Consider the following 72089-nt stretch of genomic DNA (forward strand, 5'->3'; position numbering starts at 1 on the left):
GGATGCCATAAAATGTCTTTGAAAAAAACATGCTTTTTATTCATTTAGGGCACTTACCTCCTGCCAGTAGTTAAATGCAGAGAGTTAAACCAACGTATAAAAAAAGAAAAAGACATACAGAGGAGGAGGGGAGGGATGGGGCCAGGTCTGACATTTGCTGAAAGCTGAGGAAGTGCTGGACTGGCTACTTCCCAGCACTTGTGCAAGGCAGGGGGACGTGAGTCACAGGCACCCATGATGGGGTGCGCGCGACACCGGGAAAGCTGTTAGACCCTGGCTGCTGCTTGTTTTTTTAATAAACATTTGGGCTTCTCAAAGTAGCCCCTGAGGGATGAGGGGGTGAAGGTGCGTGGTGCAGCCCTGGCCCCACCTGAATCACAGGACAGCTCTGGACCACCTTCCTGGGTCCCAATAGTCAAAGCTAAGTCTCACCATTTAAGAGGTGAAAATTTTAAAGCATTTTTTCCTAAACTGTGTCTTATGGAGTAGAAAGCAAAACCCACAGAAAATGTTAAGAAAAGACATAAAACCAGAGAAATCCTATTTTGCGACACGGGCTGCTCTGAGCTTGACCCCAGAACCCTGGCGACGCAAGGGACGCATGCAGAGCTATGACCTGGCTCCTTGGCCCGCATGCATGTGCCAAGGAGGTGGCAGATGTGGGAGTGACTGGGCTGGGCTGGGAGTCAGGGCTGCACTGGGGCTGTGGGAGAAAGAAGAACTGGGGGAGGGGCGGCGGCAGCAGCCCGGGAGCTGGAGAAGACAGACAGTGGCGGAGGCTCCCACCCTCCAGCCCGCTCTACAGGCATCTGCAGTGAGGTCCTGTCTAGCAGTGGCATCCAAGAAGCACATTTTAGCTAGACTTAAAAAAAAAAAAAACACTCAAATTAACTAGATCATGAGAGTTCTTCAAAAGCTTTTATTCTTTTTTTTTGACCAGGACACTGCCTGCTATACACTGCCAAGTAGGCATTCGAAAAAAAAAATTTTTTTTTTTTTAAATAGGCAATTTATAACACTGGGAGGACTTCATTTCAGTGTTTCAGAAAACATGACTATTCCTAGAAAGAGTTTATTCCTCTATGACTCTGGAGAACAGAGGTTTTGTCCTAATTTTTATAAGCCACCTCAGACAGACAGTGGAATAATTTGGATTAACATTTCAGTGTTTGGAAGGGCAGTTAAAAACGCTCAAGAAATCCAAGAGTTGTCCTAATTTCGGGGAAGACCGTGGCTTCTGCCGCCAGGGGCAGCTTCGCAGTACTTGGAGACAGAAAATGTCTCTGTGTCCCTCTTCGACCCGGGACCTGCCCTGCCTGACTCCTAGAGGTCGTCTGGCAGAAGGCAGATAATGGGGAGGGACCGTGAACTCCGACCAGCCCAGGCCTCATGCAGCAGCGTGGCCCGACCAGTCCCAGTGGTTTAGCTACCCAGCATATCACCATGGAAGTGCCTCTGACATCTGTCCCACCAGACTAACAGAGAACCAAAATCAGGCATTCAGGGCTGTCATCAAAGAAGTCACCTCCTTTCTTCCACTTAATTACCCGGGACTCTGTGTGCAGTAGACATGAACAGAGTTTTTACAAATTAAATAACTTTCTTAAAATACAATAAAACATCATTACATATAATTTTCTTTGGAAAGTCTTTCCCATTCTCAAAATTAACTTACAAAATTCTGTGCAAAAACACTGGCTTCAAATAAATAGGGAAAAATACAGTGGGGAGAGCTGAACTTTTTGTATTGTTTTCCTTTTTTAAATTAAAAGTTAAAAAAACCGGATGCACTTCAAAGTACTTGCAGATGCAATGTGTCAGGAAGGCTGTGAAAAAACAGCCCTCCGGGTCAGAGCTGCATCTTCAAGTGAGGTTTTCTGGGTTCAAAATTCACAATGGATGCCTCCGCTGAGATCCCTCACCACGCCCTCTCTGACCAGTTTCAGGAGAAGCCTGGTCTCTGTCGTCACATTGTGCATGGTCTGAAAGTTCATGGCAGCCATGCAGAGATTGTCAAAGTAATGCAAAGGTGTTCTGGGTTGGCTGAGGTCGTAGCCAAAGCCTGCCAAACTGACTTCATCACACAGGTGCGTGGCTAAGACAACGGCAATGACGCCAATCGTGGGGACGTTCTGGAAAGGAGAAAAGACAAAAAGAGTCTTAGCACAAGTCACTGCTTTCCAGATATGCTACATGCTATGCAAAGTAATACAATGTTATACATCACACAGTCTCACACATCACCGAATTCTAAAGGCTGACTTGCCATCCGAGCCAAGAATCTAGACTCTAATTCAGGGTCTGTGATGTGAATTCTTTTAACACACCAGCAAGAGGCACCTGGCAGGTCCTGCTGCACTAAAAGGTGTTACTTTCTAAAACTTCCACCCACTGGTCCTACACAGGGTGACCACGATAGAAAGACTAGCCCGTTTCCTCTCTCACGTGACAAATGTCTACAAGGTCTGCTCTGGGACAAGTGGCCACAGCCCTTCCCGGGACGTGGTTTTGGAGCCCGTCCCGTCCTAACTGGCTCCTGTGCAGACTCTGCTGGAGAAGAGAACGGACTCAGCTCCCGCTGATGAAGACTGTGTTCACCCCTCACCTGCAGCTTAAGAACCCAACTTGCCTTTCTGACAAATACGACCCCCAGGCCATTTTCACATGTCCTGCTGCTCAGCCAGTTTCTGCTCACTCTCTGGGCAAGCACATTTTTAGGCCCACGTTATGGGTTTTCACATTTGTTTTTTTCCAAAATGTACCCTACTGACCCTGGCCTAGAATGCCAAATGTCCAAAATTTTGGATTCTGACTGCACCATCACTCCCTCTTCGCGTCTGACACCTTGCCACCTATAAACCTGGAATCGTGTTCTCTGGACCTCCCTTGCAGTCTTGGGTAAAGGCAGCACACAGGGTGGCAGACAGGAATACAGAACGCCCTCCTGGACACCGCTGCCCATCTACTAGTGGATATTCTTTTGTATCGTCTTTCATGTGCAAATGTACCTCCTTGGTTCATCTTAGCGGAGTCTGTGGCTTTCGCAAACAACCTCCTTTTCTGTAAAATGGAACAACAGTGAACCCTGCAGAGTTCATAGATTAAGGTCGGATTAGGGAACATCCTTGGAGCCTACCATTTGGTAACAACTGCCTCCTGTTCCCCGGTGTGTCGGTGTGGCGTCTCCACCTCTCAAAGCCAACTTCCCTTGTTAAAAAGGATCTCAACAGTCATTTTGCATGTTTGGGAATAGAAACGCCAAGGGAAATTGACCCAAAGGAGGCTGCCTCTGGTTTGGGTTTAGGATTGTAAGGCAGTGTTCTGTCTTCCCTGCCTGCGAGCGGCTCAGCCCCCTGCACCTTAGGAATACCCATCAGTGTTCGTGGAGGAGCGTATGGGGTGATGCATGGAGAGAAACTCAGAAACTACCAGAAACTCCCCAGAGCATGTTATCTCCGGAACACGGGCCCTAAGAGCAGCCCTCATTGTCCAACAGACTTCTCTCTCTGCTGGGAGGGCAGAGGCACGAGGGAGCTTCTGACAGTGCAATTTTAGATCAGAAGCCATCTTTCAAGGTACCGTTTTTATCCAAAAGAAAAATAACATTTTGACAAATGATAAAAATAAGCAAATATTCAATTCAAATGATAAAGTAGAAAGTAAAAGTCTCCTGTAGACTCACTCTTCAGAGAAGCGTATTCTTCACAGTTTGGTGTTTCTTTCTAAGCTTTTTCCTATGCATCTATATATACATTTTCTATTTTTTTAAATAAAAATAGGATTAAATAAATGCTCTGTAACTTGATTTTCTTGCTTAGTATATTATGGAGGGGTTTTCATATGCATTAGTTTTTCCTCACTCTCAACAATCACACAAAATTGCATCGACTCTACCATAACGTTTAAAGAATCCTCTAGTGATGAACGCTTAGGCAGTTTTTAGTCCTCTGCTATTAATGCTATGATGGACATCCTAGAATAGCCTTGCAGATTTTCTCTAATTTCCTTATAAAATGTTTAGAGTCAAATTGCTGGTCAAAGACTACTCATATTTTAAACTGATATATGTATTGCCAAACTAGCCTCTGGAAAAAGTGCCAACTTATAATTCTACCTCCATTCCTGCTAATCAAGGACATTATCAAGCTTTTAAATCTCTGCTGAGAAAACAGGCAAAAAATGTCATTGTGGCTCTAATTTGCTTCTACTTGATTACTGGTGAAGTTGAACATTTTATCATGTATTCCTTGGCTGAATTAATTTCTTTGTGAAACGTCTGTTCATATCCTTTCCCTATTTCTTTACTGGCTCATCTTTTTCTTTTTGATTTAATAAGATCTCTTAATGCTTTGAGAGTATTTACTCTGCCATTTCTATCATAAATTTTCCCCCAGTAACTTTGTTTCTGATACCCTTTACTATTCAGCAATTTCATATTTTATCTAATTAAATCTGTCCACTTTTTAAAGGTTATTTTTTAAATAAAATCGACGCGCAAAGCAACAAATGAGCATTTGAATGTGTTTAAAAACATACTATGGAATCTAATAAAAAAAAAAACAGGGCAGTCTAAAAGATACAGAAATCTAAGCGTATTTATAGTGAAACCTCTGTATAACAGTTTAAGAATCTTGTATAAAAACAGATGATTGAACTTGGTGTACCCCTCCAAAAATAAAAAAAAAATAGAAAAAAAAAGAATCTTGCCAAAGTATGTTGCCTTTTTAAAAAAAAATGTTTTGTGAAAAGTGATGCCAACAGGTGAAAAGTTATAGGGCCACATCCTGGGGGACCCCCTGTGCTCCCGTGGGAGAGCCCAGCTAAAGCTAATCAGAGACCTGACAGTCACTGGTGGGGGTAGGGCTGCTCTCCAATGAGAGGGAAAACGCACCATGGGTCCTGGACACGCTCCTGCAATGGGCAGAAGTAACGAGGTCCTCCTGGGCTCCCCATGGATGGAGAGGGCAGAACCCTGGAGGAAAATGGTGGCCTGCGCAGGGAATAGCTTCCACTATGTGACCCGCTTCACCTGAGCTGGGTATTCAAGCCTGAAGCTGGAGCCAGAGCTGGATTTAGCTCTTATTGATCACAGTGAAGAACTAGGGTTTTGTTTTCAAGGAGACTATTCAGGTATTTGTTTTCCTTAACAACCGCAGAATTCTTCCTTTAAAATTTACACAGTTGTGTTAAAGCATCTTTTTAATTAGAATCTGATTCAAAGGGCAAATAGAAGACCCTGTTCATCTGCCTGTTGGATGAGGCTCCCTGAGTCTACCTCAGTGTTTGCAAATTGCTCCCTGGACCAGCCCCACCTCCTAGCAAGTATCTCAGGACCCCAGGGTGGGTAGCAGCCCCCATATTTCCAGATTCCTTGTTTTCCATTATGTATAAATGTTTTGCTTAAAATTTTATTTAAAAATGACTTCCACTGCTTTTTAAAAAATTTTCTTTAAAGACACAGGTTTAGCTATTCAGATCATGAAGAAACAGGTAATAAAGGCATCTCCGCCAGATAGCAACATAGGCTAACTGCAGGTAAAGAATCTTCTGCAGTGGACAACCTATAGCACAAAGGTTCTCAGAGCAGGCTGCAAAATAAAATCATCCAGGGAACTCTGAAAATCCCAACGTACAGACCACAGCACAGACAGATTAAATCAGAACGTCTGGGGTAGGACCATCAACTGAAAAGCACTGCTCTAGAGGACTGATCATTTACCATCACCTATAAAGTGACGATAAATGTCAATTATCACCTAAGTAGCCTATGGATTCAAAATGTAAGGAACTTTTCTGACCACCCAAGTGCCTTTCAGTGTCCTGCAGCTAATGAATGCAGTCCCGGAGTACGAATACCTTAAATAATATCTCAGTGACCCAAGTGCTAAGGTGCTGACTATACAATGGAGGGAGGAGGGGAGCAATTAAATAGCGTGGAGCCCTGAGGTCAAGATGTAGAGAGGGAAACACACGTGGGACATCTAAGCAAGGACTAGGCTTCATCCCCGGAAGATGCTTCTGGGTATACAGCTGAGCCTAACCGAGAGTTGTACAGATGACTCCTTTCCAACACAGAGAGAAGAACAGTTGAGTTTCAGCAGGGACAAAAATACCTTATCTCGGCCCCAGAACCTTGACTGAGGCTCTGAGTATTGAAGGATGTCAAAGGCAGTCTCTTTGATAATAACTGGATTCAAAATCCTGAAATGTTTTGGCTGTAGTGGGATTTTTTCTGCCACCTGCTTCCAAAAGAAGAGTCGCACCCAAAATGGCTACGGAAAGAAAGCAAGCAGTCATTAGGGGGATTTCATAAAGTCATCTGATCCGTGGAGGGGCGAATGTCTCCCCTGCTAATGAGGCCAGAGCCGTGGGTGTGGCCCCGTGTGGGTTGGTGCGCTGCAACCTGCAGCAAAGCCACAGGTCTATGCGAATCCAGTACCTCCACTCACACAAGCAACTCTAAAGATCTGATTTAGGAAGGTGGCACTGGACAAGGAAAGGAACTGCAGAAGCCGCTCTTACTGGTTTGGGGAAGAAAGTCTTCAGGCAGTGACCTGAGATGGTCAGCCTTTTTAGGATCCAAAGTCACCATGTGGCCCAGGGGACCAAGCAAACAGATGCAATCTGAAGGCGGGACGTGTCCTGGGTGCCCCGTCTGTGCCCAGGCCCTCACCGCGCACCATGCACCCCCTTCTCCACGAATCCACTTCCCAGTCCTGTGATGTCCCTTGGTGACTGCCTGAAAGTCACTTCATACGTGCTTCACCTTTCAACTAGCACAACCACCCAAGAGAAAACCCAGAGGGCCACAGGAACCTGTATGGAATCAAGCTTTGGAGATACACATTCTCCGTCCCGTGAAGCTCCTGTGAAAAGTGTGATACGTCCTATCAATTTTACAGTCAGCTAGTTTGTGCAAGTGCATATAAATACACACACGCTCCTTAACAACTGACCTCTGAACTGTAAGCCAGCATGTGGAGGGGGCTATAAAATAAGGTGATGGGTTACTGGAAAGACAAACAGCAGGGACAGGACCGAGCCAGGGCCATCTCCTCCACGTCTGGCCCTCTGGAACGCTATGAATTTTTGATTCCAGCAAGAACACCACCGATCGAAGCATTTTTGGAGAATGCCTTTGAAAATACTCCTCAGAGAATTATGTATATTCTTCTGAACAGCCTCAATAATGGTTTACATTTAGGCACATAAATCTAATTTCTGAAAACAGCCGGAAGCCATATAAAGTCAAGTCTGGTGAATGAGGTGGGTGGTCAGCCTCAATAATAGCGATCTTGGTCCCAAGCTTGGTATTTCCACTAGGTAATGATCCCAGTTTCCACATGTGGCTCAATCAAGTTCTGAAAGCAATTTCCAGGGGGAATTCTGAGGGGCTTTTACAAAGGGAGTGGTTATTTGAAAGCATGTGTGTTAGTTTAAAAATAAAAACCTGTTAATTCCAATTAGAGACCCCTGCGCTTTTTAACAAAGGCACAACTAATAGCTAATTTCTAGTGCTTACCAGGGTTTCATTTTTGACCATCGCCTGAAGCCAGTTGAAGTCAACACTCTTAAATAAAACAGCAACAAACAAGTCATTGGAATAATATTCGAGGTCAGACAGCGGTGCACCCTCTGGATAAGTCATCCTTATAGTAGTTTTATTTCCAACGTGCTCTGAATATCCTTCAACCGGTGCACTGTTTAACCTATTTAAGTAAAAAGGACAAAGATACACTGACACTAACCACTTTATTACATGCAAAATTCCTGCAGCGTGTTTTCCATGTTTTTTCAGGACTGGGAACGAGGGTGTGGTTGGGGGATAGGGTGCCCCTCCCAGCAGCCCCGATGGCCCTCAGCTCTGCCCTTTCCAGGTGCTTGATCAACGCAACCTTCAGTCTGCAAATGACACCCATATCCAGTCTCTGAACGACAAGCAATTCCATCTAGTCCTGCCACTTTAAGCCAACCCAAACATATTACACCGTGGGTGTTCTCTGGGCACTCGTAATGTTTCCTCGAAAGCTTCCCATTGTGCCTGGATATCAGTGGTTCTTGCCAGAATTTCAAAAAGGTAATCAGAAAAGAAAACTGAGAAGCCGGGGCAAGGCGGACACAAGCCGTAGTTATATGGACAGGGTTGGGCCCGAGGAAGACACCAGACCCAAGTGCAACCTTGGGTCTTAAATTAAAGCAGGAATTTGAGGCACTGAAAACTGTTAGATCAGTGAAGGTCTTGCCAGGGTGGACGATCTAGGGAAAGTGCTAAGAAGTCTTCCAAAAGCAGTACCACTCACCCAGGTACACAGTTTGGAAACCTCAAAAAAGTCTGCTTGGTCCTTTCCCTGTATTATCACACCTGTATAAACCCTTCTTTTCTATTCCACTGCCACTTCCTCTTCTAGATCTCAGACACCCTGGATTATTAAAAGATATTATCAGACATGACCACTAAATGTGCAGCATGATCCTGGACCAGGTATTTTCTTTTTCTTTTCCTTTCTTTTTAAATAATAGACACTACTGGGATAACTGGTGACGTCTGAATAAGGGCTGTAGATAAGGTCTGTATTGCACCAGTGTTAATTTCCTAATTGCAAATATCGTCCCATGGTTCTATAATAGGATGTCCTTGTCCTTAGGAAATGCACACTGAAGTATTTAGGGGTTAAGAAGGAGCTTGAGATTTGCAACTGACTCTCAGAAAAGAATAATAATATATAAAGAGAGAAAATTATAAAGCCAGCGTGATAAAGTGTTATCAACTGGGGAATCTGGGAAAAGGGTGAATGGGAGTTCTTTGTACTACTCTTGTAACTTTTCTGTTAAGTTTAGAATTGCTTGAAACCTAAAAGTTACCCCAGAGGGGAGGGATACATTGGGAGATTAGGATTGACATATACACACTATAGTATATAAAATAGATAACTAATAGGGCCTACTGTAGAGCACAGGGAACTCTACTCAATACTCTGTAATGACTTATATGGGAAAAGAATCTAAAAAAGAGTGGACATATGTATATGCAGAGCTGATTCACTATGCTGTATGGCAGATACTATCACGACACTGTAAATCAACTATATTCCAAAAGAAATTAATCTAAAAAAATAAATAAATAAAAGTTACTCCCCAAAAGTTTTCCAACTGATCCCCATCATAATCAGGGTAAGTCCCCTTCCTGGGTCCCCAGTGCTCCGTGGCCCCCAGTGCCTATGCTCCCCAGTCTGGCCCCACCATCACTGGGCATCGAGCCACCTGCCCAGCCCCCATTTCCCTCCCCTAGGCCTTCCTTCCTCCTGCCAGGTGAGGCTCCTCACCCAGGTCTCCTGCCCACCTCCTTCCTAAAGAGCCAGATCCCACCTTTCTTCAAGGTCAGCTCAAGGCTGCCTTTCTCTTCCACTACATCTCTCCTCTGGACCAGGGTGTGCACCCCGGTCTCTCACCTCTTATCCTCCCGTATCCCAGTCACGCACCATTAGATGCGCACGGGGTCCTGTCTGCCTCCTTCAGTGCTGCCGGTGCACACGTGATCGCTCGGCTGCTCACACAGGGTCCGGGTTGAGGTCCTGGAAGCCTCAAACCCCTGCATTTGGAATGTTAGGGTCTGGCCTGAACCCTGCACCCTACGGTGCCTCCGTGTCCTCATGTCTGACACTGGCTAACTGAGAACATCCAGAGCACGTGACAGGGTCTGGCACACAGGAAGCACCCAGAGACAGGAGGCAGTTACATCTTCCTTCACCCCGACAACCTTCACAGCCCCCGAAGCCCTGACCCCACTCCCACTCCCTCACTTCACATCTTTTGCCTTAAAATTCAGTTCCTACTTGTTGCTTCTATCTTCTGGCCCTTACAAAAGTCTAGTTCTTTCCTACACACATCTTACAGCCCCTGCCCTTTCCTCCTTAGCCCCCACCTTCCTACACATTCTCCAAAAACAGCTGCTAACATGTACCGAGCAGCCACCGCAAGTCTGACACTGCTCCAAGTGCTTTCCACCTCTTAATTCACTTTGTCTTCACAGCAACCCTTTAAGGTCTGTGTCATCACTGCCTCTATTTGCAGATGAGGAAACGGATGCACAGGACAGCAAGGACACTTGCCCGAGATCACGGCTACTGGTGACAAAGGCATTATGTGGACGTATCACCATGTTCAGGCTCAAAATATCAAAAGTATCTCGTCATCCTCCCTTACTACCCAGAGACTTTCCTCAACTACCCCATCTCTGACAGTGGTTTCCCTAACGTCTTAGTCCTCAGACTAGAAATCCTGGTGTCCCCTGACATGATTCTCAAACTATCACAAAATCCTATAACTTAGGGTGACTGCCTACTGCCTGTTACGTGGCATTCAAACGCCTCTGTGTGCTTTCCAGTCCTTGTGTGCTCACCCATCCCAAGCCCTGCGCTTCCCGCCCCACGTCCTCCTCTGGGCCCGCCTAGCACAGCCTTCCTCCTTTGCTGGCGTATCTGAATCCACCCATCCTCCCAACCTCCTCTGAAAAGGTTTTTACCAAAATTCGGGGAAGTCCCGTACAGTGTGGGGCACCCAATCATTTCACGTTTGTGCTTCAGCGTCTCAGTGAGTCCCCTGGAGGCAGGGACACGTAGGGCTGCCTGGGCTCCTCCTCTTCTGGTGCTGCCCTGACCCACAGCAGTGCACTAAAGTCTAGAGGCGAGACGATGGTCTTAAAGCCAACGTACCTTATCACAACATCAAACTGGTTCAGGGCCCGGCCCAGCTCTAGTCCGTGAAGGATTCCGCCGCTTCCAATGACCACACAACGCCTGCAGCTCTTAGCTTTCAAGTGTTCAGGAAAGTCATGCTCGGGCAAGAGTTCCAAGAGGGTCTGGACTTTCCCAGAGAACTTGCGGAAACCGAAAGGAGGGTCGTACTTGTAGTCGGCCTCGCTCCCTGAGGGGGCCTTCGTCACAAAAGGCGGCAGGTCTGAGCTATATCTGTGCCCGAAGAGCTGCACCATCGACCTCTTGGCAAACTGGGGCCGGCATTCCTTCTGCAGGACTTGCTGGGCATATTGCTGGGCTCTCTGGAATGAAGCACACAGACCTGAGTTTCAAAGGCTTGCAGGCATTAGAAACATAGTCTGACAGGTGACACTTTGTCCTGCGATGTCTGATGTGGCTCCTTGTGGATGACTGTCTTGTAGCACAAAACATCTGCTTTTAAGACTTAATTTATGCTAGAAACTTGAGGCGGAAACCTGGCAGAATCACGTGCCGAGGAGATAAACTGAACAAGGATATTATTTCATTGCACAAGTGAAACAGGAAGGACCCCCACCTCCAACCCTCCCAGCCTAACCTGTTCAAATAAATCTGGGGTTAAAAAACATACTTAGAGGTGTTTAGGATTTCATGTTTCATAAACTCCTGACATGGGAATTCCCTGGCGGTCCAGTGGTTAGGACTCTGTGCTTCCAATGCTGAGAGCCTGGGTTCCATCCCTGGTTGGGGAACTAAGATCCCACAAGCCGCATGGTGCAGCCAAAATAATAATAATAATAATAATAATCCTGACATGCTACAACGTGGATGAACCTTGAGGACATTATATTTAGTGAAATAAACCAGTCACAAAAAGACAAACACTGTAGGACTCCATTTATAGAAGGTACCGAACATAGTCAAATTCATAGAAATAGAAAGAATGGCAGTTACCAGGGGCTGGGGGGAGGGGAAATGGGGACCTGCTGTTTATTGGGTAGAGTTTCAGTTTTGCAAGATGAAAATGTTCCAGAAATCCATTTCTCAACAATGCAAATATACTTAAAGGGCCAAACCATACACTTAAAAATAATGACGATGGTAAATTTTATGTATGTGTGTGTGTTTTCAACCATGATTAAAAAAAAAAAGATTTCCAGGGACTTTCCTGGCGGTGCAGTGGTTAAGACTCCGCACTCCCAATGCACGGGGCATGGATTCAATCCCTGGTTGGGAAACTAAGATCCTGCATGCCTTGCAGCACAGCCAAAGGAAAAAAAAAAAAAAAAAAAAAGATTTCCTATTCAGGCCCCTATCTAGCTGGATGAAAAAAAGGCTTCTTTATCAGTTGGGGTAATGAGCTTCCCACAGTCTGGAATGGAAACTAGGTGTAACCTGCAACGATGTCCTGTCAACAAAGAAGTTGCCTTTGTTTTGTATACCATTTTCCCTGCACATTAATGTTTTTCATCAAGAAATGACTGTTGAAGGTCAAGTACACCAGCCCGGCTGAAGGCAGCAAGATGCGGCGAAACGTGGAACAAACGCCCACTTGCCCCACAGTCTGCCTCTCGGCTCAGTCTGGCCAAACGCTGCCTCGGGACTGTCTGACAGGAAGCTCCCCCCATCCCTGTGCTTTCCGTCCTCATCACCACACGTGGCAGTCTTGGCCCTGCCTTACCCCTCCTCCCACCAAGCTGTGTGTGTGCGCGCACGTGCGTGTGTGTTCCTCTATTTGCTGGGGTATTTATTTTTAGGGTTGGATACGTCTTTTGAACGGTATCAGTACTACTATGAGGATTATTACTGTATATAGTTTTAAATGTTTGCCTCAACTATGTTTTTCCTCAAAGCCTTGTCTGATTTTTGTGCAATACAATTTTTGTAGCAATAACAATTATCTTAGTATAGGAGAAGCCACTCCCTCGTCTTTAAATTATAGCTTCAAAGAATTATTAGAACTGGGAAGAGCACACTGTCTACATCTTAAGGATCTGGCCCCGTGTCTGAAGAAGGGAAGTGACAGTCTCTGAGCCTCAGATGATGCTGCAGACACTATGTAAGGTCACTGTCTGAAGTCACCAGCACGACACCTAGCACACCTCGCCAGCCAGTCCTGAGGGTCTTCCCATTGTGGGCTCCAGGGGGCACCCCCAGGAAGAGGGTGGAGCTGGCAGGCTCACCACACCTGACTGCCTCCCAAACTCCCACCACCCCAGCCTCTGCCCACAGAGAGCAGCTGACAAACACCACCACTGAGAACAAGCGTTTGAACTGGCATCTTTGCGAGGAATCGGAGGGAGAGCTAAGCAAGGAACCAGTCGTGACCCAGAGCAGCCCGAGGGGAGGGCTCACCCTGACCAGGCCTCCAGCTCATTGACACGCGGCACCCACAGGCACTCAACGCCCGATCTGGGGGCAGGGCAAGGAGAGGGGCCACACGTACTACACACACTTGTCTCTAGACGCCAGGCCTGAGGGTTATGGACAACACGTCCTAGAGAACAAAAGGTCTGACTCTTCACTATGGAAGGACATCCCAAGCATCTTGTTTTACAAATCTCCTGGGACAGAAACAAACACTGAAAAGTGCCAAGAGACAGAAGCTCAGTGACTGACTCAGGACCAGAAAGAGAGGTTAGGTGATGGAGCCGGAAACGGGAACATGACTCTCCTGGATGCCAAATTTTCTAGTTTCATTTGGAAGGAGTGATGTTTCATTCCATTTCCATTCTGGCAAAGAGTTCCATCTCAGGCTTCAAACTTAATTTTCTAGGTTGTGAGCAGAGCATCTTCCAACGGTACCCATCCTGTCCCTCAGTGGGTGCAATACATCAATCCCAAGTGACAATGTTCTAAACACCACTGGAAATGGCAAAAGCAGCAAGTCCTTTTCTTCTGTTGTTTCCACTTGTTTAAACAGGTAATACGTTCCAGAAATGTCTCCGCCTCCCTGCTTCCTCTTCCAGGCTTCAAAGCTCAGAAGAAAAATGCCCCAGGAGGGGAGCTCGCCTCGTGGAGGTGTGGTCAAGACTGCAAGTATCTCGACCTTTCTCTTCTTCACTGAAAACAGCGCCAAAGCTGGGAGCCAGAGCAGGCTGGCGAGGAAGGACGTGCTGGGGTCCAGATGGGGTGAGGACCACCGGGAAGCAGAGGACTGCTGACTCTCTCAAAGACACAAGGACCCCCTCTTCTTCCAAATCGAGGCATGGACACGAGAGCTTCATTTTCTGAGACTTCCAGACTGAGCGTGCTGGCTGCCCACAATTGAGAATAAACAGACATCAGGCAGTTTCAACTGTCGATCACGTGGCAATTTGCCATGGAAAACCACAATGTGAGAATTCACTGAGGGGTATTAAAAAATGAATCTTCCTCAGTAAAAATCTCCATTTTCACTTCTACCCCATCATTTTTAGGACAATCCTTCTCAGAAATATAGGTAAGTGGCATACTTCCTGGTAAAAGCAATGTTCTCGTTTATGTGTTGATTTAAATCCAGGACAGGGCACAGCATGCGAGCTGAAGGAGAGTTTGGGGTCTGGAGATGACCGGACCTGGGTAGGAGCCCAGCTCAGCCACAGACCGCATGAACTGAGGGTATAGGCTACGTTAGGAAACTTTCATCTCCGTGGTTGTAAACTCTGGCTGAACTCCCCCAAATCTGAATAACCAAGTCACAGAGAGAACAGCCTGGTAAAATCTCAACTGGTCAGGGGTTGCCTGGGGCTGGTAGTTGAGCGTAGGGACTGACCACAGAAGGGGTGAGGGGAAACTAACTTGTGACGAAATGTCCTAAACGGGATGGTGGTGTAACTATAAATGGACTAACACTCCTCCATTGGATGCTGAAAAGGAGTCTTAATGGGATGTATATTTGACCACAATACACTGTTAAGAAGAAAATAATCAGGTGATCTGGGTGGAGACCTGGTTTCAGATCTCTTTATCAGTAGCAAAAACTTGGTTAAGGCAAGAACGGGAGGTCAAGGCTTCAGTTTCCCCACCTCAATGAGACCACTGAAGGATGGTCTGGGGAAAAGCAAGGGCGGCACCCGGGAGAGAAAGGGACTGGTTTGGCGAACGCCTGGACTGGTTTCACTTCGCTCAGGGTTACTCCGCCTACTTTCCCCTACCCCCCGCCCCGGCCTCACCACACAGCCTGCAGGATCCTAGCTCCCTGACCAGGGATCGAACCCACGCCACCCACACTGGGAGCTTGGAGTCTTAACCGCTGGGCCACCAGGGAAGTCCTAATCTGCTTACTTTAGATATGTGACTGTAGGTCTACGGAGTCAGAGCGAAGATGTAAACTTGGCCATGATGAACCACACAGCCCAGAACGCAGTCCCCAGGGTGATGTGTGGTCTTTAGTTCCCAAGAGGAGAGAAGGCCAAGTCCAGATTGGTGCTACCACGCAGCCCGAACCTAAATTGATGTGAATGTGCTCTTGTCTCTCTTCAAACATCTTTTAAGTGCAATTTCACATCTGCACCACGCTCAAACAGTCCAAGCACCCCTGCAGAGTCTTTTTTTTTTTTCACGAATGGTACGTTAAGGGACATCTTGAAATAGAAGAAAACAAAGCCCACATCAAACACGGCCACACTTCTGCTGTATTCATACAGGCAGAATGCAACCAGACATTCGGAGTCCAACAGGGTTGCTGGCCTTGCAAGTTGCTGCATGTCATCAACAAAGCTAACAGGGCCCCACTCTCATGACTTTGAGACCCTCTTCTGCTAATATTCAGCCACAACCTTCCAGATTCGTGCAAACTGCCCTCTTGGTAGGAAGGACCAGTTTCCACCAGAGCCTGGAGACAGGGTTTTCTTTGTAGAGAGCTCATACTGAACACCGTCTCCCAGCCCTTGATGCCAGCTGCCTTCCCGGCTATTTCCTCCATTCTGCTCCATTCTGGGGATTTGAGAGAGGATTTCTTTTCTTGTTTAGTGATGTGTGACCAGTTATCAAATTTAGGAGCTGCTTGGTGTGGCATTCAGAGCCTTTCACACTCTGGATGTGTCTCACACTTTCAGTGTCACATCCTGCTACTCCCCACCCCATATTCTCAGCAGTATCTAACTCTTGCTGTTCCTCTACTTTGCAAAGCCCACTGAGATATGTGCTTTTCACATACACTGTCAGGGCCATTGCAAAAAGTACGGCCATTTGAGTCAACAGTGCTAAAAAACTACATGAAAAAAAAGTCTTAAGTAATAGAATAAAAGACACCCCCATTCCTATTTCTTTCACACACTTACAGGGGACTTTCTAATTGGAAAGTATAATGACCTTTTAGAAGTCTTTCAGAACTGGGCTGACGTGCTGGTCACCGCGCACTGCCCCCTGGATCTCCACTTCCTGCTCCTTCCTCTCCGGGAACCGCTGTGTCATTTGTTCAGGCAGCCGTCACCCCTTCTCCACGCGGGCAGTGGGGCTTGGGAGGCTGACCCTGCCCATCACGTCCTCCCATCCCCCGACAGGGACTAGTCAGGAATCCTTACCGGAGCCAGTTGGGACAGGGCACTAGCACCCAGGAGAGGCTGTTAGTGGTCCAGCAGTGAACTTAGGTTTAAAACTGGCCCCACAGCCTAAAGGAGGAACTCAAATTCCATGGTTTAGGGGGAAAGGGAGGGGAGTGTCTGTTTCCTGGGGGACATGAAGAGCGGAATAGGAGGCACCTGCCCTATTCCTCAAAGGGATACTAAACTTAATGTGCACAACTGAAAGTCCTCAAAGAATTGCCTGTTAAAATTTAACTGTGGATTTTCTGTACAATCTGGAGTTCAAAGATGAGACACGCACTGTGGTTCAAGTAATCTCTCTCCTCCCTCTGGAGTTCAATAAATATAAGTACATATTCATTAATGTAGAGTGTTATCACACAACCCCTGTCTCCCAAGGGCTTGCCCAGAGGACGAGTGGGGAAGACAAAACAGTTAAAATCCCACAGTGGTAGCTGTTAGGGTTAAGGTGTGAGGGGGCTCCTAGGAGACAAGAGAGAAGGATGATTGGAGAAGGATCTTAGGAAAAGCAACCCTTGAGCTGAGATTTGATGTAAAAGATGAATAACAGACAGGCAAAGAAGGGCCTCCAGGCAGAGCAGAAAGAATACAGCAAATACAAACTATTATAGAGAGAATGGATACACAACAAGGTCCTACTGCAGAGCACAGGGAACTATATTCAGTATCCTGGGATAAACCATAGTGGAAAAAATGAAAAAGAATGGAAAAGAATATATATATTATATAATATATAAAACTGTCATGCCATACAGCAGAAGTTAACACATTGTAAATCAGCTCTACTTCAATAAAACAAATTAAAAACAAAACAAAACAAAATGCAGCAAACAGAGAAAAGTCTTCAATAAAGATCCTGGGACAACTAGAAAGCCACAAGCAAAGGAATGAAACTGGCCCCTGACCCCACACCATACATAAAAAGTAACTCAAAAATGGATCAAAGATCTACATTTAAGATCTAAAACTAGAAAACTTTTAGAAGAAAATATTAGGCAATGGTTTCTTAGATATGACATCAAAAGCACAAGGAACAAATTGAAAAGCAGACAAATTGGACTTCATCAAAATTAGAAACTTCTGTGCTAAAAATGATACCATCAAAAAAAGGAAAAAGAACCCACACAGAATGCAAAAAAAAATAGTGGCAGATCTTATATCTGATAAGGAACTGGTATCCAGAATACACAGAGAACACTTACAACTCAATAATAAAAAGACAAGTAACCCAATTAAAAACTGGGCAAAGAATTTGAATAGACATCTCTCCTTAGAAGATCTACAAATGGCCAATGAGTACATGAAAAGATGTTCAACATCATTAGTTATCAGATCAAAACCATAACAAAGAAGAAAGAAGCTCAACCGAGGACCTGCGAGGAGTCTCATGTGCCTGATACGGGCAGGGCTGGGGTGTGGGGGTGATAGAGGGGCGCTGAAGAGATTGGTAGGAATCAAGTCATGAAGAGTGCTACAGGCCAGACTAAAGGGGGTGCCTGGTCTCCTGAAGGCAGAGGAGAGAAATCAAAGAGTTTGAAGCAAGGAAGCAATATGTCAGGTTCAATTTTTGGAAATACTGCTTCCGCCATCACAAGCATGCCTAGATGCAGACAGGAGGGTAAGGAGACACTGAACTGGGGCGATGGTGAGAACAGAACATTTCAAGGGCAACCCTGGATCATTATTCCTTTTTCCGGAATCTCAGAAACTATATAGTTTTATAAACACAGCCCCACTTTAGATGGGACAATGAAATGCTTACACAATATCATAATACCAGATGGAATCTGGTAAGTTTCAGAGGAGCTTCAGAGACCACTGAGGTTCAGTCTGAGCATCACTGAGTGGGGACTAGGAGTGCCACATGCCTGCACTCAGAATAGGAAAAGCCCAGGTTACCAAACCAGCCAACGCTTCCCAGCCAGGTACTGGACGACTGCAGAGAACCAGGAATCCCAGGGCTGAAAGCAATCAGAAGGCCACTGAGCCACCAACTGTCTGATGCCTGAGTTCTACCTACAGGACCCCAAAATAGTTATCCTGGCTTCGCTCGAAGACCTCTGGAAATTCGCCACAAAGGCAGCTCATTTTTTCCATCTTTGGACGTCGTGGACCATCACAGCCTTCTCTTCTCCACTTGGCTGCCACTCTTGATCCCAAGTGCTGCTGGCGAGGACACCCGGACAGGCTGAGCCACCCCCGGGGCCAGGCCTCTGGCTTCTCACTGGCAGCAGCTGCCAGGTGTCCTGCCCTCGTCTTTACCCTACAAATGTTCCCATTCCTTCAAACGTTCCTTGGGGACATGGTCTTGAGTCTCTTCTCTGGCCATTCTCAAAAGTCACTAGGGAGGTCCCTGGCGGTCCAGTGGTTAGGGCCCCGCACTTTCTCTGCCAGGGCCCGGGCTCAATCTCTGGTTGTGGAACTAAGATCCTGCAAACTGTGAAGCATGGCCAAAAAAAGAAAGAAGTCACTAGAATTCCTTAGGGGAACCTTAAAGAGCCATAGTGACAGAGAATTTGTCTGAACATGGCAGGAATGAGCAAACCATCGCTCATCTAGCAACGTAGCTAAAAAAAAAAAACCAAAACAGCTGTAGGCAGTCACAGCACATGTCGGTGCAGATGGCACCGGGCAGGCACGAAAACCGCTAAGCTGATTTCACCCAGGGTGTTACCAAACCACATCTTCTCCATCCATTTCACAAGTACACACAGTGCTAGATTCTTGCATGGAGAGCTCCCATCTCTCCTCAATGAACCCAGACTCGAGAGGAAGGATCTCTGCCCTTGGTCAGATGGTCAGTGGCCTGATGAATACAATGGACAGGACAGAGGGGATGCACAGAGAATGTGGGGAAGTGCAGCAAAGGGACACAGGGACGCGTTCACAGATATCGGTAATCCTGCATCATACTATCAAGTGTCATCATTTCAGGCCTTTTTCCAGGAGACAAAGAACAGAGACAGGATGTCTGAAAACTTTATCCAAGCGAGCTGCGGAGGGCCTTGGCATTAAAAGGGATCTGGGGGTGTCTGCATGGCCATCTGTTCGGGAGGGAAAGCCTGCACGGAGGAGGTGGAACCACATCCTGCTGCACAGAGCAGAGGTGCTCAGGCTGGTGAGATGAACTGCGGGCGGCAAACATCTGAGGACAGAAACAGCAGGAGAGCAAGGCCCCGGAAGCAGCGAGCCAGACCCCTGAGGCACAAGGGTTCTGCAGGCCAAGCCTTGCATTTACTAACCACACGCTTTTCACTTATGTGTTTATACCTGTCTGCACGACAGAACATTGAGGCACTTCAAAGCATATACAGATTAGAAACATGTGAATAAAAACCAGGACTAGAAAAGGCGCTTTGTGCATGTTATCTTACTGGACTTTGGTGACCACCCATCACAGAGATGTTGTTATACCTACACCTCACTGCTGAGAAAACTGGACTCCAAACAATTCAGCCACTTGCTTCAGGTCTCATCGTCACTAAGTGGCATTTAGCTCTGAATCTGGGACGGAAGTGTAAGCTCTCTCCTCTCTGAATCACGCTCCCTGGCAGAGAGCGGGGTCACCAGGAGCCAGGACTCTGAAACCACACTGCTGGGCGCGAGCCCTGGCTCCACCACTTACGCGCTGACGCAGCCTTAGACAGTTACCCATCTTGCTGCTCCTCTCTACCCTCAGCTGTGAAGTGGGGGTCATAACAGTAGCTGTATCCCCAGGACTGTTGTGAGGGTTAAACGAGTTTCTGTTGCTAAAGCATTTTTAGAACAGCTACACAGTATATACTAAACTACACTGACTAAACTGCTAACTAAACTAGGTGTGAACTTGGGCCAGCAGCTTAACCTCCCAGGCATCCTCTGTAAGACGCAGAGAGCCCTGGGATATCTCCCCATCTTGATTACTAAATGAGATGATGTATGTAAAGCACCTGTACGTGTCGGTTATGTTCAACGTGCTGCTTCATTTAAAACCGTCTTGTCTTTTGTCCAGGGCCGACGAGTATCAGATAATTTACAAGTCAAACAGTCAGTGAAATCAGCATTTGATATGTCAATTGATTAAAAAATAAATATGCATTGAAGGAAAAAATCTTGTCATACAATGCAAAATCATTAAAATGAAAAATGAAACACAGAAATGACAAATGATACTAAAAGAGTTTCTTCCAGACCTGCGTTAAGAAAATGTACACTGGCAGCATCATGGTATGTGAACTCCACGACAGGTGCCCTACAGGGTCAGATGGAACTCACCTCACTTCAGGACTTCAGTAAATGAGGGAAGAACAGGGAGGGTTAGCTGGGTGTTTTGAAGTGCTAAGGTTAAGTGCTTCCCCTTCTGTTTATAACTTTCATGAACATTTATTTATAACACTTTAGAGATGATGTTACTATTTAAGTGTAAACTTGGAAATATTCTAATTGAACCCACACTGGTGGGATGTCTAACCTTTATGCGGTCAGGGTCCACATAATGCAGTTTTTTCATGTCACATTCTTCAGTAGTGTAATTTAACTTGAGGATATAAAGGATCCACACTCCAAACACAAGCAATGTACACCTAGAAAAAGAATCAATTAGGTATAATGATGTCATCATGTGATAATCATGAGAGATCATGTGAAATAACTGAAAACCTAACCCAAATCGCGTCTGCCTGCCACGCAGCATAAAAGGACAGTCTTCAAGATGACCTCTTAACTTACGGCAGCATTTCTTATTTTTCTAACAAGATATTGAGTTGGCCAAAAAGTTTGTTATGGAAAATCCCAAAAGAACCTTTTGGTCAACCCAATAATATTAGTCATTTATGACTGTCTTTTGTTATCAGCAAATATAAAAAAAACTCTTTCCTGCCAAGTCAGTAAAATCTGAATCACAATATAGATTACTGGACTTAAAAAAAATTAGGTAATAAACTTTGAGCTACAGAATCTCAGCTTCAGTTTTCTGCCACTTTAAAATAGTCCTTTCAACTCGAGGATGGAAGATGCCTTAGAGGACTGGGATGGGGAGGGTGGGGGGGACTCAAGGGAGGGTGGGGGGGAGTCGAGGGAGGGAGAGAATACGGGGATATGTGTATAAAAACAGATGATTGAACTTGGTGTACCCCCCCCAAAAAATAATAAATAAATAAATAAATAAAATTTAAAAAAAATAGTCCTTCAAATATTGTAAGATTCCACTTATATGAGGTACACAGAGTAGTCAAAATCACAGGGACAGAAAGTAAAATGGCGGTTGCGGGGGCATGAGGAAGGGTGGGCGGGCTTAGTGTTAATGGGTATAAGGGACTAACCTTTTCAAGATGAAGAGTTCTGGAGGTGGATGGTGTGCTAGCTGCACAACAATGTGAATGTACTTAACACCGCTGCACTTGTACACTTAGAAATAACCGGTTAGATGGTAAATTCTATGTTATGTTATTTTACCACAGTAAAAAAAAAATGGGAGAAAATACAGTGAGCTCTTTAAAAAAAAAAGGGAAAACAACATAAACAATCTACTTATTCTTCTTCTAAAGAATTCTACTCAGAAACGAGGTTGACTGAGTTAAGAGAGTACCACCAGTCACCTTTAAGACCACCTATGAAAACTATTCTTCAAGATCTGATATATTCAAACTATTCTACAGTTTAAAACACACACACACACACACACACACACACACACACACACACACACACACACTAGGAGAAAAGAACTGACTGCAGTCCTGGTACTAGAAATCTCATTTTTAATAAGCTCCCCCAAATGATTGTGTCAAAGTAAAGGTTAAAAAAGAAGTTTAAATCAAGGTTAAGAACCAGTACTTTAAATAATTTGTGTTATTGAAAAATCAAAGTTCAGGAGTAAGCTTAAGGTGAAAATAATCTATTTTATAAAGAAAAGGGCAGTTTAAAAAATACAGCATCTAGCATAGTGCATCATACACAATAGATGCTAAATGGTTCTTAGTATCTGAGGATTATGATGCAAGAAAGTATTGCTAGGAAGTGTTTTCAAGACTTCTAGATTCTCTTTTTAATAGACTCCACCATGAAAATCTGGACAAGAACCTTAATTCTTCCCTAGGATCTAATACAACCATGTGTGTAAAACAGTGAAGGTGGGGGGAGGGGAACACACACACACAGTGTTTCTTACATACACAAGACTAGTAATATTGGTCATCTTGAAGTGGAAAGAGGGACTGTGGAGAGCAGGGATGAGAAGGTGGTTTACTGAGTACCTTTACTATCTCTTGAATCTTGTGGATACAGTATTACCTAGTCTTTACTCCAGCCCCCAGAAAAGGTATGCTATTCAGTGCATTAGTAATTCCCTTATTTTGATTATAAAAGAAAAAAGGGGGGGAATTCCCTGGCTATCCAGTGGTTAGGCCTCCGAGCTTTCAACACAGGAAGCGTGGGCTTGATCCCACAAGACACGTGGCATGGCCAAAAAAAAAAAAAAAAAAAAAAAAAAAAAAAGGAAGGAAGAGAAAGTGAAAAGTAGGCCCAGTATCTACAACACTGATTCCGCTGTTGTGTAGTTCCTGGCTGCGAGTCTCACTCACTGTAAGCAGCACGGGGCCGGGTCTATCTCCCACGTGGCCAGCACCCAACACAGGGCCAGACATGTGGGGGCCTCGATAATCACTGGTTGACGACAAAAGGAGATGGAAAACGGCCTGAGTGTTTATTGACATCATCTCCTTTCCCACTCTTCTCCTTTTACACCTCCCAAATTAGTAAAATGAGGTGGGAGGCTAGATTTCAGGGTTGGATTTCTACCTGTAGGCATGAAAAAAAGCGTCATTTACTACCTAGTTTGGCTGGTACCAAGTAAAACTGACAAGTTCTTTCTTTAACAATTCTACCTCGGGAGTTCCCTGGTGGTCTGGTGGTTAAGACTTGGCACTTTCACTGTTGAGGGCCTGGGTTCAATCCCTGGTCAGGAAACTAAGATCCTGCAAGCCACACGGCACGGCCAAAAAAAATATGTAAATAAATAAAAATTAAAAAAAAATTCTATCTGTTATTAGGATGTAAGGGTGACCTGGCTGGAACACCTCTCATCCTTTTTAATGTTCAATATTCAGTGTTATTCAAATGCCTACAGGGGGCTTTAATTAACCATATTTTTAGATTCACTGGAAATAGCCAAGGGGAAAGCCCTCTTCTGCTTGGCAGCGGAGGAAAGGGCTGTGCACTGGAAGCTGCTGACCGTGGCAGCTCCCTGACTGGCCCTGCGCTGTCACCAAGCACAGCTGCATGCAGGCACCCATGGGACCTGTGCTCTGAGCCTTTACTCGGATGTGCCTTTAAATGATCCCCGACCAAGTGTGACCAGGGATAAGAGCCACCTTCAGGGCTCTCACTGAATTTTTCCCCCAGTTCTACCCAGTTGACCCAAATCAGAGGCATCTTACAGCCTGAGGGCTCGTGCTTACTTGAGGATGTCTTTTAACAACAAGCTGGGTCTTCGCATCTTGTTCTGAGCGCGGCTGTACCATTGCAGGGAGGGCCGCGAGCAATCGCTTTTCAGCTTCACACGGTTGTATTCGCTTGGCATTGCTGTGAAGAGAGGAGAGGGCAGGAGGAGGGAAAGAGGCGAGTGAGTTCGGAAGATTATGCTTTTAAAGAGACTTTTTTTTTTTTTTTTGCCGCACCGCGCAACTTGCAGGATCTCAGTTCCTGGACCAGGGATTGAACCTGGGCCCTCGGCAGTGAGAGTGCAGAGTCCTAACCACTGGCCCATCAGGGAAATCCCTAAAGAGCTCTGATGTGGTACAGCTGTACCATGAAATACTACTCAGCCAAAAAAAGGAGTGACTGATTGATACACAGAGCAACTGGATGAATCTCGAGGCAATGACATCGAGCCAATACTAAAAGGTTACGCATTGCAGGATTCCATTTATATAACATTCTTGAAATGACAAAATTACAGAAATGTAAACAGATTAGTAGTCAGGGGTTAGGGAGGGAGTGATGGGGGTGGCTGTGGAAGGGCAACATTATGGTGATGGAAATATTCAGCATCTTGACAGTACCTGTCAATATTCCAGCTGCGATAGTCTACTATGGTTTTCGAAGATGCCACCATTGAGGGGAAAGTGAGTAATCTGTGTTATTTCTTACAATTGCATGTGACTCTACAACTATTCCAAAATTAAAAGTCTAATTTTTTTTGAGTCTTTAACTTTTAGAGATACTTACAGAACTATTTACAGATGAAACAGGAGAAATGAAATCTGCTTCAAAAAAACACCAGGAGGGGGACAAGTATGTGTGGGAATAGCAGAGACAAGACGAGCTTTAAACTGCTGTCGAATCTGGGCAATGGGTACATGGGGCTCATTACACAATTCTCAATACTATTTAAAATTTTCTAAAATAAAAGTTTAAAAGAGAGTGGTATATTAAACAGAGGAAGAGGATTACACTAAGAAAAAAACAAAAAGAAAACATGGCAATTTTAAAAAGTTTTTCTTTAAAAAATATATATGGGGACTTCCTTGGTGGTGCAGTGGTTAAGAATCCGCCTGCCAATACAGGGGACACAGGTTCCGTCCCTGGGCGGGGAAGATCCCACGTGCCGTGGAGCAACTGAGCCCGTACACAACTATTGAGCCTGTGCTCTAGAGCCCGCGAGCCACAACTATTGAGCCCGCATGCTGCAACTACTGTAGCCTGCGTACCTAGAGCCCGTGCTCTGCAACAAGAGAAGCCACTGCAGTGAGAAGCCCACACACCGCAACAAAGAGTAGCACCGCTCTCCACAACTAGAGAAAGCCTGCGTGCAGCAATGAAGCCTCAATGCAGCCAATAAATAAATAAATAAATAAATAAATAAATAAATTAATTAAAAAAATAAAAATAAAAAATATACATGTTGTCAGATATGCTTGCCTACTTATTCTTTTAAACTAATTTTATTCGCAAATTTTCCGTTTTTAAGTAATATTCAGAGGGGTATTGTAGTAGAAATCAAAACATCTTGCCCCATATCAGCTTCTTCTTTCCTCTCAACAGAACAGAACTCTGGATTTTAGCTGGGCATATGGCCTCCAGAATAAAGACTACATTTCCCAGCCTCCCTTGGAGCGAAGTACAGCTTCGTGACCAAGTTCTAGTCAATGGGATATGAGCAAAAGTGCCTTGTCCAGCTTCCAGGGTGCATTCCTTGGCACACTCCCTTTCCTCCTTTCTCCCCCTTCCTGCTGGCTGAAACACTGACACTTGCTGAGCCACTCTGGACCACACAGCACGTCACCCAAGGGATGGAGGAGCAACAAGAGAGAAGGGGACTGGGTCCCTGCACCACCCCAAGGACAGAGCCGTCAATCCCCCTTGAACTTCTGAAACCGTGTACAAGCCCCGTGTCTTCGTCTTTTGAGATAAAATGCTGACTCAAGAGTTAATGACTGGGAAATGTGAAGATGCAGAAACAAAGAGCAGCTGTTGGGCTGGGGAACTGGTAACAACTTAGATGATAGTTCTGGCACAAGCAGAATCACCCAACTCCCAGTTCCATGAAAGATACAGAAAAAGTCCTGACACGCATTCCTAAGTTGTTTTTACAGGAAGCAGAACCCCACCAGATGAAAACTGCTCACCCCAAGAACACAGATCCTAGACTGGTTGAAACCAGAACGTTGATGATGCTTGAAACTTCACCTTGATGCCAACCGATCTGAGAAGTGTCCACGAGCTCACCACGCCCTGCTCCCTGAACACTATGAAACTCCTCACTGCCCCCTCCGGGGGGGCGGGTCACACCGTCTTGAGGGCATTAGCCCTCTGTGGCCCCCTTTGCCTGGCAAAGCAATAAGAGCTACTCTTTTTTACTTCACCCAAAACTCTGCCTCCGTGTTTCTATTCGGCACCGGTGAACAGAGGCCGAGTTCTGGCAACACAGCCTGCCTCTGGACTCTCACATGACAGAGAAATAAACCTCTGTCTTACTGAAGCAACTGTTAATTAAATCTAAGCTAATACAGGCACCTATTGCATTATGATATGTATATATTAATTCAAGAAATAATGTATATTATATACAGTATTTACTATGTATTAATTCAAGAAATAATGTCTTTACTAAGTCTTGAAGCCAGGAGGAAGTTATATCTCATTATTCACTGCATTTCCATTAGTGCTGTGCTGTTTTCTTTGGGAAAAAAAAATCTCTTATCAAACTGACATTCAAGCACTTGATCTTTTGCTACCGTAAACTCTCTCCCTCACCTGCAATTCTAACCACTGTAGCACCAGAGTGCAAGAACTTTCACAGATGTGCATCCCTCCATTTGAGTAATTTCATAAAACAGTGCCAAGGGCCTCACTAGTAAACCTCTGCTGAAAGAATCTACTGAATTAAAGGAGAAGTGAGAGCAACTGAGACACTGGAAGGTTTTCAACCACCACAACTTTGTGGTTACTCAGATGCACAGTCAGCCAAGTGGTGGGTCCCACCTGGCTGTCTATGACCAGGGCATCTATAAAATGGAACGGAATTTTCTACGACGCCTGTGTTTTTATGACCTGAATGACACTTCACGCCTGAGTGGACCTCCCGAGAGAAAGCAGCTGGCGGTATTAGCACCGGGATTCCGCCCCTGCCCACTGCTAGGCTCAGGGCTCTACGCTGCCCCCTCTTTCTCCTCTGCTCTGCCACTCAGGCTGCAAGCCTGCAAACTGCATTCCCAGGCTCTCTCTTGTGCCGCCGGCTTGCTACTGAGCTGTGATTGTGGCTCTAGGTGGAAGCCTGGAACGCAAGGCAAGGGGGCAGCCTTTCATTCCCCTGATTTGATTCCACAGGAACAGGCAATAGAGGTGCCCACATGCGACTTCAGCAGTGGCAGGGGGCCGCCAGCATCCTTCGTTTCTACCTGGCGAAGGGGACGGCAGAGGGGACGACACCTCCAGTGGCTCTATGACAAGTACGAGTTTCGGCCCCGGGTGACAGTAGCTCCCCTGTTGCTGGCAAACACTTCTCTCCCACTGCGCCCTGCCAAGGACTTTAGGGTCAACGCCCTGCTTAAAAGCCCTCTCCGCCTGAGGTATCTCTATGGTTTCTGGTTTCCTGCTGGACACGGACTAAGACATCAGATTTTTACTCTCTTCTACTACTTTTCGGAAACTGGAACCAAACAAGGAAAGGAGGGGCTCTGGAGGTGAGAGGAGGGTCAACTGTCCTGGACTCCTTCCCCTTCTCACCACCACCGCCACACAACATGCTTACACGTCATTCAAAGGCAAAAGAAAAGAAGAGGACAGCTGTGTTTTTGTTTTGTTTTTCTAATCACACTGGAGAGGATCTCAGGAGAGGCAGGGTGAGAGCGCAGCCCCCACAGGCTGACACCTGGGCTCAGCTCCTCCACCTGCCTCCTGAGAAGCTGGGGACAATGCACTCTAACTCTTGTAGCTCAGTTTTCTCATCTGGAAAATGGGTCTAACATGACCCACCTCCTAGGATTCCTGTGGGGAATGGTGGCTGCACATGAGAAGCACTATCTCAGTGCTGGTTGTCGCTATTAGTACACAGAGAGGGGAGTGACAGGCGTTTTATACAACTATCTGACGGCACTCTCCTTTCTGGCTCCAGCCCCATCAGAGGCCTTTCCTCAGTCCTGTCTGTGTCCCTTTCTGGGGTCCCTGCGGAGGCAGCATCTTCCTGAAGCCCCTCTGGCACGCACCCTGCCAGGTCCCCGTGAGTCTCTTCTCTCCGCACCCCCTTTCTAAACGCCCAGCTTCCCTCACTGGCCTCCTCTGCCCGCTGTGACGGCCCAGCCGCTCCTGCACTCAGTCCGCACGCCACGCCGGGGGCCCTTCCGACCGCTGCAGTCGTAATCTCCCCCACGCACGGCGCAGGACTCCAGGGTCCCAGCTGCCACCCTCGGCATATTTACTTCCCACTCACACGTATTCACGACAAGGTTCACCACGTGCCTTTTACACACCTGCTCAAGGGATCAGACCCCCAAATCCATCTCCTGATGCAGGCCTCTCACCCAGCACAGGCCTGTCTGGCTGAGGACCTGCCCGCTGTCCTCACCTCAAGCATCACAAAGCAGAAACTACTCCTCACATCACTTGGTGGCGGCCCCATCCACCCAGCCATCCAAGCCAAAACCTGCAGGTCGGCCCAGACTTCTCCCTACCATCCCCAGGGCCTCTTTATCACACCTTCTTGAACTACCCACACCCATGGGCATTCCCTTCCTGGAAGTCACTTACCCGGACTCCCCTGTCTCAATTTTGTCCCCTCAAAGCCATCTTTCTACAATACGTATCTGCTTACTGCCAACAGCTCATCTCGGGTTCTACCACTCCAGGTGACAAACCTGTCTGTTACACTCGAGCCACAATGAAGTACCGTTAGAGGCCTGGATGTGCCACACTGTTGCCTTGGTGCCTTTGTGCAGGATGCATGCTCAGCCTGGAATCCTGGCGGGAATCCCTTCCAACAATCTGCCTGGTGAGCTGCCTCCTTTCATCCTTAAACCCTTCTCCTTCCCTGTGTAGATCACTTTCAACACCATAACCGTCCCTGGGCACTTCCCTATCTCTGTTTACCATTATGAACTGAAATTTTCTGCGTACATTTTAGGCCCCCTCTACCTTTTCGCAGGCACCTGCAGGATGGAGCTGCAGGCCTGGGGCTGCACTCATCTTTCTATTCCCAACACCTAGGACAGGGCTCGGCACAGAGTATGCCCTTAAAGGATATCCCACATTGAATGAAAGAGCATTACATGCCCACAGTCTGTCATCCAACAAGAGAAACCACAATGTACTTTCCCAATGGTAGTTCAGATTAAAACTAGAACTGAATGCTAACAGCTATAAGATCAAAGAGTTAAGTGTAAACTCAACTGAAACATCTAACACGTCCAGCAATGGGGATGTGTTGGTAAACTGTGGTGCAAACCACACGGAACACTGTGCAGCTGTTAAAGCCTTGCTGCTCAAAGTGACATCTGTGACCACAGCCTCAGCATCACCTGTGAGCAGGTCAGACATGCAGACTCTTGGCCCCTACCCACCCCCATCGGCTGAATCAGGGGACTCAGGTGAACATTTAGTCTGAGAAGCGCTCGCTTAAAGTATTCGGTTCATACATTTATTGACACAGAAAGATACTGTAAGAAAAAAGCAGGTTTGTAAAAATGGATGTGTGTATACATATAATCATATTCTAGGGTGTACCTATTCAAGGTAGGAGAATTTGATTTCCCATGAAGTTTCACTGAATCCTCCTACTTGGACTCGAATGCCTTCTTCCAATTTTGAAGGAACCTTTTGGATTCCATGCTCCTCAACATGACAAAAGGAGGGCCAACTTAAGTCATCTTCACAGACGTCCAGCTAACGTCCAGCTGGGTGGCCTTAAGACACTCTCTTAGAGAACCCGGGTTGTTTTGTGTTCACAGCCGTGCTCATCCCTGCTCCATCTGCACTGTGTCCATTCATTTCTTTTGTCTTTCATGTGCTGTTTGGTGGAGGATGGGTTGCAATTAAAAGTTTGATTATAAGGACTTCCCTAGTGGCACAGTGGTTAAGAATCTGCCTGCCAGCGCAGGGGATACAGGTTTGATCCCTGGTCCGGGAAGATCCCACATGCTGAGGAGCAGCTAAGCCTGTGCCCCACAACTACTGAGCCTGTAGTCTAGAGCCTGTGAGCCACAACTACTGAGCCCATGTGCCGCAACTACTGAAGCCCCTGCACCTAGAGCCCATGCTCTGCAACAAGAGAAGCCACCACAATGAGAAGCCCGCACACCACATTGAAGAGTAGCCCCCCCCTGCAACTAGAGAAAGCCCTCGCACAGCAACGAAGACCCAATGCAGCCAATAAATAAATAGTAAATAATTTTTTAAAAAGACATATAATCATGCAAATATATCTGGATGCGAGCTATTCATTCCACCTTAAAAAAAAAAAGTTGGATTATAGCACTTTTCATCATGAGACGTTACTCGTAATCTTTTTCTTCCTTATATACATTTGTCTCTTGTCTTCCCCACCAGAACGTAGATTCCATGAAACCAGGGGCCTTTGTTTTGCTCACCATTGAGTTGCCAGTGCCTAGGATGGTAAGGAGCACAGAATGGGCAACGGATACATATTTACTGAATAAATACTCAGTTTCTTACGCGGTTTCAGAGGTGATGGTGGTTTCAGGCATTCCTCCAAGGACGGGTGTTGGCGGGCCATCACCGTCTGTCCCGTGGCACCCTCCGGGTCCTGCCTCCCCACTCCTGCAGGGACTGCTTGTCCCCTACCACCTCCTTCTAAATGCTAGGGTCCCTGGGCTCATAAGTGTGTCCCTCCTTTCATTCAGACTGCCCGGGTAAGAGCCTCCACTAACACTTCCTATGCAGAAAAGGCCTGCCTTTCAAAATTATAGTTTTCTGTTCACATATAAAAATGTAACAGATGCTTCTTAAATGCTTATATACCTGATGAAGAAATCATTCTTATTAAGGCCCTAATGAAGAAATACTAGAGCAAGGTCCAGGCCTTCAGTCCACTTGTAGAACTGGCACTAACATTTTCAAATCAAGAATTAACCATCCAAACCTAAGACTGTCATACAGAGTGAAGTGGGTCAGAAAGAGAAAAACAAATATCGTATATTAACACATATATGTGGAATATAGAAAAATGGTACAAATCAACCGGTTTGCAAGGCAGAAATAGAAACACAGATGTAGAGAACAAACATATGGACACCAAGTGGGGAAAGTGGGGAGCGTTGGGGGGGAATGAATTGGGAGATTGGGATTGCCATATATACATTACTAACAAGAAAAAAAATACCAAATTGTACACTCTAAACATATGCAGTTTATTGTATGTCAACTGTATCTCAATAAAAGTTCTTAAAAAGAAAAAGAATTAACCATCCAAGATCAGAGTACAAGATATGCTGGAAAGCAGTACATGACAAACTGCCAGATTAACTGTAGAACCAATTACTGGTGCAAGAGAGGGTGGGGCATTAATATTTACTGGAAGGAAAAAGCCTACACAAGATATCACTGAATCCTAGAAACACTTACTTTATTGGATTGCTATCTGCATTTAACCTGCTGAAGGCCACACATGGACAAGTAGGGAGCTGAGAATTCCAACCACATCCATCCACGCCCTTCCACCTGGCTGTGCTTAGGAAGGGTAGGTATTGGAATAGGTGGGGATGTTTGTATGTAAAGGGATTTTGGTTTTGTTTTGTTTTTTTTTAATAATAAAGGCATGCCAAGGTACAGATTACTAAAAACAAAAACCTGAAGCTGACAAAGCAGTAAATAAACCAACACCGCTGGAGTGGATCATCTGGGAAGATGAACAGGTGCAGCTTAGATATGAACACGGCAGCCAAAAGAGTGTGCCCTTCAAGGTGGGAGGAGTCTGAGAAGGACTTCATAGCAGGAGAGAAGGAAGCCTCACCCTAGGCTGTCCAGCGACAGCGGGGCTGGACACTGCATGCTCAGGCGGAAGGGGAGCCTGAGGCCCACCCTGATGAGGAAGAGGATGGGACAAGGACAGACATCTATCAAGAAATGAAAAAGACTTGGGCCAAAAAGAAGCAGGCAAAGATCAATCTGGGTCCTGGTTACAGAAAGAAATAGGAATGGGAGTCAATTTTTGTAGTTTAGTGATGATGATGTAATGAACTTGAGATGATAAATAACTAGACAAAGGGGCTCAGGAGGCAGCTGGAAATGCGGGCTGGGCTCTACAGAACGCTCATCCCTCCAGCCGGCCTTTCTTGGCAGGTCTGAGAGTGACGCCCTAAGGCAGCCACTGTATGGAGCAAATTAACGTCTCTCCTGTGAACCTCGACTGCTGCGAGTCACACACCATCCCTGGGAAAGTGGAGAAGATACTCACTTAAATCATGTTTGGGTTTTCTGTTTTAGGTTGAAGAACTCTACTTGAGCAGGGACAGGAGACAAGACAGGAAGCCTGCCTCAGGGGGAGACGGCTCTGGGCGTGCAGAGACTAAATGCCTCCCAGGGCCGAGGACAACACACCCAGCTACAGCAGGAGCTGAGGGGGCTGGGTGAGGGGGAAAGACCCACTCTGTGGGCAGAAGGAACCGAATGAGCAAAGCAGAGGCTGGGGAGTTTGGGGAGGGAGTGACTGCATACAGCTGAGAAAGTATGGCCCAGGGTGCTGCAGAAATCGATCCCACGAGAAACCAAGCACCACACTCAGAGGGTTGGAGAACTCAGGTTTATTGAGCCGGTGGCCCCAGATGAGCTAACACTCCACAGTTCTGGGCCCCGTTTTGGCCGAGTCTTCTCCTTTTATAGGTTAAGACATATAGTTACAATGGACACTAATTGATTGATTACACAGTTTCTATAAGTTATAGGTGGTTACAGAACACAGGGGTTGCTAAGGGTTACAGGACGCAGGAGGTGCTAAGGGTTACAGGATGCGGGAGTTCAGACAAAGGCGAGCAGAGACAGGAACAGTACAGTTTATACTTATCCAATCATCTCTATGCAATTATTAGTGGGCAGGGTTCACATAACAGGCCTCAAACTATAGATTTCAAATCTTCCTCATCACTCCCCGCCTCTTGACACCCTTAAAAGCTTTATAAGGTGTCAATTTCCTGGTCATCTGGGCCCATAGGCTGATATCCCCTTAGGGCTAAGAGGTGGGTGGTTGCCCTTTTATCTGCAGTAGCTTCTGCCAGGCTAGAGACTAGCTTCATGAGTAACGGCAAGAGGCAAGGTAAGAGGAGGCAGGTTCCGAGGAGGAGCAGGTCTATCCCCACAAGGGTTTTAAATCCTCCCAGGTATGAAAACCAACCTCCAAACAGCTCTCTAGGATTCCATCCTTCCCATGTCTGGACTGGGACGTGGGCTATTTTGGTCATCTTGTCGGTTATCTCTCCTATGACTTTACCCTTGTCATCTATTTGTAGGCAGCAGTTACTGAGATTGAATTTCCCACAAACACCCCCTTCCGCTGCCAGCAGGTTAATCTGAGGCCAGGTGATTCTGATCAATGGCATTACGCATTTTGGTTTGTTGCTCTGTCAGTAAATTGAGAGCCTTGGCCGTTTCATTTGTAATGATCTCTACGACTGCTTGGCGCCGAATGATCCTGCTGAGCATGTAAACTGGGGTCCAATACCCCCAGGAACCATCTTCAGCCCACGTGGCTGGCCCATAATATTGGATTATGCGTTCAGGAGGCCATTCGTCATCGTTCCAGTTACCCATCTGCAGAGATCTGCGTCTTCTGGGGAGACCCTTACCTCCAAAGATTGGGATCCCTAAAGCTTCACCCTGGGCCAAGGGGAGCAGGAAGAAAGAGGGGCAGATCATCCCCAATACACAGGCCCCTGACCAGCTGGCTGGCAAGACTGAGTATGCGTTAGTCCCGCATATCCAACATAATCCTTCTGGAGCAGGCCAGGGGCCTTTGGTAGCCAAACTATTCCATCTGGATTTTAAATTGGGGAAGTGTGCCAAAGAGCGAGGGTTAGGCTTTTTATGGTCTGGGCTTCCCCACCAGTCAGAAGTACGTGTGGTTATATTATAGTGCTTCTGGCCCAGGCAAGTAAGGTTTCCCACTGGGATATTAAAGGGTGGCCCCCATCTCGCCAGGCAGTTTCTGCCAATTATGGAGGTCTTTAAATACCAAATGCTGACCCTGGCTCTTTTAAATATTCCTGAGTTGTTTAAAGGTTTCCAGGGATCCAGTTCCTTAGCTTCCCAGGGCCATTGGTCTCCCATATTAGTTCCCCCACACACGTAGCACGAAGTGACCATTAACGTCTGGGCTATGGTTTCTGCTAAGGCTATGACAAGTTTTCAGTTCTGACCGAAAGAGGCGGGGGACTATTTCCCATCTCTTTATAAAAGGAATGAAAGAGCCTGTGCGTGGAAGCCGGAAGTGGAATGGAAATACTTCGGAAGTCCAGTACAGCTCCTGGGTCAGCACCCCTCCCACTGATGTAAATACCAATTTTAAGTCCATTTTCCCACCTTGAGTCCCTAGGATTTAAAGTCGTGAAGTTGACAGGGTTACACATTCCTACTCTGCAATTAGCTTCAGCAGTTTCCTTTCAGAGGACGGCTGTCTTACTTTGGTCTTCCCAGGTGGCCCAAGTGACACAACTCCAGCAGGGGCAACCGTAGCAGGTAGAAGGGGCCAGGGCTCGTCCAGACATATATTTATCATTTAGCCTGTATTCCTATTCCCGTGCCAAACCTCCACATCTTATAGTTGTCTGGGGGCTTTTGTTAATAGCATCACATACATCAAAATATACTGACACTGGACATTTTTAATTTGTAATTCACGTCCGATTGATAAGAAGTCCCCCCTTCTGATGTCGGACTTCTAACCAATCTTCGCTGAGGGGGGATTTGGGGTCAAAACAGGTATATGGGCCGGTCTGCTGACAAACAGAATAGGTGGTCTTACTATGTTCACAGGTCCCCTGGATCTCTCCATGACAGAAGAAATGAGTCTGATAAAGTCAAGTCCAGGTGATCCCCTGTCCTGATCTGGTCATGTGGATGCATGGGGTACACGAGGAGTCTATGTGGGTTTCTGACATACTGCAGCCTAGTTGAATATAGATCATCATTACATAAAATATTTGATTCCATTCGTAATCTAAGTGGAGTGTCATCGTGTCCTTGGTCTCTGTTGAATTCAGTGACTGGAGCAGGGCTGAAGTTCTCAGGTTGGTTTGGCTGCTTTCGTAGGAAGATCCGAAGTGGCTGCTTCGGATAAGTTTCTGCAGTCCAGATCTCTTGCTCCTCTAGAGGTGCTGCTCTCTTCACCTGGGTGTGATGGATCCACACTGTTATTCCTGTAACTTTAACAGCAGTAGGGGCTGCCAAGACGACTGTATGGGGGCCGGTCCAAACCAGCCAAAGTGGCTCTTTTTTCCAGTCTTTTACCCAAACTTCATCTCCTGGTTGATAGGGGTGAACCCAGTTTCCAAGGGAACGGGAGCCCTTTCTACAGTTTCTCGGGTAATTTGGTAAAAAACTTTTCCCAAGGTCTGGAGATGTCGGGACATCTCCAGGTCAGCTATTTGTTGAGAGTACCCCTTAAGTCTCCCTACCACTGGAGGGCTTCTCCCATATAAGATTTCTTTTTTTTTTTTTTTTAAGAACTTTTATTGAGATACAGTTAACAGACAATAAACAGCATATATTTAGAGTCGACAATTTGGTATCCCAATCTCCCAATTCGTTCCCCCCCAACACTCCCCGCTTTCCCCACTTGGTGTCCATGTGTTTGTTCTCTACACCTGTGTGTCTATTTCTGCCTTGCATTTCCTCTTTCATAGTTGTTAGCATTTGTCTTATGTATTGAGGTGCTCCTATATTAGGTTCATATATATTTATAATTGTTATCTCCTCTTCTTGGATTGATCCCTTGATCTTTATATAATATCCTTTCTTGTCTCTTGTAACATTTTTTATTTTAAAGTCTATTTTATCTGATATGAGAATTGCTACTCCAGCTTTCTTTTGATTTTTATTTGCATAGAATATCTTTTTCCATCCCCTCACTTTCAGTCTGTATGTGTCCCTAGGTCTGAAGTGAGTCTCTTCAAGACAGCATATATATATAGGTCTTGTTTTTGTATCCATTCAGCCAGTCTGTATCTTCTGATTGGTGCATTTAGTCCATTTACATTCAAGGTAATTATCGATATGTATGTTCCTATTGCCATTTTCTTACTTGTTTTGTTGTTGTTTTTGTAGGTCCTTCTCTTATGTTCCCCGCTTAGAGAAGTTCCTTTAGCATTTGTTTTAGGACTGGTTTGGTGGTGCTGAATTCCCTTAGCTGTTGTTTGTCTGTAAACCTTTTGATTTCTCCCTCGAATCTGAATGAGATCCTTGCTGGGTAGAGTATTCTTGCTTGTAGGTTCTTCCCTTTCATCACTTGAAATATATCATGCCACTCTCTTCTGGCTTGCAGAGTTTCTGCTGAGAAATCAGCTGTTACCCTTATGGGAGTTCCCTTGTATGTTATTTGTCATTTTTCCCTTGTGGCTTTTAATAACATTTCTCTGTCTTTAATTTTTGTCAGCTTGACTACTACATGTCTTGGCATGTTTCTCCTTGGATTTATCCTGCCTGGGACTCTCTGCACTTCCTGGACTTGGGTAGCTATTTCCTTTCCCATGTTAGGGAAGTTCTCAAGTATAATCTCTTCCAGTATTTTCTCAGGTCCTTTCTCTCTCTCGTCTTCTTCTGGGACCCCTATAATGCGAATGTTGGCACATTTAACATTGTCCCAAAGGTATCTTAGGCTGTCTTCAGTTCTTTTCATTCTTTTTTCTTTATTCTTTTCTGCATCAGTGATTATCACCATTCTGTCTTCCAGGTCACTTATTCGCCCTTCTGCCTCTGTTAATCTGCTACTGGTTCCTTCTAGTGTATTTTTCATTTCAGTTATTGTGTTGCATATCTCTGTTTGCTCTTTAATTCTTCTAGGTCTTTGGTAAACTTTTTGATCTTTGCATCCAGTCTTTTTTCAAAGTCCTGGATCATCTTCACTATCATTATTCTGAATTCTTTTTCTGTAAGGGTGCCTATCTCCTCTTCATTTAGTTGTTTTTCTGGGGCTTTATCCTGTCCCTTCATCTGGTACAAAGTCCTCTGCTTTTTCATTTTCTCTATCTTTCTGTGGCTGTGGTTTTCAGTTCTGTAAGACAAAATACTGCTGATACTGCTTGAGACTGCTGTCTGTCCTCTTGTGGAGGAAGCTATCTGGGAGCCTCCTGTGTGCTTCCTGATGGGAGGGACTGATGGTGGGTAGGGCTGGGTGGGTGGAGCTCAGTAAAGCTTTAATCCGATTTGTTGGTGGGCGGAGCTCAGTAAAACTTTAATCTGCTTATCTGCTAATGGGTAGGGCTGTGTTCAAACCTTTTTGGTTCTTTGGCCTGAGGCCACCTAGCGCTGGAGCCCACAGGCTCTTTGGTGGGGCTAATGGCGGACTCTGGGAGGGCTCACACCAATGAGCACTTCTCAGAACGCCTGCTGCCAGTGCCCCTGTCTCCTCGGTGAGCCAGAGCTGCCCCCCACCTCTGCAGGCAACCCTCCAACAGCAGCAGGTGGGTCTGGTTCAGTCTCCTATGGGGTCACTGCTCCTTCCCCCTGGGTCCTGGTGAGCACATATTTTTGTGTGCCCTCCAAGAGTGGAGTCTCTGTTTCCCCCAGTCCTGTGGAGGTCCTGCAATCAAATCCCGCTGGCTTTCAGGGTCTGATTCTCTGGGGATTCCTCTTCCCGTTGCTGGACTCCCAGGTTGGGAAGCCTGACATGGGGCTCAGAACCCTCACTTTAGTGGGTGGACTTCTGCAGTATAACTGTTCTCCAGTTTGTGAGTCACCCACCCAGCATTTACGGAATTTGATTTTAATGCGATTGCGCCCCCTCCTACCGTCTCATGGAGGCTTCTCCTTTGCCTCTGGATGTGCGGTGTCTTTTTTTTGGTGAGTTCCAGTGTCTTTCTCTCGATGATTGTTCAGCAGTTAGTTGTAATTCCGGTGCTCTTGCAAGAGGAAGTGAGTGCACATCCTCCTACTCCGCCATCTTGATCCTATCTCCCGTATAAGATTTTGAAGGGAGAATAGCCTGAAGGTCGCGTAGTGAATCAAGCACGGAGCAAGGCTAGGGGCAGCATGTCAGTTCAGGGCAACTGGCTCTCCTGACAGAGTTTAGCTAACATAGTTTTAAGGGTTCGATTCACACGCTCCACTTTCCCTGAGCTTTGTGGCCTGTATGTGGCATGAAGCTTCCATTTGATTCCCAGTGTCATGGATATAATCTGGATTGTTTCAGACACAAAGGCTGGCCCATTATCAGACCCTATGAAAAGAGGTAGTCCATATCTAGGGGTTATATCCCTTAGTAGGGCCTTGGCTGCTTCTTGTGCCCGCTCAGTGCGTGTTGGGTAGGCTTCAACCCACCCTGAGTAGGTGCAGACTACCACAAGGAGATATCTATAACCTCGGCAAGGCTTGATTTCAGTAAAGTCCACTTCTAAATCTTCAAAGGGCAATGTCCCGACTGTCTGTACCCCTGGGCTGGGTCTTGGCCCTTGGTTGGCAGTTTCATGCACAAGTCACACACCTAGCACTGATCTGAGCACACAAGGCTGGAAGCTTAGGAATGAAATAGCGGCTCAGTAGACTTTCTAGAGCAGTTTTTCCTAAGTGAGTTGTCTCATGGTGTTGCATCACCAGCTGGACTGCTATAGCACAGGGGACAAAAAGTCTTTGGTCTGGAAGCTTCCACCAGCCCTCCTTATTTTTAGTCACCCCCTTCACTTAAAGCCCATTGATCTTCTTCAATATATCTCGGGGATGGGCAATTCTGGTGCCAAGAGGACCTTAGAGATCGGTTCAGGGCCCAATGTGGGACTCGGTTGGGTCGCCGTCTCCTTGGCTGCCTGGTCAGCCAACCGATTTGCCTTTGCTTTGGATCAGTCCCTCTCTGGTGGCCTTTGCAATGGATGACTGCCACCTGGGAGGGCTTCCAAATTACCTCTACCAGCTGAAGGATTTCTTCTCTGTTTCTGATCTCTTTTCCCCCTGCTGCTAGTAATCCCCTTTCTTTATAGATGGCTCCATGAACATGCAAAGGAGCAAAGGCACACCTTGAGTCTGTGTAGATGCTGACTCGCTTCCCTTCGGCATGCCTCAGCGCCTGGATGAGTGGCCACAGCTCAGCCCGTTGTGCCGACCACCTCTGTGGCAAGGCCTCAGCCTTTATTATCTCATCTGTTGTTGTTATAGCATAGCCTGCTTTGCGTTGTCCTTTCTGGATGAAACTGCTTCTGTCAGTGAACAGTTCCAGTTCTGGGTTCTGGAGGGGAGTGTCCGTCAGGTCTGGCCTGCTCGAGTAGATCTCGTCTAAGACCTCTTCACAGTCGTGGTCAGGGGTTCCCGCCTCTGTAGGTAAGAAGGTGGCAGGATTCAGCGTCCGCACAGTCTCGAGGCGGACCTGTGGGTTTTCGCAGAGCAGTCCTTGAGAGTGAGTCATTCTGGGGCTGGTCAGCCATTTATGTCCCTGGCTGTTCATCAGCGTGGTCACAGCATGGGGGACTTTCACATTTATGTTTTGTCCCAGCGTAAGCTTGTCTGCTTCTCTGACTGTAGCCACAATGCCCAGAGACATGGCGGCCATCCCACGGCCACAGGATCCAGTTGTTTGGACAGATATGCGACCGGGTGCTGCCATGGCCCACTGTTTGTGTGAGGACCCCCAGTGCAGTATGATTTTTCTCATGCACGGAGAGGTTAAAGTCCTGTGTCACATCTGGCAGCCCTAATGCTGGAACACTGGTTAAGAGTCTCTTTATTTCCTCGAAGGCTTTTTCTTGTTTAGGCCTCCACTTGAGGGGGGCCGTGGCCTCGTACAATGGCCGTGCAGTTTCAGAGAAACCTGGTATCCAGACCCGGCAGAATCTGGCAGCCCCGAGGAACTCACAGACTTTCTTCTTGGTGCTCGGCGGAGGTATTGAGCAAATGGTTTGTTTTCTTTCATGTCCGAGCGCCCAATGCCCTCTCGATATGACAAACCCAAGGTACTTGACCTTTTGTTTGCAGATCTGCGCCTTTTTCCATGACACCTTGTACCCTGTGGTGGAGAGTAGGGCCAATAAGGCTTTGGTGCCTTTCCAGCAGTCCTCTTGGGTGGAACCGGCTAGCAACAGGTTGTCTATATACTGGAGTAGGGTGCAGCTCAAAGTTTCTCTGGGGAAGGCAGCAAGATCCGCAGCCAGTGCTTCACCAAACAAGGTGGGCGAGTTTTTAAAGCCTTGTGGCAGTCGGGTCCAAGTCAGCTGTGTTTTTCTCCCGGTGTGTGAGTCTTTCCATTCAAAGGCGAACAAGGGCTGGCTGGCTGGTGATAGCTGGGGGCAAAAGAAGGCACCCTTGAGATGGAGGCAGGTGAACCAGCTCGCTTGGGCAGGTAAGAGGCTCAGGAGGGTGTAAGGGTTCGGGACCACTGGATGGATGGTGATCACTGAGTTGTTGACGGCACGAAGGTCCTAGACGGGGCGACAGTCGTTTCCCCCAGGCTTCTTGACTGGTAGAAGTGGAGTGTTCCAGGGAGACTGACACTCGATCAGAATTCCAGTGTCATGCAGGTGTGTTGGATGTGGTCTCGAATTCCCAGATGTGCCTTTCGCGGTACTGGATATTGCTTCTGCCTGATAGGAGTAGCTCCTGACTTCAGAGTTACCATAATGGGTGCGTGGGTCTTGGCCAAGCCTGGGGGCACCTTTTCTGCCCAAACATCAGGGAACTCCTCTAATAGATTAGTTGGGTTCGCCTGTTCCTCTCCTGAAGAGTACAGACGCCACTCATCCTCCCTGGGCACGGTCACAGCCTTTATCAGAGTCGGTTGATTCCCCAGGGTGAGACTTGCGGACTTCCCGGGAGCAAAGGTGACTTGCGCTCCCAGGTTCGTTAACAGACCTCTTCCCAGTAAAGGGATGGGGCACTCTGGTAAACACAAAAATTCATGAGTCACCAAGTGGCCCCCAAGCTGACATGAGCGGGCTCTACAGAACAAGCAGTTTTCTCTCCTGTGGCCCCAATGATAGCTGCTGTTCGACCTGTAAGGGGGGCCACAGGCGTTGTCACCACCGAGTGTTCTGCTCCAGTGTCTACCACAAAAGTCATTGACTGGCCCCCAATTTTCATTGTAACCGTTGGCTCCCAGGGCCGCAGGGTCAGGGAGCCCAGTTTCCCCTATTCTGACTCTGCCCCAGCTAGACCAGTAAGGTCTTGGCCAACTGGCTCAAGCTGATGTCTTCCTCCGCTGGGTTGGTTGAACTTCCTTGGGCCTCCAGTTGCCCCTCTGCGGTGAGGACATTCCTTTTTCCAGCGCCCGGTTTCTTTGCAATAGGCACGCTGGTCACGACGTAGCGGTGGTCTCTTTTTGGTTTCTCCTTTCCGCGGGGGTGCAGTCTGCTTTACCGGGCTTGAATTTTCCCAGCACAGTGGCCAGCAGGGACCCCTTCTGTTTCACACGCCTGTCAGCCATCTTCTGGGCTTCTCGGTCTCGATTCACAAACACCTTGTCTGCAACCTCCAGCAACTGAGTGGCATTCATCCCAGCAAAGCCCTCAAGTTTTTGGAGCTTTCGGCGAATGTCAGCATGAGACTGGGCCACGAATGCCGCATTAACCATGCGTTGATTTTCTCGTGCCTCTGGGTCAAAAGGGGTGTACACTCGGAATGCCTCACATAGTCTCTCAGAAAATTCCACGGGCGATTCATCTGACTTTTGGCGTTTTTCCGTTGCCTTGGACATGTTGGTCGGCTTCTTAGCTCCTGCCCTAAGTCCTTGCAGCAGGGCCTGGCGGCACTCGTCAAGAGAGTCCCTCCTGTCTGGGGTATTGAAGTCCCAGGTGGGCCGGACATCTGGTGCGGCCCCCAGGGCCCAGGCCGCGGGATTCATTACACCGGCTGGAGCCTGCTCTTGAAGTCATTTCCGAGCCTCTGACAGGATTCGACCGCGTTCCTCGGGGTTGAAGAGGGTCAAGAGGAGATGGCGATAGTCATCCCAAGTGGGTTGGTAGGTATGAAAAATAGACTCAAGGAGATCAATCATTACTTGTGGTTTCTCTGAGTAGGATGGGGTATGGTGTTTCCCATTGAGGAGGTCGGTAGTACTGAAGGGCTGATAATAAAGGACCACCCATAGGCACTCTCACAAAAGCCACGGGGCTGGGGCCCAGAAGCTGGAAAACAGTGGGTGAGAGTGAAGTTCTAAACTTTCTTCTCCCGCCACCCAACAAGCAGGAGAAGCCATGGGAGGGGGAATATGGTTTCGTTGGAAAAGCTCAAGAGCACACCAGGCAGGGCCTTACCTGGGGCTCATGGAGTCCTGGTGACCTGTGCTCCCTGTCCACCCAAGCAGACCGCCATCCTCGTACATTCTAGGTGGCTAATTTCAATCCAGTTTCAGCTGTGGAACTTTTTTTTTTTTTTTGAACAGGAACACTCAGAATCCTAACACATAACACAGATAAGAGGCATTGAGGTCATCTCTTGCCAGGTTCCTCTGCCTTGGCACCACTGACGTTTGGGGCTGGGTAAATCTTTGTGGCAGGAAGCAGGAGGCTGTCTTGTGCACTGTGGGATGTTTCATCAGCATCCCTGGCCTCTACCCACCAGATGCTGCTAGCATCTCTGGTCCTCCCCCTCTCTCCCAGTTGTGACAACCAAAAATGTCTCCAGACCTTGCCAAACATACTCTGGGGGGCGGGGGGTAAAACTGCCCCCAACTTTTCCCATTGGGATAAAGTCACTATATATATTAAAATTTCAACACTGCTGTATTTTTAAAGTATTGTGGGTAATTAATGCAACACTGAAAATCAAAGACTGGGCTAAAAATTGATGTTACATGAGCTTCAGTAGCGAATCTTTTGCTAGATTTGGTTTGGGTTGCATGATCTCAAGAAATCTCGATTCAACAAGATCCGTGGTCATGTTCTCACCTGTACAATGGAACAGGAACCAACTGGCAGGCACAGTTGGTTCCTGTTCCAACAGCTCTCACTCCTGGATGCATGCAGCTCAAGCAGATGACCTTAACCATCTCTTTCCACTCCCACCAGCAAAGGGTGCAAACCTCTGCCCTATGGGACCTCCCTATTTCGCAGGGTAGGCAGTGTCTCATTTCTGTTTTTGGAATGTGAAACTTCACCCATGATGTCAAAACCACAACATGTGCTGGTGAGAGCACTGACACTGAAGTCATGCCCAGTCATCTCCCCACATCCTCCGGTATACGCTCAACTTAAACGATCAATGCCTCCACCCGTCTTAGCCTGCAATTTGCCAACCTGACCACGCACAAGAACCACTTACTGCTGTAACATATGCAGGTTCCCAGACATCATCCCCAGAATTTCCCACCTGGCAGGACCAGGTGGGGACACCTAATGTGCATTTTTAAGCAAGTTCCCCCAAGTTATGTGGGTGCAACCCTTTGGGAAGCCTTGGTCTCCAGCAAGCTTCTCACAGCTGTGATTAACAACAGATTTTAGCCTAAAGATTTTCAGATCCTCCTGCAAACTGTGCAAAATTATGAACTGTCTTCTGCGATAGAAAATAAAGTGTTGCTCTGTGAATAGTCTACACTCTACTAATTTTGACCACCTACCAAAATGCAAGTACTTGCAAGATGATTCTGAGGTATGCTTTTTAATCTACTTCTAACCAACTGGTATACCTCCTATGCTGAGAATATGTGATGACTATCATTCAATTGCCTGCTTTGTATATGTTTCAAAGTGTTAAAGGCAATTAACTCTGAGCCCTCCGAATACACATTTTCCAAAATGAGAACATGCCTGGCAACTACAGACTGTATTTCTCCAAGGTTTTACTGCTGAAGTGACAAAGATGTTAAGAGGACAGTGACTCTTTCAGGGTCAAATCCAGAGCCCTCTCCCCCTCCCCGCACTCTCCTACACTCTCATCCTCTTCCCCCCACTTCAGTCTAGCAGGCCTCCTGCTGTTCCTTCCTGGGGGGGGGGGCGGGAGTTGGGGGGGTCCGGGAGGCCATCCCCACTTCCACTTCAGGGTCTCCACTGGTGGTTCCCCCTACCACTCTTCCAGAAGGCTCCCTCCCGGACCATCTTTATCCAAAGTCACCTCCTTGATCACCCTCTGTAGCACTTCATTCTCACCCTAAGCCCTGGGATTCACGTTCCTGCTTTACTTTACTTCCTACACTCACTACAGACTCATACACATTTGCCTACTGTCTGCTCTCCCCACTAAAACATAAGCTTCCTAGACTGTCGATGGTGTTCACTGCTGTACCCTCGGAACCTAAAACACCGCCTAGCACGTAAAAGGCATTTAAATACTCGTTGAACGAATGAACCAATGAGTAAATGAATAATGCACTGATCAGCGGCCTGCACCCAGATCCCCACAGAAAAGCTAAGCCACACTCAGCAAGATGCTAATGAGAGGCAGACGCCAAGAGCAGGTCTCACAATCACTGCTTGTTGGTGCCAGTGTCCAGGGCACACCCAGCACACGGGGAACAGGGACGGGAATCCTTTTGCAAACAAGAATCACTGCGTGTGTGTGGTGAGGAAGGGAGTAAACATAATCAAACGACTGTCCTCGCCATCACCAAGCAAGTAAAAGAGCAACCGGAATATCACTTACGTGCGGAATCTAAAAAAGCCTAACTCACAGAAACAGAGGGTACAGCGGTGGTTACCAGGGGCTGGGGGCTGGGAGACGTGGGGAGGTGTTAGTCCCCAGTTATAAGAATAAGTTCTGGGGATCTAATGCACAGCACGGTGATCATAGTTAATAATACTGTATCACATACTTGAAAGTTGCTGAGAATAGATGTTAAATGTTCTCACCACAAAAAAAGCAATGATAATTACGTGGTGTAATGGAGGTTTTAGCCAAGGCTATGGTGGTAATCATTTTTTAAAAAGTATTTATTTATTTGGTTGTGCCGGGTCTTAGTTGCGGCATGCGGGTTCCTTAGTTGCAGCATGTGAACTCTTAGGTGTGACATGTACGTGGGATCTAGTTTCCTGATCAGGGATGGAATCCAGGCCCCTTGCATTGGGAGTGCAGAGTCTTAACCACTGAGCCACCAGAGAAGTCCCAGCGGGTGGTAATCATTTTGCAACATCTAAGTTTATCAAGTCAACATGCTGTACACCTTATATTAACACAATGTTACATGTCAATTATATTGCAATAAAGCTGAGGAGTAGCTCTTAAAAAAGCAACTGGAACTGTTTTGTTTTTCAAGAAAAGAAGGAGTGGACATCCTTGTCTTGTTCTTAACCTCAGTGGAAATGCTTTCAGTTTTTCACCACTGAGAATGACGTTTGCTGTGGGTCTGTCGTATATGGCCTTCATTATGTTGAGGTAGGTTCCCTCTATGCCCATTTTCTGGAGAGTTTTTATCATAAATGGGTGCTGAATTTTGTCAAAAGCTTTTTCTGCATCTACTGAGAATGGATGAAGAAGATGTGGCACATATATACAATAGAATATTACTCAGCTACAAAAAGGAACAAAAATGAGTTATTTGTAGTGAGGTAGATGGACCTAGAGTCTGTCATACAGAGTGAAGTAAGAAAGAGAAAAACAAATACTGTATGCTAACACATATATATCGAATCTAGAAAAATGGTACTGATGAAACTAGTGGCAGGGCAGAATAAAGATAGAGACGTACAGAATGGACTTGAGGAAACAGGCGTGAGGGGAAGCTGGGATGAAGTGAGAGAGTAGCACTGACATATACACACTACCAAATGTAAAACAGATGGCTAGTGGGAAGCTGCTGCACAGCACAGGGAGATCAGCTTGGTGCTTTGTGATGACCTAGAGGGGTGGGATGGGGAGGGTGGGAGGGAGGCTCAAGACGGAGGGGATTTGGGGATATATGTATACATATGGCTGATTCACTTTGTTGTACAGCAGAAAATAACACAACATTGTAAAGCAATTATACTCCAATAAAGATTTACAAAAAAAGAAAGAAAGAAAGAAAAAAGGGAGAAAATACTTTACTGTTTGGCTGTTGCCTGTTTCATGGTGGCCAAGTCACCTCTCTGAGGATGTTTGCTAACACGTAAAAAGCAGGTTGGGTGATAACGAAGTTACACTCTGCCTGGGAAGACCCTTTTGCAGGACATCTGCAGGTCTAGTCTCAACCAGGCAAATGTGTGGATCAGAGCTGGCTGATCACATACCCGGGGACAACCAGCAAGAGTGATGCCTTCCGGGACAGCAGTGGTGGCCACAGCAACAGGAAGCTGGAGAAAGAAATCTCCTGTCAGGTGAAGCCACGAGTGCTCTCCACCCGGTTTTCTACTAAACCAATTCCGAAGAGTGCTCTGTGTTGCCGGAAATGATCTCAGCGGCGACCCTGGAAAGGGCAACCATGGAAAGTCCTGGCCTCTGATGCCACACCAGCTGCAACACCATGACCTGGAGGCTTCCGGGTTTTTAAACTTTATTTTTGGACATTATCTCAAACTTACAGAGACTGCAAGAGTCCAAAGAATTCCCCTCACCCAGACTACCCACTTGCTACTATTTCGCCACATGTACTTGGTGATCCTGTTACATAATGCACTTACTACTTTTTTAACCACTTGAAAGTGAGGACATGATGACATTCACCCCTAAATATTTAGTATTTCCTAAAAACAAGGACATTCCTGGACACAACCGCAGTTGATAAAACCACAGATGATAAAAATCAGGAAATTACTGTTGCTTTAATGTGATTCTCTAATCTAAAGACCTCAGACAAACTTCTTTAGCAGCCCCAATAATGGTCTCAGAGCAAAAACAGGATCCCAGTCCAGGATCACATGTGGCATTCAGCGGTCATATCTTTTTAGACTCATCTGACCTGAAACAGTTCCTTTATCTTTCATGACCTTGCCAGTTTTTGAAAAGTACAGGCTGTTTTGTAGAATGTCCCTCAGTGGAGATTTGTCCATTTCTTTATGATTCGATTCAAGTGACACATTTTGGGCAGGAATACCACAGAAATGGTGCTGGTCCACCTTGGTGCATCTTCTCAGGAGGCACCTGATGTAGCTTTGTCCCAATACTGGTGATGTTACATCAACTGGTCAAAGTTGTGTAAGGCAAGTTCATCCACTATCCACAAGTTACTCTTTTCCCTTTGTAATTAATAAGTAACTTGATGGGAGATACTTAGAGACTAAGTAATTACCCTGTTCCTCATCCTATCTACTGGTTTCAGCACCCAGGATAAGGATAAAATTCTCTGTGAGGTCAAGCAAGGTCAAACTTCAGGGGGAAAAAAAAAAAAACCAGGGCTGGTTGAAGCAGTAGCTGATGAGCAAGAATTAGCATTGAGACTTCTCTACCAGACTTAATTCAAAAAATCCTAGGGTATGTTCACTCTTAGCTATTAAGGAAAAAACACCTCTACATTTGCTTTTGAGAGTATTCCATGAATGCCCGTGACTATGCTAGTTTCTCTTGGGGTGAGTCATGCCTGCTGGACACAGCCCTTCAATGTACAAGGTGTCTAGTGGTGACACCCAGGTTCAGAGGGCTGACAGCTAGTCATCCTTACATGGAGGCCTGGTTCTCCAGGGGCAATGCTGAAGGGTCAGCTCGGTGATTTCTGGCCCCCTACAGCATGGCACAGGGAGCTATATTTTAAAAAAAAACTTCAACTCTCCGTAGCCAGGTTTAGGAACTCTGATTTGGAGTATTCAAGAAAGATTTGTTTTTTTTAAAAAAAAAAAACTCTGTTATCACAAAGTTAGAAACTTCAGGAAGAACATTCTGAAATCACACACTTGTTACACTATAATGCAGTGATATTTACTGCTGACATTCTGGTCTATGTTCCACCTGCCTTTCCTTTTTGCATATGTCTATTTTATCAGGAGTGGGATCGTATTACCTATACTAGCCTTCTTCAGGCTGGGTTCCACTGGAGATTAAGCCCTACAGAAAAGGATTTGAGTGTCTATTTTCCTTTTTTTTTTTTTTTTTGATGTGGACCATCTTTAGAGCAGCGGTCTCCAACCTTTCTGGCACCAGGGACTGGTTTCACGGAAGACAATTTTTCCATGGATGGGGTTGGGGGCGATGGTTCAGGCGGTAATGCAAGTAATGGGGAGTACGCTCACCTGCCACTCACCTCCTGCTGTGTGGCTCGGTTCCTAACAGGCCATGGATGGTACCAGTCCACAGACTGGGGGTTGGGGGCCCTTGTTTTAAAGTCTTTATTGAATTTGTTACAATATTGCTTCTGTTTTATGTTTTGGTATTTTGGCTGCGAGGCACGAGGGATCCTAGTTCCCTGACCAGGGATTGAACTCGCAGCACCTGCACTGGAAGGTGAAGTCTTATCCACTGGACCACCAGGGATAAGTCCCTATGTGTCTATTTTCTTAATTCTCCCAAGGATGGTCCATAACTAGAATCGCTCCAGAGGCACAGGACAGAAGTTAATTCATAACATACAATGGTGGCCTTAGTGCATTAGGGCTTAATTCTCCGACAGAGCCTCAGCTGGGGAGGGCTGGTCTGTAATGTGTATAATTTGCTTTGTTTGCCTAATAATTCTTTAAACAGACATTTAATAAGCACAAGCAGGCACTGGAAATATAAAGAAAACTAAGACACTGCCTTTTTCCTTAAATGAAAAACCCAGTCAGGGAAAGCAAAAAATACTTACTCAAAACGCCAAATAACAGAGCAGCCTGGAGCGCCCTGGGCAAAGCTCCATCAGATGAAATCAGGGAGGCCTCCCTGAGGAGATGATGTGTACATGGGTCCTTGAAGGACAGGCAAGACCTCAGAGACAGAAAGAAGAGGGAGCAGGCCCTCCGGATGGGAGGAAAGGCACGTCAAGATGCTCAGAGAGGACTGCTCAAGCCAGGTCACAGGGGACCTGGGGGAAAGTGGCAGAAGATGTGGCAAAGAAGGAAACAGGCCCTCCAAACTGTCCCCAGAGGAGGAGGTGGCCCTAAGTGGTTCTTAAGCAGGAGGGGGACGAGATCACACTGGGACGTAGGAGGCCACGGGAGGGGTGATCAAGGGGCCGCTGTGACCACTGCAGCCAGGGGTGATGGGGCAGCCAGAGCAGGGTCGGTGAAATGGGGGCCTGACATGAGTTGTGGAGGAAGAAGAGGCTGCAGAACTTGGTGACTGAGCTGGCTGGGGCTGTTCTTTTAGCACCCAGCCAGCAGAGATCTGGCCTGCATAACAAATTCAGGCTGCTAATAGGGGGAAAAAAAGAACACAAAGCAGTCAAGAAGGCTCCACCAGCTGCCACCATCCTACCATCCGCTGTGCTGATTTAACAGCCGAGGTGGGGGCACCCGTCCAAGAAGAAGAGGCCAGAGGGAATAAGACAGGACACTGGGGCAAACTGAGGAAACTGCTCGGAGGACTGCCCATCCTCCTTCAGCCCCTCCAAGCTCTCACAAAACACCTTACGTAACAGCTCTCAGGCGGTGGGCCCCCACGTGACAGCAAATTAGACACGCGGGATCTGCTACATGCTACAGCAGAACACATCTGTGGCAATCTCATGAGTGCCACGAAGAAAGCAAAATCTGGAAACTATCTTGTAAATGGGTGACTTCCCTCTTAATCTAAAGGAAAGACGAGTAGTCAGGCTGAATAAATAACACTTAATAAGAGAAAGTGAAAGTCAGCAGAATGAACAGTTAACGAAAGCAACTCTGGGACCCAATATAAACAAGTTCCAACGTGAGGACCTTCCCCCAAACTGAACTATACTGCGAAACGCCAGGGATGAGAATGATGGGAAAGCGAGCGTGCAAATTCTAAAGTAACAAAGATCCCACCCCCAGAAAGAAAGGGTAAGGGTATGTATGGGTCCCTAAGGTTTGGGATTATGAAGTGACATCACCAAACAGGACCTGAGCAATATTCCTCAGGGAGCAGCTGGCTGGTGGCGATGGGACGGGAAGGTGGAGGATTTGCTAGGCAGTTTATGCAATATCTGGTATAGTGGTCCCTCAGTACCCACAAGGAATTGGTTCCAGGACCCCGCCTTGGACACCAAAATCCATGGATGCTCAAGTCCCTTATATTAAATGGTGCAGTATTTGCATATAACCTATGCACATCCTCCCGTATACTTCAAATCATCTCTAGATTACTTATAATACCTAATACAATGTAAATGTTATATACAGGCTTCCTAGGTGGCACAGTGATTGAGAATCCACCTGCCAATGCAGGGGACATGGGTTCGATCCCTGCTCCAGGAAGATCCCACATGCCAGGGAGCAACTAAGCCCGTGCGCCACAGCTATTCAGCCTGCGCTTTAGAGCCCATGAGACACAACTATTGAGCCCATGTGCTGCAACTACTGAAGCCCACGCACCTAGAGCCCGAGCTCTGCAACAAGAGAAGCCACAGCAATAAGGAGCCCACACACCACAACAAAGAGTAGCCCCCGCTCACCGCAACTAAAAAGAAAGCCCGGGCACAGCAAAAAAGACCCAACACAGCCAATAAAATAATAAATAAATTTGTTTAAACAAACAAACAAATAAATGCTATGTACATAGTTGCCGGCATGTGGCAAACTCAAGTTTTGGTTTTTGGAACTTTCAGGAAATTTTCCTTTTTGAATATTTTTTCACCTGCAGTTGGTTGGTATGGAGGGCTGACTGTATTCCTTAACCCTATTTGCCCTATAGGAACAGAAGAACCAAGCTAGTCACATAAAACCCCAAATCAGAAAGTGGTAATGACCCTAGAGAGGAACCAGAGGGAGAGTGACCAGGAACAACCTGGAGGTTGACAGGCCGTGGCAGTTGAGAGACTTGAAGGAGAGACAGCAACCACAGGAGACAAAGGAAAGTTTTGTTTGGGTCGCTTTAAGCTCAGAACAAGTTAAGCATGTTTGAATTCCTAAAACCGACCACATGTATTTAGGTCTGTAAGAGGCATGGCTGAAACATACAAATTTCCTTTTACATCCCAATCACACGCCTCTGTTACTCTCTGCTCCAAAAATGTGGGAAACCAGCTTTTGGCAGGCTTGCAAACAGGCCCAGGGTCATTCAAGTAACCCCGTTTTTAATCAGGCAGGGAGTATGTGCCTGGGGGTATAGCAAGAAGCAACACAGACACAGCCTCTTCTTCAAAAAGCTCTCCTCTCACTTTTAAAATCAGACAAGTAGATCTATCACCCATGTAATTATTTTCCTCATTTTTCTTTTTAACTTACTCTACATTGGACATGAGGGAAGTGTTGGGAGATATTTTACATTTGGGGACATGTGTGTATGTGTGTGTTTGGGAGGGGGCTTAGAAAAGGCTCCCCCACCCCCACCCCAGGGAAGGAATGGGTAGGACTTGGTGGGGGTGGGGAGGCAGGTGCCACCTAAGCAGGGACAGCAGGCACCGAGGGGAATGTCTGGAGATCCAGCCTCGGAGGCAACAACATACCCAGAGGCTGGGCAAGGAAGCAGGCCATGCCGTGGCGGGCTGGAATTTTATCCTAAGATAAAACCAGCAACTGGGGATTGGGGTGTGGATTTAAACTGGATTTGGATTTTGGAGAGACCCTTCTTGAGGCAGGACTGGAGATGGGGGAAGTCCTTTTGTGAGCAGGACAAGTGAGGAGGCTGCCACGGAGACCCAGCAGAAGGACGATGCTGCGCCTGGCAACACAGGCACCTGGACCAGGGGACACAGCTGCCTCAGCCACCTCAGAGCAGCTGCTCAGGAGCCCCTCTGAGGGGTGGGCTGGGAATGCAAAGACAGGGATGCATGTGCCCCATCTATCACCTCCAGGCCAGACTGCCTGAGTCTGGATCCCGGCTCTGTCCCCTACAGTCTCTTAGTTTCTTAACCTCCCTGAGCCTCAATATCCTCATCTGTAAAATGGGGATAATAATGGTACCAAACTCATATGGCTTTTGTGAAAATTAAAAGAACACACACACACACACACACATATGTAACATGTCTAAGTCAGGTTAGGATAAAGTGAGTCAATATATCATTTATCATTATTTCTGTCCTATGTTTTGCAGCATGTGGGTTTCTTGGAGGGGGTGCTATAAGATTTTCAAAAAGAGTCCATCCTCTGCCAACCACAAAACACTCCTGGATTCCCATGACCCTCGATTCACTTGGCAGATAACTGAACCCCACCACTGTTAGCTCTGACTGTTCTCTTTATCACCACAAATCTCCTCAACATTTATAGGAGGCAAAGATGCCAACAGCCACATGTGGCTGCTGAGTAATTCAAATATGGACAGGCCACATTCAGATGTGCTCTCATAAACGTATGAAATACACACAAAGCTTTGAAGACTTAGTTTGACCAGAAGGGTGCAAAAGAGCTCAATGACAATTTTTATATTGATTTCATAATATAATATACATATTGGGTTAACTAAAATATATTACTAAAATTAATTAACCTTTTTTTAAAAAAAAAATCCTTCCTTCTAATTCCTTGGATTTATTTTAATTGCTATGTTCCTAACTTCTTAATTTAGCTGACTAGCTCAATTTTTGCCTATTTTCTTGTTAATACTGCACATTTTGCTTTAAATACTGATTTAATTGTATCCCACAAGCTTTAAATGTACAATTCAGTCTATAAGTTTTGATATATTGTTATCAAATATATATATATCTTTCATTGTTATTACTTCTTTATCATTCAAATCTAAATACTTTCAAATTCAGGACTTCCCTGGTGGCCAAATGGTTAAGAATCTGCCTGCCAACGCAGGGGACACAGGTTTGATCCTGGTTCTGGGAAGATCCCACATGCCTCAGAGCAACTAAGCCTGTGCGCCACAACTGCTGAGCCTGCGTGTCTAGAGCCCGTGCTCTAGAAGAGAAGCCACCACCATGAGAAGCCTGCGCACCATAAGGAAGAGTAGCCCTCACCCGCTGCAACTAGAGAAAGCCCTCTCACAGCAATGAAGACCCAACCAGCCAAAAATAAAATCAATCAATAAAAATAAATAAATAAATAATTTATTTTAAAAACTACTTTCAAATTCAAATTTTCAAATATGTTAAAAAATTTTATTCTTAAATTGACACATAATTTAGTTCCATTGTGTTCAGAGAACTTGGTCAATACGATACTGATCATTTAAAATACGTCAGGACTTACTTCATGACCTGGTGTATGTTCAATTCTTGTAAAGGTATAATCTTCACTTTCTGGAACTATGTTTTCTATTCAATTGGTTTGATCAAGCTTATTAATTGTGTTACTTGTTGAATCAATCCCTTATTGGTTTTTAGTTAGCTTGTTCCATCAGTTACTGAAAGAGGTATGCTAAAATCTCTCACTATGATGGCAGATTTGTCAACTTCTTTTGTCATTCTGTCACTTTTTTCTTTATATAGTTGGAAGCTGTGTTATTAGGTACATAAGAGTTTAGAAGTTTCTTTTCTCTTCCTGGGAAACTGAAACTTTGATCCACCGGTTTCCTTTCAATTTTTTCAAAGCAGCTACTAGAAAATTTTTAATTATATTTGAAATTATATTTGGCTTGGGTTACATTTCCATTGCATAGAGCTGGTCCAGAGGAAGAATAAGCAAGAAAACCAGCTACCAAATCCTGGGTGACTAAGGACTGGACTGCAGAAAATGACAAGCAAAGAGAAGAGAGTATTGGCAGCCCTGTAAAAGTACCACAACTCTGTCCTCCTCTCTTGCTGCTGGAGTCTAGACTGGAAATGAGAACAAGATGTTTGTGAAAAGCAGAAAGGAGGTGAAGAACAAGATGGAAGAAGAGGAAAAAGCAGAAGCTGAGGAGACAGAAAGGCTGGGGAAGAAGGAACTCTATATGTATAACAGAAAAACTGCTTTTGCTCTGAACTCAATACACATAAGCCTTTTTTTTTTGAGATTATAAAATTCTTTATTGTAAATATGGCAACTATTTTGCTAAATTTTGTAAAATATTGTAATTTTTTTATTATTTTTTTTGGGGGGTACACCAAGTTCAATCATCTGTTTTTATACACATATCCCCGTATTCCCTCCCTTCCTTGACCCCCCCCTCGAGTCCCCCCCACCCTCCCCGCCCAGTCCTCTAAGGCATCTTCCATCCTCGAGTTGGACTCCCTTTGTTATACAACAACTTCCCACTGACTATCTATTTTACAGTTGGTAGTATATATATGTCTGTGCTACTCTCTCACTTCGTCTCAGTTTCCCCTTCACCCCCCGCCCCCTCCCATACCTTGAGTTCTCCAGTCCATTCTCTGCATCTGCGTCCTTGTTCTTGTCACTGAGTTCATCAGTACCATTTTTAGATTCCGTATATGTGAGTTAGCATACAATATTTGTCCTTCTCTTTCTGACTTACTTCACTCTGTATGACAGATTGTAGGTCTATCCACCTCATTACATATAGCTCCATCTCATCCCTTTTTATAGCTGAGTAATATTCCATTGTATATATATGCCGCATCTTCTGTATCCATTCATTTGTTGATGGGCATTTAGGTTGCTTCCATATCCTGGCTATTGTAAATAGTGCTGCAATAAACATGATGGTACAAGTTTCTTTTGGGATTATGGTTTTCTTTGGGTATATGCCCAGGAGTGGGATTACTGGATCATATGGTAGTTCTATTTGTAGTTTTTTAAGGAACCTCCAAATTGTTTTCCATAGTGGCTGTACCAACTTACAGTCCCACCAACAGTGCAGGAGCGTTCCCTTTTCTCCACACCCTCTCCAACATTTGTTGTTTCCAGATTTTGTGATGATGGCCATTCTGATCGGTGTGAGGTGATACCTCATTGTGGCTTAATATACATAAGCCTTTAATTATGAAAATGACACTGTCTTAAAGGCAGACTTCATGTTCAAAACACAACCTACTATTCCATCAAAACAGACTTTTCAAGTTTGTTATTGGTTTCAGTTTTTCCCTTTAAATTAATCAGATCACATCACATAACACTGAACCATTAATTCCAGATATTTAAAACTTGGAAAGGGGAAGAATTCATGGGCATGAGGAGTTGATGAACCATCCAATAACTTAATCCTGGATATTTGTCCACACTCTAAAGGGGAACAGAAATGTCTCGCATGACCTCAAAAGATCAAACAAGAAACAGGCTTTTCCTCTAGGACATGGGGGAATTCTTTAGTAGAAATCCAGAGATAGGGGAAAAGCAATTCACATAAATAATAACAGAGTAGAGAAAGTACATTGTTAGAAAAGGCAAGGGAAGAGAAGTTCCCGGAAGTGTCTGTAGCAATTTGGCCAGAGAAAACTCTTCCCTGACCACAGAGGCTCATGGAGCTAAAGGGTTCCCCACAGCTCAGCCTGTCCTGCTGCCTGACCCAGGGCAGCCTGGAGCCTGCAGGTGACTGCACTTGCTGAGAACATATAGGGCACGGACACGGAGCAACTCACTGTGGCTCCTGGTATAACTCCTTCCTCAGTCTCCTCGGTTCAAAGTCAATGTTGCACTCATCAGCTAGTAGTGAGGAACTACCACTGCAGTTATTCCAAAATTGGAATAAAACAGCTTTGCCTGTAATTCCCAAAGCTGAGTCTACACACACCCATGACCCAGGAATCACACCCCTATGTAGACCCTCATCAGAAATGCAAATACAGTGAAACCTTGCTTTGCGAGCATAATTTGTTCCGGAAACATAATCCAAAGCACTTGTATATTAAAGCGAATTTCCCCATAAGAAATGGAAACTCAGATGATTCGTTCCACAACCCAAAAATATTCAATGATTACAATACAGTAACAGAAGACAAATAATGAAGAAAATACGAAATATAAAGAAAAATAAACAAATTAACCTGCACTTACCTTTTAAAACCTTCGTGGCTGGTGTGAGGGAGACAAGAGAGAGGGGGGTTATTGTGCAGGATGACTTTCACTATCACTAACAGAATCACTGCCATCTATTGGCTCAATGGAATCTTTTCCTTTCGGTGCAACTTTAACAAGGAACCTATCCAATGACACTTGCTTTTGCCTCCTTTTGAGGATTTCGCAGAAATGTGACGTTACACTGTCGTTAAACAGATTCATCGCTCACACTGCTACAGCCTTATGCGGGTGGTGCTTTTCTACAAAATATTGCACTGTTTCCCACATTTTACACATCTCCCTGATCTCATGTGAAGTGAGGGATTCCTCCGCCTTCTTCTCCTCCTCCTCTGCAGACGAGATCTCCTCCATAACCTCTTGCTGTTGCTCCCGATGCAGATCCATCAGTTCTTCGGTGGTCAGCTCCATTGGCTCAGTTGGGATCATGTGACATTTGGCATCATGTACTACTCATATGGCAAGGCATCGTTCATTTATCAAGTTAAAGTTTATTAGAAATGTTTGTCTTGCGGAACATTCACAGAACAAGTTACTCGCAATCCAAGGCGGGGGTGTGTGTGTGTGTGTGTGTGTGTGTATGTGTGTGTGTATACAAAGCCAGGTATGAAAACAGTCACAGCAGCATTACTGCAACAGCCTAATGCTACAAAACTGCCCAAATGTCCATCAACAGTGCACAGACAAATATATGGTATGTTATTCACCCAATGACCAAATCAGCAACGAGAGTGCGCACCCTACAACGGCCGGCAGCATCCGGCGTGAGTCTCAGAAACCCAACTCCTAAGGAAAGAAGACAGGCACTGTAGGATTCCCTTTACAGAAGCTCAAAAGTCAGCTGGGGTTATCTTCAAGGAGACAGCAACTGGAAGGGGGCACGTGGTGGGCTTGTGCTTCTTGATCTGAGGGCATGTATGCTGAGTTTGGAAAATCTGTTGAACAGTAGTACACTTACGCCTACTTATCTAGTATGTATGCTATACTTTGAAAAAAAAGAAAAAGCTCTCCAGGTAAGACAAGCCTGGTAGTGTCCTTGTACCCCTCTAACCTCGTTTTTCTCTTGTTCCCTTACACATCTTGCTCGCTGCCCCCCGCACATGTGCTCGAGCTGGGTCTCTCTCCCCGGACAGACTGTGTGTCGCCAACCATAGTCATGGCTTCCTCCCACACGGGGCCAGTGATTCACTCACTTCTGGACGCCTTTGCTAACTCACACCCCTCATAGTGATCCAGCCCTTACTTCTCCTTCCTCAGCAGTTAAGGAGCTCGTACCATCATTAATGTGTGCATACTCCCGGTTGCTTTAATTCTGCCAAGGCTTCCCAGCTAGGCCAAAAACACAGAGCATGCCCTCTGGGAGCATCTCCACAAGCAATTCAGATTAAATCGATTAAATCGCTTCTCGGGAACTAGCAGAGTGTGGAAAGTGAGCTTTGACCCTTCTTCCAAGACTCCTTTCTGCCCCCAGCACCTGGATGGACTCCCACAGAGGACCTTGTGCCATTCACCTCCCAAGAGCCAACCTACTAGGTAAACTCCTGCCAGATAGATGAGCAGGGAAAGCAGGGAAGGACTGGTGGAGGCATATCAAAGAACAAAGGGTTTGTTCTCATCCTGCCTTGAATATAGTCTTAAAATTCAATACCATCACTCAGCCATAAAACAAAAAGGAAATAATGCCATTTGCAGAGACATGGATGGACCTACAGATTGTCATACTGAGTGAAGTAAGTCAGAGAAAGACAAATATCATATGGTATCACTTACATGTAGACTCTAAAAAAACGAACTTATTTACGAGACAGGAAGAGTCACAGATAAAGAAAACAAACTTGTGGTTACCGAGGGGAATGGGGGGGAAGGATAAACTGGGAGATTGGGACTGACATATACACACTACTATATATAAAACAGATAACTAACAGCGGCCTACTGTATAGCACAGGAAACTCTACTCAATACTCTGTAATGACATATGAGAAAAGAATCTAAAAGAGTAGATATATGTATATATATAACTGATACACTCTGCTGTACAGCAGAAACTAATAACAACGTTGTAAATCAACTATACTCCAATAAAAATTAAATTTAAAAAATTCAATAATCTATTGTGGCAATATGAAACAATTTAGCAGTTTGTGCCAAAATTAGAAGCATTTTCAAAATAGGTAGTCATAAATGCACATTTTTAGATTTTATGACTGTTGGCCCTGTCTCTCTCTTCCACGAACACTTTCATGCCTTCCCACCTCACCCTATCTCTCTTCTCACCTAGAGGAAGACACAGCTACTAACCCTAACCACGGTTCGTTTCATCTTGCAGAAACAGTAGCACTCACACAACAGGCAGACACGTGAAAAGGCTCAAGACATTCCAGTCACAGGCCTCTGCCAGTTCACATCAGTCTCTCCTCGTCCAAGCACTGGCTGGAATTTAGGTGATCCCTGACTCTACGACGAGAAATGTAAGACATTCTTCTAAACTGTCAAGCTTTCAGGATTACGCGAGTGAAACCACAACCCATCCTGACAGTTTTTGAGTCTGTGCCCCTTCAGAACTCAACAGACAGGACTCCTCTTCCAGGTTCAGAACATCACACTCTTCTGTGGAAGAGGATTACCAAGGGCAGGGCTCAGCTTAACACCAGAGGGCAGGAGATACGTCTCCTTCCTCTCTGTAATCCCAGCACCGTGCTTGGCCTAATGAGCAGGTAACCCAAGGGTGCCAGATGAAGGGCAGCAGGTAAAAAAACCATTTGCCCTTTCAGGCGAACGATACCTAATGGAGCAAAAGCCACACACCTGAATTAAGACATGAAGGCATAAAGACATAAAATTTGTCTTTCAAGTCCAGCTAGTGATTCTGAGGGACCCTATTCACTGCTGAACACATTTTACAATCAGAACCACGGAACCAAAGGCCTGAAAGGGACTTTGACCATCAGCAGGTCAAGTCTCCCCGTACAGATCAGGAGATGGGAGTCCTACGGGGAGATCAGTGTCGGCCAAGGTCACCCACCTGACGTGGGGGTGGACAGGACCCCGCCTCTTCCTACTCGAAGATGCTCTCCGAAAATCTTGCATTACTTACACACTAAAGGTGCATATAAATGCAGGACCACGTCAAGTTACTGCTTACAATTCAGCAGAAATCAAAGGCCGACAAAACGTGTCTCTTCCGCAGGGCTGGCCGCAGAGAGGGAGCATGAAAGGTCACTGGAGAATTTCTACCTGCAGACACCGCACATACGCCTTCCCGATGGATGCAAAGGACAGTTTCCGGAGCTGCTAGTCACAGAGGCTCCCCCAATCCCGTCCCGGGGAAATGAGTTAACTCGCTCTCCTGGCTTGGAAGCTTCCAGAAATGAATTAAACCCCAAGTCGCTGCGGAAGACTGAGGGGAAAGGGACGCTGCGCCTGGACCCCACATCCTGGCCGTTCGCCCCTCCGCCTCCACCGCGTCCACACTTGCGCGGGCCTCGGCGCCCCCCGCCGGTCCACTCCGCGCGAGGCCAAGCCTCCCAGCCCGCACCCCCGGCCAGGAGCATCTGGGGGCGCCGTGCCGAGGGCGCTGCCCGCGGGGGCTGGGGCGGAGCCGCCCCGGCCAGCCAAGCCGGGGCAGGGACGGATCGCCGCCGCCGCCCCCGGCCCGCGGGCCCTACTACGCCGAGGAGGGGGCTGCGCCACGTACCTCGGCTGGCAGGTGCCGCCGCCGCCGCCGCCGCCGCCGCCGCCTCGATTCGCGGCTGCAGGGGACGCCGCTCCGCGCCGCCCGCCGCCCTCGTCCGCATACTAGGGAGCGGGCGCCAGCCGGCCACCAGTCCCGGGCCCCGCGCCGCGGCCCGCCCCCGCCGCCCTGCGAGAGCCCATTCAGTCCCGGACCGTCTGCTCCCCGGCTCGGATGCGGAGGAGGGGCGTGGGGCGGGGCCGGGAGTCACGAGGACACGAGAACCAATCGGAGCGCGCGAGGGCTCCCGAAGCTGCCCCGCTCCCTGGACCAGCCACTCTCCGCCCTGCGGGGGTGGGGGAGCCTGGCGCCCCCAGCCGGGCGCGCGCCGAGGTGTGCGGTGGCCCTGGCCGGGGTCCCGGACGCCCACCGTTGTCTGGGTTTCTGCGTGTGGTTAGATGGTAAAGGAACAAAAGGTGTTTAGACTGGTGTTAGGCTTTTACTGCGCAGAGGACTCGGAGATGCGGAGCCGCTGAGTGAAGGGGCTTTATGTAGTCACGTGCTTTATTATCTAGGACGGACCCCCAGGCAACATTGGTTTGGAGTTCCTGGGGCCCTTGAGACAACCACGGGGACATCCTAAGCGCCTCTGGGGATTTGTCCTACAGCTTTATGTTGTTCCATGTATCAGAGAAAATCTAGTGAGCACTAGTTTCACAGACGGGTAATTGAGACCCAGAGAGCAGAAGTGAGTCACCCTAAATCATTAGGGCGTTTAGTGACAGAGCCAGGATCAGAACCTGCGCTTGGAGCTCCCGTTATCATAACTCTGCAGTCCTCCCTGATTCTGGAGAGGAAATGTCGTACAATTTTTAAAAGTGTGAATATTAGTGAATCCCCAAATTCAGGAATTAAAAAGACTTGAAAGCAAGGATATGTTATTTCTTTAACAAAGCCAGGTATAATGTGCCTGCGACATTTCTTTGCAGTAGGACTTGTTGACGCTTCAGTAAAGTCGGTGAAGTTGGTCTGCTTTCAGAATTTCCATTCGGGTCGGTGAACAGAGCCTCGCAGTCATGTGCCTGTGATGCCGGTTCCGGTTCCAGTTTGAAAAAGAAGATCCTAGACACGGTGCCAAATATATTTGCATAAACCGAGAGTTTTGTCCTTCTTTTTTTGCAACAGCTTGCACACGGTTTGCACAGCTCCAAACTGGAGCTGTCTATGTTCTTCCCCCGGTGGGGGCAGAGGTGCTGGGTAATAAAAATGTGCTATCTGGGTAACAAAGATCAGGAGGGAAGTCTTGGAAAGGAAAGGGTGGAAGGACTCTGCCTTCACAGCTTTCGAAGGAATTTTGACTTAAAAATGTTTTGGATTATTCTACGGTGAGGACACGTGAGCATTTTGAAAATGGTGGAGGAAAAACTGTCCCTAGGAAATCTATATCCAGTGTGTTAGCCAAGGCTGGCCAGCAGAGCAGCGGCCTAGTTAGTTCTCTGTTGTTTCTGGGGTCAGTGACAGCTGCAAGGAAAACGCTGAACATCTCACCTCCTCTCTCTCGGAGACCAGCAGGGCTCTGCCTCCTTACCAGACACTCTTTACCTCTACCTGCCTCAGCTGCTTTCCCCCTTTTCTCCCAGATAACTCCTTGTCCATAAAGCCAGACCTTCTTTGAAAGTATTTATTTAGAACAGGAACAGTTCAGTTCCTGTTCCTTCCAGTCAGTCCACCACTAGCAGAACCATGGTGAGGCCTTATCACCACTGTCCTCCTCTCCTGGGCAGGGCCCTAATCCATCCACCTCCACATTTTAGCCAGCCCTGAGGCAGGCAAGGCCCAGACACCCTTCATGGCTGGCAGGGGATGGTCAGCAGTACCCTGGCTTGGAAGGTTGGGAAAGAGGCCGACCCACCTGTGCAACAGACAAGCCGTGTCCTAAACATCTTTTCCACTAGCTGCAGGGTCACCCTTAGTTACTTTTGGCCATGCCACAGAGCATGCAGGATCTTAGTTCCCCAACCAGGGATCAAACCTGTGCCCCCTGCAGTGGAAGCGTGGAATCTTAACCCCTGGACCACCAGGGCAGTCTCTGCCACCCTTAGTTACAGTTCAGGGTTAAGACAGAGATTCCCCGAACAGTAGATGTGAATCAGCCACTAGATCTCAAAGCCTCACCTAGAATCTCTTCAAATCAGTGAGTGGTCTCAGAAAAGCCTTTGAACCCTGACTAGCAAAATGGTGGGGCTATTTGTGAATCTGGGACAACACCCATGATTTTGTTATCTGTTAGCAACTCATGCTTATTCCTTTGGTCATTCTCATAGCAGGCACTGTGGTTGCCCCCAACACCCATCCCATCCTCCCCCTCTGTGATGCAACATACAGTTTAGGTAAGTCTGCCCCTCTCTTAGCTCTGTGGCTGGGCTCTGACTGGTCCAAGTCAGTGGTTCTCAAAGTATGGTCTGCAGACCGCTGGCGAGTGGAGTGGGTTGGCGGAGGGGTGGGGGGTGGGGGGGTGGTCCTTGAGGACCTTTTAAAGAATCTCTGAAGTCAAGATTATTTCATTATAATCTAAGACATCATTTACCTTTCTCACTGATGGTGCAAAAGCAAAGGTGTGCAGAAGGTGGGCTGGTGCCTTCCCAAATCAAGAGAATGACATCCAACTGTGATAGTATTTTCACCACCACACATTCATGGTGAAAAAAAAAAATGCAGTTTCATTTTAAGAATGTTCTTGATGGAGCAGCAAAAATGTGATTAACTCATTAAAATAATTTAAATATTTTACATGGCAAAATGGAAACTGCACGTAAAACACTTTTGCTGCAAACTAAAATATGATGGTTGTATAAGGAGAAGAACTCATGCAGTCATTTGAGTTGCAAGCTGAATTAGCTGGTTGGTTTTTGTTTTGTTTTGTTCTTTGTGTTTTTTTTTCATGGAACATCATTTTTACTTGAGAAAACAACTGACGAATTATGGTTATTTCAACTTGGGTATTTGATAGACATTTTCTTGAAAATGAACTAACCTAGTCTGTCTCTTCAAGGAAAACAATTGACTACTTGTTGCCAATGGTGAAAACATTCCAGATTTCAAAAGAAATTTGGAATTTTGGAAAACTTGTATCACCATCAGCTTGACAGCTTCTCAGTATTTAAGGACTTTTCTTATGAGGTCAACGGTAATATAAATGAATGTGATTTGGGGATATTGGATAATGTATTGTGTGCCAATATTTGGAAGACCTGCATTTACTCAGTGAATGTTTTCCAAATGTGTAATGCATGATGTTACAAAATCATGTATGGGCAAAAGATCCATTTGAATGCAAGGTAGACAATGGATTTTATTTTATTTTATTTTTTAATATAAAGCAGATTATTTATTTATTGGCCACACCACGTGGTATAGCAGAATCTTAGTTCTGTGACCAGGGATTGAACCCATACCCCTGCAGTGGAAGCACAGAGTCCTAACCACTGGACTGCCAGGGAATTCCCCAATGGATTTTAATTTAACAGTATGAAAAGTTTATAGATAAGGTTTCAGATTTCACAGTGCAACAAACCTTTAAGAAATTACCTCTTGTAGAGTTTTGGTGTACTATCAAAGAAGAATATCCACATTTATCCTAAAAGGCTGTTAAAATACTCCTCACTTTTCTGATCACAGATCAATTTGAAGCAGGTTTTCTTCACATACGTTAACCAAAACAAATTGCGACAGATTGATTGCAGAAGCAGATATGAAAATCCAGCTGTCTTCTATTAAGCTACACTTCAAGAGACTTGCAAATATGTTTTTTAAAAAAGCCATTCTCCTCACCATCTTTTTGTTTTGGAAAACATAGGCTTTTTTGTCAGCATATTAACATGTAGTTTTCTTATTTTTTAGGAATTACTTTATTATTTTTAAAGTAATTTTTCCTCCAGTTTTATTGAGATGCAATTGACATACAGCACTGTATAAATTTAAGATGTACAACATAATGATTTGTCTTACATACATCATGAAATGATTATCATAAAAAGTTTAGTGAACACCTATCATCTCACATAGATACAATTTTAAAGAAATAGAAAAAAAATTATTCCCTCATGGTGAGAACTCTTAGGATTTACTCTCTTAACAGTGTTCATATAAAACCTAGAGCAGTTCTGATTATATTTATCATGTTGTATATTACATCCCCAGTACTTTATTTTGTAACTGAAAGTTTGTACTTTTTGACTGCCCTCATCCAATTCCCCTCCCCTCATCCTCTGCCTTTGGTAACCACAAGTCTGATCTCTTTTTCTATGAGTCTGTTTGTTTCCTGTTTGCATGTTTTTAAAGTATAATCGACCTACAACACTATGTTAGTTCCTATTACACAATATAGTTGTTCAGTATTTCTATACATTTCAAAATGGTCACCACGATAAGTCCGATTACAATCTGTCACCATATAAAGATATTACACAATTATTGACTATATTCGCCACACTGTATTTTTCATACTCATTATTCATTTATTTTGCAAGTGGAAGTTTGTATCTCTTAATCACCCTCACCTAGTTCCTTCCTCCCTTCACTTCTCTCCCCTCTGGCAAAAACCTGTTTGTTCTGTGTCTATAACTCTTGTTGCGGTTTTGTTATGTTTGTTCATTTGTTTTGTTTTTTAGATACCATATATAGGTGAAAGCATGCAGAATTTGTCTTTTTCTGTCTAACTTATTTCACTTAGCATAATACCCTCTAGGTCCATATATGTTATCTCAAATGGCAAGATTTCATTCTTTTTTTATGGCTGAGTAATATTCAAGTGTGCTTCTTTACCCATTCATCTATTGATGGGCACTTAGATTGCTTCCATATCTTGGCTATTGTAAATAATGCTGCAGTGAACATAGGGGTGCATATTATGTTTTCAAGTTAATATTTTCATTTTCTTCAAATATCCAGGAGTGGAATTGCTAGATCATACGGTAGTCCTATTTTTAATTTTTGGAGGAATCTCCATACTGTTTTCTATACTGGCTGCAACAGTGCATGAGGATTCCCTTTTCGCCACATCCACACCAGCACTTGTTATTTGTTGTGTTTTTGATGATAGCCGTTCTGGCAGTGTGAAGTGATATCTCTTTGTGGTTTTAATTTGCATTTCCCTGATGATTAGTAATGTTGAGCATCTTTTCATGTGCCTATTGACCATTTGTATTTCTTCTTTGGAAGACTGTCTATTCAGATCCTCTGTCCATTTTTCAGTCTGTTGTTTGTTTTCTTGATGTTGAGATGTATGAGTTCTATGTATATTTTGTGTATTGACCCCTTATTGAATATATTGTTTGCAAATACCTTATCCCATTCAATAGGCAACCTATTCGTTTTGTTGGTAGTTTCCTCTGCTATGCAAAAGCTTTTTAATTTGATGTAGTCCAATTTGTTCATTTTTGCCTTTGTTTCCCTTGCCTGAGGAGACATATCCCAAAAAATATTACTGAGACTGAGGTCAAAGGGTATACTGCCTATATTTTCAGGTCTTACTTTTAAGTCTTTAATCCATTTTGAATTTGTTTTTGTGCATAGTGTGAGACAGTAGTCCAGTTTGATTCTTTTGCATGTAGCTGTCCAGTTTTACAACACCATTTATTGAAGAGGCTCTTTCCCTCATTATGTATTCTTGCCTCGTTTGTCAGAGGTTAATTGCCCATATAAGTGTGAGTTCATTTCTGGGCTCTCTATTTTGTTCTATTGATCTATGTGTCTATTTTTGTGCTAGTGTGATGCTGTTTTGCTTACTGAAGGTTTACAATATAGTTTGAAATCAGGGAGCATAATACCTCCAGCTTTGCTTTTCTTTTTCAAGATTGTTTTGGCTAATTGGGGTCTTTGGTGTTTTCACACAAATTTTAGAATTATTTGTTCTAGTTCTGTGAAAACTGCTGTTGGTATATTGATAGGGATTGTTTTGAATCTGTAGGTTGCCCTGGATAGCATTGTAAGTTTAACAATATTAGTTCTTCCAATCTATGAGTATATCTGTCCATTTGTTTGTGTCATCTTCAGTTTCATCAGAATCTTACAGTTTTCCAAGTAGAGGTCGTTCACCTCCTTAGTTATATTTATTCCTAGGTATTTTATTCTTTTTGATGTGATTGTAAATGGGATTGTTTTCTTAATTTCACTTTCTGGTAGTTCACTATTAGTGTATATAAATGCAACAGATCTCTGTATATTAATTTTGTATCCTGCAACTTTATCAAATTCATTGATGAATTCTATTAGTTTTTTTGGTGGCATCTTTAGGATTTTCTGTGTATAGTATCACATCATCTGCAAAAAGTGACAGTTTTACTTCTTCCTTTCCAATTTAGATTCCATTTATTTCTTTGTCTTGTTTGATTGCTGTGGCTAGGACTTCCAATACTATGAATAAAAGTGGCAAGAGTGGGCATCCTTGTCTTGTTCCTGATCTTAGGGAAAATGCTTTCAGCTTTCACCATTTAGTATAATGTTAGCTGTGGGCTTGTCATATATGGTCTTTATTATGTTCAAGTATGGTCCCTCTATATCCACTTTGTTGACAGTTTCTGTCATAAATTGATGTTGAATTTTGTCAAAAGCTCATTCTGCATCTGTTGAGATGATCGTATAATTTTTATTCTTCAATATGTTAATGTGGTGTATCACACTGATTGATTTGTGGATATTGAACCATCCTTGCATCTCTGGGATAAATCCCACCTGATCATAATGTATGGTTCTTTTAAAGTGTTGTTGAATTCAGTTTGCTAATATCTTGTTGAGGATTTTTACATCTATGTTCACCAGTGATATTGGCCTGTAATTTTCTTTTTTGTGTGGTATCTTTCTCTGGTTTTAGTATCAGGGTGATGCTGGCCTCATGGAATGAGTTTCGGAAGTATTCCTGCCTCAGCAAAAAGTATTTTTGAGGAATAGTTTGAGAAGGATAGGTGTTAACTCTTCTCTAAATGTTTGGTAAAATTCACCCATGAAGCTGTCTGGTCCTAGACTTTTGTTTGTTGGGAGTTTTTTGATTACTGATTCAATTTCATTGCTGGAAATCGTCTGTTCATATTTTCTATTTCTTTCTGGTTTGGCCTTGGGAGATGTACATTTCTAGGAACTTGTCTATTCCTTCTAGCTTGTCCATTTTATTGGTATAAAACTGTTTGTTGTAATCTCTTATGCTCCTTTGTATTTCTTCAGTGTCAATGAATTTAATTTCTAATTTGGCAAGTATCAATAGATAAAATCTCCATTAAAAAGATTCTTTGGGCTCCTCATTAATTTTTGTGAGTGTAAAGAGGTCCTGAGACTAGAGTTTAAGACCTACTGGTTTCAACCGCCCACAGTTGTCTCATCCTCCTTGCAACTAGGACTGGTTCATGGGTGGCCATAGCAACAAGACTGATCCAATCAGAGGGGATCCCAGGAATTTATCAAATGGTGAGAGAGATGCTCTCATATCCTGCTAGACAGGAGCCAGGTAATATGTAGTCCTAGAAGTTGCTGATAAGGCAGCCAAGTAAGAAGAACTTACCTTAGGAAGAAAATAATGTTGTGGAGAAATAACTTCAGAGAGAGAGGTTAGAAACAAACCATTTCCAGGACCTCCCTGGTGGTCCAGTGGGTAAGACTCCACACTCTCAATGCAGGTGGCCTAAGTTTGATCCCTGGTTGGGGAACTAGATCCTGCAGGCATGGCACAATGAAGAGTTCACATGCCACAACTAAGAAGCCCACATGCTGCAACTGAAAAAAAAAAGATCCTGCATACTGCAACTAAAGATCCCACATGACACAAGTAAATATCCCACATGGCACAACTAAGACCCAGTGCAGCCAAAATATATATATATATATTATATATATATATATATAATATATATATAATATATATATATAAAAGAAAGGGGGTGGCAAAAGATATTCTATGCAAATGGAAATCGCAAGAAAGCTGGGGTAGCAATACTCATATCAGATAAAATAGACTTTAAAATAAAGATTGTTACAAGAGATAAGGAAGGACCCTACATAATAATCAAGGGCTGGAACTTCCCTTGTGGAGCAGTGGTTAAGAATCTGCCTGCCAATGCAGGGGACAGGAGTTCTATCCCTGGTCCAGGAAGATCCCACATGCCACGGAGCAACTAAGCCCATCTGCCACAACTACTGAGCCCACAGGCTACAACTACTGAAACCTGCATGCCTAGAGCCCATGCTCTACAACAAGAGAAGCCACTACAATAAGAAGCCTGCACACTGCAACAAAGAGTAGCACCCGCTCACCACAACTTGACAAAAGCACTTGCACAGCAATGAAGACCCAACACAGCCAAAAATAAAAACAAACAAACAAAAAAATCAAGGGATCAATCCAGGAAGAAAACATAACAACTGTAAATGTTTATGCACTCAACATAGGAGCACCTCAATACATAAGGCAAGTGCTAACAACCATAAAAGAGGAAATCGACAGTAACACAATAATAGTGGGGAACTTTAATACCTCACTTACACCAATGGACAGATCATCCAACAGAAAATAAATAAGGAAATATAAGCTTTAAATGACACAATAGACCAGATAGATTTAATCAATATTTATAGGACATTCCACCCAAAAGCAGAAAAATATGTTTTCTTCTCAAGCCCACATGGAACATTCTCCAGGATAGATCACTTCTTGGGTCACTAATCAAGCCTTGGAAAAGTTAAGATAATTTAAATCATATCAAGCATCTTTTCTGACCACAACACTATGAGATTAGAAATCAATTGTGGGAAGAAAACTGTAAAAAGCACAAATACATGGAGGCTAAACAGTGTGCTGCTAAATAACCAAAAGATCACTGAAGAAATCAAAGAAGAAATTAAAAAAAAATACCTAGAAACAAATGACAATGAAAAAACGACAACCCAAAACCTATGGGATGCAGCAAAAGCGGTTCTAAGAGGGACGTTTATAGCAATTCACTCTTACCTAAAGAAATAAGAAAAATCTCAAATAAACAATCTAACCTTACACCTAAAGCAACTAGAAAAAGAACAAAGAAAAATCAAAATTAGTAGAAGGAGAGAAATCATAATGATCAGAGAAGAAATAAATGAAATAGGAATGAAGAAAACAATAGTAAAGATCAATAAAACTAAAAGTTGCTTCTTTAAAAAGATGAACAAAATTGATAAACCTTTAGCCAGACTCATCAAGAAAAAAAAGGAGAGGACTCAAATCAATAAAATTAGAAATGAAAAAGGAGAAATTGAAACTGACACCACAGAAATGCAAAGGATCATAAGAGACTACTACAAGCAACTAAATGCCAATAAAAAGGACAACCTGGAAGAAATGGACAAATTCTTGGAAAGGTACAACTTTCTAAGACTGAACCTGGAAAAATTAGAAAATATAAACAGACCAATCAGAAGTAACAAAATTGAAACTGTAATTAAAAAATCTTCCAGCAAACAAAAGTCCAGGACCAGATGCCGTCACAGGTGAATTCCATCAAACATTTAGAGAAGAGTTAACACTTATCTGTCTCAAACTCTTCCAAAAAATTGCAGAGGGAAGAACACTCCCAGACTTGTTCTACAAGGCCACAATCACCCTGATAACAAAAGACATTACAAAAAGAAAAAAGAAAATTACAGACCAATATCACTGATGATCATAGATGCAAAAATCCTGAACAAAATACTAGCAAACAGAATTCAACAACACATTAAAAAGATTATACACCATGATCAAGTGGAGTTTATCCCAGGGATGCAGGGATTCTTCATCATACACAAATCAATCAATGTAGCACAGCATATTAACAAATTAAAAAATAAAAACCATACGATCATCTCAGTAGATGCAGGAAAAGCTTTTGACAAAATTCAACATCCATTTTATGACAAAAACTCTCCAGAAAGTGGGCATAGAGGGAACCTACCTCAACATAATAAAGCCCAAATGCAACAAATCCACAGCATACCTCATTCACAATGGTGAAAAACTGAAAGCATTTCCTCTAAGATCAGGAACAAGACAAGGATGTCCACTTTCATCACTATTATTCAACATAGTACTGGAAGTCCTAGCCACAGCAATCAGAGAAGAAAAAGAAATAAAAAGAATCCAAATTATAAAAGAAGAAGTAAAACTGTCACTGTTTGTAGATGACATGATACTATACATAGACAATCCTAAAGATGCCACCAGAAAACTACTAGGACTAATCAATGAATTTGGTAAGGTTGTAGGATACAAAATTAATGCACAGAAACTTCTTGCATTCCTATACACTAACAATGAAAGATCAGAAAGAGAAATTAAGGAAACAATTCCATTTACCATTGCAAAAAAAAGAAAAAACAATAAAATACCTAGGAATAAACATACCTAGGAGGCAAAAGACCTGTACTCAGAAAACTATAAAACAGTGATGAAAGAAGTCAAAGATGACACAAACAGATGGAGAGATATACCATGCTCCTGGATTGGAAGACTCAATATTGTGAAAATGACTATACTACCCAAAGCAATCTACAGGTTCAATGTGATCCCTATCAAATTACCAATGGCATTTTTCACAAAATCAGAACAAAAAATTTTACAATTTGTATGGAAACACAAAAGACCCCAAATAGCCAAAGCAATCTTGAGAAAGAAAAACAGAGCTGGAGGAATCAGTCTCCCCAACTTCAAACTATACTACAAAGCTACAGTTATCAAGACAGTATGGTATTGGCATAAAAACAGAAATACAGAACAATGGTACAGGATAGAAAGCCCAGGGAAAAACCCACGCGCCAATGGTCACCCAATCTGTGACAAAGGAGGCAAAAATATACAATGGAGAAAAGACAGCCTCTTCAATAAATGGTGCTGGGAAAACTGGACAACTACATGTAAAAGAATGAAATTAGAACACTACCTAACATGATACACAAAAATAAACTCAAAATGGATTAAAAGGAGACACAGAGTTTTTCAAGGCAGAAGCCTTGTGTGTCTCCCTTTGCCTGGCAAAGCAATAAAGCTATCCTTTTCTACTTCACCCAAAACTCTCTCTCCAGGATTTGATTTGTCACCAGTGTACAGAGAGGCTGAGATTTCGGTAACACAACCAGAAAACAGTGAGATATTGAATATGGGAAGCCTTGGTTGTCCCAGTGTCATCTTAACATTCCATAGATGGGGGTGGGGGTAGCTTTTAGATCCTATAATACAAAGCATACTAAATGGCAGTTTGGAGTCAGTTGTGCATTTAATGTCTTGAATATTTTAAATTACTTTTCTTGCCATGTTGTTTGTGGTAGAATTGTTTTCTAAAGAAAACTGCTCACTCCTGGATCTTAGCTCTCCTGGTCAGAATTTTGTGCACTCTGTAACTTCTTTGATCATGGTAGTCCACTTTCCCTAGTAACTTTGTTAATGTGCTGTGAATGATTGACAATTTGAGTATGATATTAAATTGTGAATTAGTGGGATTTATGGTATAACAGTGTATCAATATTTCAGGATACTGGTACTTGATATCCTGTTAAGGAAAATTTGCCTCCAAATTTTAAGCTGGAAATTCACTGGAATAACTGCTTAGAAAAGAATCATAACTACATGATTTTTTAGATTTTTGGTACATATATTAAGAATTATGTACAAATTGAAATGTCTGTGTACTGATCCTCAAACCAACTGATAAAATCTCAATTATGAAAGAAAAAAAAGAATGTATGTATATGTATAAATGAATCAGCTTGCTGTACAGCAGAATTTAACACATAGTAAATCAACTATACTTAAATAAAATAAATTTTTAAAAATGGATTAGAGATCTAAATGTAAGACTGGACAGTATAAAACTCTTAGAGGAAAAAATAGGAAATATACTCTTTGACATAAATCACAGCAAGATCTTTTATGACCCACCTCCTAGAGTAACGAAAATAAAAACAAAAATAAGCAAACGGGACCTAATTAAACTTAAAAGCTTTTGCACAGCAAAGGAAACCATAAACAAGACTAAAAGACAACCCACAGAATGGAAGAAAATATTTGCAAATGAAGCAACAAAGGATTAATTTCCAAAATATACATGCCGCTCAATATCAAAAAAATGAACAACCCAATCAAAAAATGGGCAGAAGACCTAAATAGACATTTCACTAAAGAAGACATACAGATGGCCAAGAGGCACATGAAAAGATGCTCAACATCATCAATTATTAGAGAAGTGCAAATCAAAACTACAGTGAGATATCACCTCACACCGATCAGAATGGCCACCATCAAAAAATCTACAAACAGTAAATCCTGGAGAGGGTGTGGAGAAAAGGGAACGCTCTTACACTGTTGGTGAGAATTTAAACTGATACAGCCACTGTGGATAACAGTATGGAGATTCTTTAAAAAACTAAATACCGAACTACCATATAACCTAGCAATCCCACTACTGGGCATATACCCAGAGAACACCATAATTCAAAAAGACACATGCACGCCAATTTTCATTGCAGCACTATTTACAATAGCAGGACATGGAAATAACCTAAATGTCCATCAACTGATGAATGGATAAAGAAGATGTGGTACATATATATAATGGAATATTACTCAGCCATAAAAAGAAATGAAATTGGGTCATTTGCAGAGGTGTGGATGGACCTAGACTCTGCCATAAAGAGGAAGTGGGTTCCGCCACGCTGGCGCGGCTTCCCGGGGCAGTGTGCATGGCGTGGGCGGTGGCGCGCTGGG

General features: G+C 44.9%; 1 protein-coding gene across 1 annotated transcript; it reads right to left on the reverse strand.

Annotated features, from left to right (window-relative positions):
* Positions 1-920: 920 nt before the first annotated feature.
* Positions 921-59553, reverse strand: ST3GAL5 (ST3 beta-galactoside alpha-2,3-sialyltransferase 5). The gene is made up of 7 exons (XM_057743171.1): positions 59357-59553; positions 23698-23821; positions 20712-20823; positions 10713-11056; positions 7523-7709; positions 6114-6272; positions 921-2132 (listed from the first exon to the last, which is right to left on the reverse strand). Exons 1-7 carry the CDS (start codon positions 59454-59456, stop codon positions 1884-1886), a joined length of 1275 nt encoding a protein of 424 aa, XP_057599154.1. The 5' UTR covers positions 59457-59553; the 3' UTR covers positions 921-1883.
* Positions 59554-72089: the final 12536 nt, after the last annotated feature.

The sequence above is a fragment of the Hippopotamus amphibius genome, chromosome 7 (assembly GCF_030028045.1).
Source record: "Hippopotamus amphibius kiboko isolate mHipAmp2 chromosome 7, mHipAmp2.hap2, whole genome shotgun sequence".
Taxonomy (NCBI): Eukaryota; Metazoa; Chordata; class Mammalia; order Artiodactyla; family Hippopotamidae; genus Hippopotamus; species Hippopotamus amphibius.

Bases quoted from the DNA above. Each gene is read 5' to 3' on its own strand.
- ST3GAL5 (XM_057743171.1), bottom strand. From the start codon at position 59,456: ATGCGGACGAGGGCGGCGGGCGGCGCGGAGCGGCGTCCCCTGCAGCCG. The intron at 11,057-20,711 runs GTTAGACATCCC...GCTTCATTCCAG, and splicing joins TGGACCCTGACCGCATAAAG to AGAGCCCAGCAATATGCCCA. The intron at 6,273-7,522 runs GTAAGCACTAGA...TTCTTTCCGTAG, and splicing joins TGGTCAAAAATGAAACCCTG to CCATTTTGGGTGCGACTCTT.